General features: G+C 40.0%; 5 protein-coding genes across 10 annotated transcripts in view; 4 read left to right on the forward strand and 1 right to left on the reverse strand.

Moving 5' to 3' along the window:
- LOC111871137 (molybdate-anion transporter) overlaps positions 1 to 291 on the forward strand; it is a 6,399-nt gene extending 6,108 nt beyond the window's left edge. Inside the window, exon 4 of the mRNA XM_023864291.2 lies at positions 1 to 291. This exon is cut by the window's left edge and continues 650 nt beyond it. The gene's annotated coding sequence lies outside the window, so the exon portion shown is untranslated.
- Positions 292 to 10,278: 9,987 nt separating this feature from the next.
- LOC111868065 lies at positions 10,279 to 16,593 on the forward strand. The gene is made up of 3 exons (XM_023858469.2): positions 10,279 to 10,908; positions 12,817 to 12,937; positions 16,210 to 16,593. Exons 1-3 carry the CDS (start codon positions 10,694 to 10,696, stop codon positions 16,423 to 16,425), a joined length of 552 nt encoding a protein of 183 aa, XP_023714237.1. The 5' UTR covers positions 10,279 to 10,693; the 3' UTR covers positions 16,426 to 16,593.
- A 5,815-nt stretch (positions 16,594 to 22,408) lies between these two features.
- Positions 22,409 to 40,693, forward strand: LOC111871339 (serine protease inhibitor 28Dc). Its single transcript, XM_023864413.2, has 4 exons — positions 22,409 to 22,909; positions 33,445 to 34,155; positions 35,871 to 36,011; positions 38,912 to 40,693. The coding sequence occupies exons 1-4, from the start codon at positions 22,905 to 22,907 to the stop codon at positions 39,783 to 39,785; spliced, it is 1,731 nt and encodes a 576-aa protein (XP_023720181.1). The 5' UTR covers positions 22,409 to 22,904; the 3' UTR covers positions 39,786 to 40,693.
- A 6,283-nt stretch (positions 40,694 to 46,976) lies between these two features.
- The window catches only part of LOC111868937 (histidine ammonia-lyase), a 33,384-nt gene continuing 8,271 nt past the window's right edge, over positions 46,977 to 72,089 (forward strand). For all 3 annotated transcript variants that reach the window (XM_023860099.2, XM_023860178.2, XM_023860258.2), the window contains exons 1-12: positions 46,977 to 47,105; positions 49,812 to 50,003; positions 57,039 to 57,108; positions 58,507 to 58,534; positions 59,740 to 59,814; positions 60,146 to 60,218; positions 62,285 to 62,351; positions 63,461 to 63,624; positions 65,195 to 65,334; positions 66,477 to 66,768; positions 67,316 to 67,455; positions 70,234 to 70,378. In XM_023860099.2, the coding sequence (XP_023715867.1) occupies positions 47,051 to 47,105; positions 49,812 to 50,003; positions 57,039 to 57,108; positions 58,507 to 58,534; positions 59,740 to 59,814; positions 60,146 to 60,218; positions 62,285 to 62,351; positions 63,461 to 63,624; positions 65,195 to 65,334; positions 66,477 to 66,768; positions 67,316 to 67,455; positions 70,234 to 70,378 (1,441 nt within the window). In that variant the 5' untranslated portion in view covers positions 46,977 to 47,050. The remainder of the gene's footprint in view (positions 47,106 to 49,811; positions 50,004 to 57,038; positions 57,109 to 58,506; positions 58,535 to 59,739; positions 59,815 to 60,145; positions 60,219 to 62,284; positions 62,352 to 63,460; positions 63,625 to 65,194; positions 65,335 to 66,476; positions 66,769 to 67,315; positions 67,456 to 70,233; positions 70,379 to 72,089) is intronic.
- Positions 60,960 to 72,089, reverse strand: part of LOC111869112 (piggyBac transposable element-derived protein 4) — a 22,712-nt gene continuing 11,582 nt past the window's right edge. For 2 of the 4 annotated variants that reach the window (XM_023860631.2, XM_023860457.2), the window contains one exon: positions 60,960 to 61,295. The gene's annotated coding sequence lies outside the window, so the exon portion shown is untranslated. Of the gene's footprint in view, positions 61,296 to 62,634; positions 63,047 to 72,089 lie in introns of those variants that run through there. The other 2 variants (XM_023860703.2, XM_023860542.2) reach the window with 1 other exon arrangement.

A 72,089-nucleotide genomic window follows, 5' to 3' on the forward strand; every position in this document is an offset into this window, starting at 1 on the left:
CTTTTATAGTATGCAGAAATATGAAAATTTATAATTACTTCTGGGTCTGAACAACATTTAAGTCTGAACTTTATAAGCCCAACTTAAAGGTAGAGTTGTCCCTGATCTTAATTAATTGAACACCACCCATGAAGAGGTCTGGGGTTGAGGTATAGCTCCACCATTCTTGACCTCAGCACTAGATGGAGGTTAGTGGTCGGCATCATGCCCCAGCCCATTTACATATATTAATGTTAATTATGAATTACTGAATTTCCTTTGCCTAGTGTCCTTCTGTTACTCATGATATAGAATATCNGAAACCCATAATTAAGATCTGGCAGTATTACTGTGATACAATGGTCAATGCTCAGGAAGCATACACCCAGGAACAAAGTGTGAACAACAGGTTTAATTTTGTATGTAATATTTATTATACCTGAACCGTGGTTTTGTTTTATATGTTAAAAATGTTGTTGAATTATGTATTTTTTTAAAATAATTGTAACTAAACTGTTGTGAAACAAATTTGCTCAATTTGTGCATAATATACTGAAGTTATTAAAAAGTATACTGATTAAAAATCAGTGATTTATATGTTGACTTTTAACATTTTGAGAAAATTAAATTACCATGCTCTTTATGTTGTTTTTTTTTTTCAATTTACCTAATCCTTCCAGCCACACCGTGGCCCTGGGGTCGACTCAGCCTCTAACAGAAATGAGTACCAGGAATATTCTTGGAATATTGTTGGTTCCGAAGTTAAGTGGGGCATCTTATGCAGTAAGAGCTTTGTTACATGTCAGCAACATTGATACACTGAAATCAGTTTATTTTGCCTACTTTCACCCTATAATGAAGTATGGATTAATATTTTGGGGTAACTCATCTGACAGCAAAAAAGTATTTACACAAAAGAAAATTGTTAAAATCATGGTGGGCATAAAACCTCAAAATTCTTGTAGAGAGCTATTTAAGAGATTACAGATCTTACCTCTTCCATGTAAATATATATTTTCATTATTAAGCTTCATTATAAATAACCAAGAACATTTTCAGACCAATTTGGATGTACACAGTGTTAACACAAGAAACAAGCACCATCTCCATAGACTGGTTGCTAACCTGACATGTTTTCAGAAAAGCGCATATTATTTTGGCATTACAATTTTCAACAATCTATCTAGTCTCAAAAGTCTAATGAATAAAAAGGCGCAATTTAAATTAACACTGAAAGGATACTTAAATACGCACTTATTGTACTCTGTTGATGAATTCCTATTGTCTAAAAACGACTCGTCCTTTTAAAAGGTTATGTACATGGCATAAGTTGACAGTATTGACTTATATATGTATTTTTTTTGTGTCTCAGTTGTACTGTATTAATGGATTTTGTATTTGTATGACTTGTTCCACATCCTACAGTCATTCTGACTTACTTTGGATCTACAGAATGTAATGTATATATGTATATGTATGGTAAAGGGCGGCCAGCAAATAGGGCTGACAACCTTACCTCCATCTGTGAGCTGATTGTCTAGAAAATGTGGGAACCTGAACATCTCACAACTCTATGGGCCTCCACGGCCTGTTACAGGGATACATTTACTTACTCTTTATGTGACATTTGCCTCTGCTTTTTTTTGGATTTACAACTGCAAGATGTTCTAACTGGCTTCCAGATTTGTCTTAGGATTACATATAGTATATTAAGTTGTAAGAAGTAGAATATTTTGACCAAGTAAAGCTAATACAAAAGTCTACCTTACAAACCTATAGAAAATCCAAATATCCTGGAAGGACATAAAAAATGTAACCACATGGAGATATACGATTATAATTGACATACTTCAGCAGCTTGCAAGCTTTGTCAAATTTTAAATTTAGTCTGTTTTTTAAAAGAACGCTCCTGTACCATACTGTTACCTGGCTAGTTAGAAATATCTAATTTGGATATTTAATTCGTGATTCAGGTGAGATGCCATTCTAGGGGTCAATATTTGAGCTCATACAATCAAAACTACAAATTGGTGAAAAATATCTAACAGTGATGTCATTGGAATTTTAACTTTTCTTTTGTTTTTCCCAGATCGTTTTATTCTTATGAGGTAATCATTAATGTTATTTTTAGCGTCCTGTTGCACTGATTAAAGTCCATGATTTATTTCAACCGTCTTCCAGTGCATACACTCCTCTCTCTCACACTACATGTTTCGGCACAAAAGTGCCATCTTCAGGTGCTTATTCAATTTACGATAAACTAGTTCACTGCATGCCTTGCCGTCTTCGTATTAAAATAACTAAAATATATATTTATCATATATATTGATAAATATTAAATATTAAAAATATTAAAATTGTTCAGGNAGTATACTGCGAGAGAGAGGAGTGAGATAGATGAGTGTATGCACTGTACAGGTGCACATTCATGCTGATGCACCCCAGAACCCATTCACAATATTTGTACCTACTCAAGGACAGGAGAACTGCTACCTTAACTCACACTATAACCAGTAATTGTTCCTTTCTTTACATACAGGAACCACTTACTTACTTACTTACTTACTTACTTACTTACTTACTCTTGGAGCTGAGCCCTTCTGGAGGAGCTGCCAATTCTGCAGCTACTCAAGAATTTCCCAGCATTTTATGGAAGGTTCCTTACCGTGTTCACAAGAGCCCTCCACTGGTCCCTATCCTTAGCCAGATTAATCCAATCCACACCATCCCATCCTTACATACAGGAACCACAGATACATTAATTTCCCAGTAGAATACAGTCAGCATTTTCTAGGTCTGTATAACAGTGAAAGTTGAGCATCTCTGTTTTGTTCATGATTGCGTGATGCTGATAAATATGAAAACAGAGACCACATAGTTGGCCTGCAAAATAAAATATGATTCAAATTATGACAGAATCTTGGTATGTCTGATGTTCAAAATTTTGATTTATTCATTAAGTTATGATGGAGAAAAAATATATAGAAAGAACCACACTTCATCAGGTCAATTTTCAAAATCATGACCTTTTGCTAGGAATTCCAGTGCCTTGCTGTGCTACACTGGGAAATAGGTGAAATGATGGTTAACTGGATAAGCAGCACATAAAATATATCTTCAGTAGTTGCCAGTTTTTTCTTAACAAAAAAGTCCATATTGTAAATTAACTATTTTAGTTATTTACATCTCTAATAACTCGTATGGCTTTTAGGAGCGCTCTTCTACTATATCATAGTTTTAAAAATTGTCCCATGACAAGCATGTTTTAATGATAGCAAGGCCTTTGGGAGGTCATTTATTTTTACACCTGAAAGTATTTGAGGGCAGATGTAGCCAACCCGAGACAATAAATAAGAAATCCATGCATATGTTGTCCAACATTTAGGTATTCCATTAATCAGAGTTATTGAGAAGCCCATTAGTGACTCAGCAAGTCAAGAAGATCCATGTCCTTTATGGAACCAGGAGGTTCAGTCCCATTTTTAGCTTACTTTCCTACAATAGTCTCATGCGATCACCTTGCTGTCTCTGAGTCTGTGTATCTGTGTATTCCGCCTTAACTTTTCAATGTCTGAACCAATTTTTATGAAATTTGGTATGAATATCATGGCACCTGAGCCTAATCTTAATGGCATACTTCGTAAATACTTCCCATCAGTCTGTGTTTCTCCATATGTATGTTGCTGGGCAACAGCTAGATCAAAACATTACCGCGGCAACAAATACACGCGCAACAACAGAAGAATTGCTGGACGCACCATCCTCTATGCGTTCTTCCTGAACTCCTTGTGGAAATCAGAGCCGGATTTACAGTGTAGCAACCGGGTCGTCTACAAAACAGAAATAAAATTAACAGATTTTTACTGAGATGTTTGCTTCTCTGAATTCATGAAATAAGAAAATAAAGTTATAACCGATATTTGTTAGTACTGATAGGGGCCTCCACAACTGTAAATAACTGAAACTGATAACAGAGTCAGAGTTACTTTACGACTGGCGATTTACCCCCAATCAGGTCGTTTTGGCGACAAGCCCCTTGAGACTCACGACCAGTAATTTTATTTTTCAACTGAAAACTTGGCGGTTATAGTCCTTACGTAACATCCTCTTTGACAAGAGGATGTGTCTGTCGTTTACAATTGATATTGGTCCTCGCCAGGGCAGTCATTCTCAGGTCCGAGTCCCGCGGAAATCATGGCCACATTTTACTGTCTCAGATTCGAGACTCCCCCAACCTGGAAGGTCAGGTCCCAGTACTTATATCCCCAGGAACAGGGTGGCCCAGTTATACTCCCAGGTACTGGGTTCCCTTTTCGTCGCCTCCTACGACTCGCAAGGCTACGGTGGAAGTATTCGCCCCCGCCACCACATTGACTGATAATAGCAAATCCTTAAACCCCTGATATCTACTGTACACGATTCCGTGCGGGATCATCATCATAAGTAATCTGTCAAGACGACAGGTCCACAGTCTCTTCCAAAACAATTCCTCCACTAAATGCGATCTAGAGCTTTCTCCTTCAAATGACAGTATCCTCTTCTGTCCCCAAGGTCATCTAGCATCTTCTTACGTCTTCTTCCTCGTCTTCTTGTCACTTCTATCCGCCCATCTATCTTTCCTTCGATAACTACCTAACTTAATTTCAGAGAAACTGGTTGTTGACAACCTGTGTGTCATGAGGTGTGACTAAACCAATCAAGATACGCGTAATAAGCTGTGGCCAGGCTTTGTTCTAGGCACCACACGCATCCTCTCGTGAGTGTACCGGGTTGTAAAGTCATGTGACATTTATAATAATGAAACATATTGTTGTCCAGAGTTGAGATTTGGAATAAATAACAATAGAACCGCGATAGCGCAGTCGGTATAGCGACTGGCTACGGGCAGGGCCACCGAAGGATCGGAGTTCGAGTCCCGGTGGGTTCAACAATTTTGTCTTCTCCAAGTCGTCCAGACCGGCTCTGGGGTCCACCCAACCTCCTATACAATGGGTACCGGGGTCTCTTCCCCCGGGGGTAAAGCGGCAGGGGCGTGAAACTGACCACTCACCTCCAACTAGTGCCGAGGTAAAAAAAAAAGTGCATCTATACACCTACTCCCCCATACGCCTTCATGGCGTTGTGCTTACTTAGTTAAGCACGGGGACAACTTCACCTTTTGTAACAGTAATATTATCGAGTGCATAACATGCTTAATATAATAGTAATACACTCAGAGTGGAAGTAGTTTGACGAATTTACACTCCCTCCTCCTCGCTCTCTCTCCCTCTCTCTCACGCACGCAGTGTGACAATCCATAATTCTGCATGATTCCGACTATTTCTCTTCATTATCCCTAACAGTGACAAGAAGTCATGAATTTCCTCACACATTCAAGGATGTTTGGTCTAAAATGAATCGTTCTAGAACGAATCAGTACATCCCTCAAGGTCTGCAACTTTATGATCAAGTAAAGCACTGCAAGAAGAAGTGGCATAACCAACACCGGCGCATCAGATCAGTGCTCTCCGGCAATGTTACAGAAAGCATTCAAACGAAATGGAGGGCCTGAGAGGAAGAGCGATACCCCGATCTTGGTAGATATTTTCATCTTCTGATTCGAGTATTTAAGTGAAAATCCGTGGACGTTTCTAATCAAATAACTGACAATTCTTTACCAAATATGCGTTACTAACGAATTTACGCCTTATGAGTGTATTGTACCTCTTCCGTCTGTCACTGCGTGGTTCAGCGTCTGAAGACACTGATAAATTTAGACTAAAATCCATTAAGGCCAATGTTTTTAAATTAAAAAGGTCTTGCTGGATATACTCGTAGAATGGAAGTAAGGCAAGTGAAGCAATACTCAGAACGGCATTTTGCGTTAATTTCCTTTTCAGTATTATCACTGACTTTCAAATAAAATGTCACAACATAAAAAACTGTATACCATAAATAAGTAATATTGAAATGGACATGTAAACATAACTAATAATTTATATCCTAGAAGTTCCGGTTTCAATTCTCAGTCTGAATACCTGAATGAGAATTTTATCATCTTCCCTTAGTCCTGTCAGTTGCATGCAGTACCTTAAAACAGGTTAGACAACATAATTCTACATAATTTCCAATTCATTAAAGATAATCCGGTGCTTTGGCATTGTATATCTTGACAAAGCATCGTTACATAAACCAAGAATCAATCATCAACACACAGTACAGCGTGAAGCACCCATTTCCCATATACTGTAATTTTAGTTTGCTTCTGAGCAGTTATTTACAGTTGCCACGGTCTTGACGCCAGTTTATTTCAGTCCATTGCTAATTCACTGGGAACCACAGCCTTCTATTGTTCATTAACTTGTGTCTGGCTGTACAAGACTTGCCGCTTGCTTTTCGTTGCACTGAACGCTGCACGCTGCTTCTAGACCTCCTCAGGGGAGTCTTGTTCCAGTCCCTGGCCCCAATTGTAACTGCCCAATTCCCATGTGCTCCGAAGATGGAAGTTAAATCTGTTGTACCTTTGAATATTTTGTCTTGGAACGTGTTGTAAGTTAGAGACAGGCAACTTCACCAGGTGGTGTGAACAAATTCAGACATCTAAGAGTGGAACGCAATGAAAATGGGAAAATGGCGGCAACAGCAGCGAGTACGAGAAGCCATCTCTGGCCCCTAGCAGGGTAGGCAGCGATATGACGTTCATGCAGAATGTCCGGATGAAAGGTATCCAAAATAAAAAATGTATATTTCGGAAACTAATTGTCATACACGTATCCGGTTTATGTCATCTGAAAGGAAAACTCTGAAAGTTTTTTTTTTCCTCATGCCCTGCTTACGCGCATGCGCCGCCACATTTTTGCCACCATGTTAGGAATCGCCTGGACAGAGTGATGGTTGGGATATGAATTGGCACAAGTGGACCAATCGCTTGGCCTCCTAGGTCACCAGATTTAACCCCAGTGGATTTTTTTTTTGTGGGGTCATATGGAGAACATTGTCTACCTGGTTAGATCAATGAACTGCAACACCTGAAAGCCCGCATAAGGGACGCTGTGGCTACGGTAACACCAAACTTGCTTCAAGCCTGGATATTCGTCGTGCCACCAAGGGAGCCCACATTTAAATTTATTGAGAAAGTTATATACGCAGAAAAAACTTTGATAATTTCCTTTTGTAATGGTGTAACCCATTAATATGTATAATAAATTCTTTCTGAGATTCATTCATTCATCAGTAATCTGTCAAGACAACAGGTCCACAGTTTCTTCCAAAAGAGTTCCTCCACTTCATGCGATCTAGAGCTTTCTCCTTCAAATGAGAATATCCTCTTCTGTCCCCAAGGTCATCCAGCATCTTCTTCCTCATCTTCTTGTCACTTCTATCTGCCCCTCTCTCTTTCCTTCGATAGCTTCCTTTAGAAGGCAGTTTCTGCGTAAAACATGACCAATCCAATTAGCCTTCCGTTTTCTTATTTCGTGTAGGATATTCCTATGCTCACTGACTCTAAATAACACTTTTTCTTTTTTTTTTTCATCTCAGATATAATTAATTTATTTTGGATACCTTTGATCCGGACGCTCTGTATGTGAAGGTGCTGTACATATCGGCCCGTAAGCTAAGGCAGGGTTAAGGTGAGATTTGCTCACCCACGGCGTAGCAAGTGGTGCTGTCGGTGAGGTCATCACTTGGACCATTGCAGCACAGCGAAACTATAGAATTATTACGACTAAGTCTATGTGGCTGGACACAGTACAGTTCAGACGAAGTATCATGCGACAAAGGGGAGCCTCCACTGCAGAAAATAAAATGAACATTGGACAACACCAGGGCTGGAAATGGGAGTACGCGCAGGCGCGGATAGATTCCGTCTGTTAAATTCTAAAGCATTTTCCTATAATGAAGTTATTTCTAATGCCTTAAAGCAGGGTAAATTAGGACTGAATTCCATCAATTGCAACAACGTTTTCTTAATAATAAAACAGAGCCTTCACATGTTTCGGCCAATGATGGCCAACAGCGGATGGCGACCAACAGTTCAGATGAAATGCTTCAGACGCTTTACGTGCACATGTTCCCCTATTATGGTTAAAACACTAGTATTTAAAACGTAGGATTATTCTGAATTGTTGTCGGTGTTCCCGTTTATAAGCCACGGAAATCCCGACAGTAATTTAGAACCACTCTGTAAAGGCGCTGGTGTCCCTGTGTTTAACTAATTAAGCATTACAGAGATATTGGGTTTCCGGACTTTATCCATCGTCCTGGTTTTTTAAGATAACTAAGGAAAAACACGACGTTTCGGAAACTGGATCTGTTTCCGTCCTCAGGTGAGGTAAACTGTCCAGTGGACAGTGCTTGAGGCTAGCTCTTTCTAAGGGACCCAATAGAATAGGCGTTTTACCTCACCTGAGGACGGAAACAGATCCAGCTTCCGAAACGTCGTGTTTTTTCTTAGTTATCTTAAAACCAGGACGATGGATAAAGTCCGAAAACCCAATATATCTGTGTGTTATACACCATCGTCAGAATCCTATAGTAACTACTTAATTAAGCATTAGGCTATGAAGGCGTATGGGGCCGTGGATGTATAGAGCCACATTTTCTTGACCTCGGTACTAGCTTGAGGTGAGTGGTCAGCTCACGCTCCGGCCACTTTACCACCGGGGAAAGAACCCGGTACCCATTGGACAGAAGTTTGAGAGGATCGCAGAGCTATTTTGGACGACGTGGAGAAGGGAAAATTTTTTACCCTACCGGGATTCGAACTCCGACCCCTCGGTCGTCCAGTCCATAGCCAGACTTAAATAAGGTTGTCACAAAAATAAATTATATTAAATTATTAATAAGAATAGCTCCACAATTCTTGCTTTGAGCAAATGTTTTACAGTGTAGGTCATATAGAAATGATACAATTAGCTCCATTACGACTCTGCATGCATTATCCTTATGAGGAACGCTATCACTAGAGTTCGCAACTTGTGCTCCCTATCACTCCAGAAGTCATAAGAAGTAGATACACATCAAATACTTGCTTCATCAATTCGAATGCAGGTCTACCGCTAGTAAAGTCTGGTAGAGCAACAACAAACCTCAATGTAAGATTTGANCAAACCTCAAATTCAACAGAGAAATTATTACAAGGTAACATTTGTTTCTGTACAGGTGACTAGGTTAATAAGTTCTATGTTCCTAAAATTTATGTTTCCTGCTATCCACAAAAGGGCGCACAGAAAATCCCAAAAGTAATTATCATGGGCCTTTCATCACGGCTAGTGTAATAATTGCTTCATGTTTCCTGACAGAAAGTGACAGTGCACCTTCACGTACTTCTGTCAGTCCCAAATAGGAGCTGTATAACATTCTTACACGGAAGTCTTGTACTTTCACACAAAGGCATAAGGACACATGAAATCCTTTTATAAATTCAAATTCCTCCATTTCACGGCCATGATCATTGTTGTACAGTGACGTGACAAAATCAATTATGGATCCTAAAACAAAGAGTGTTATATGCAACTGTCCGTGTTGATTCTTGTCGGAAAAAAACAATAGAAAGTGTGTAATGCGCGTTTTAAATTTGTTTCTTTACTTTCATGTTAAACTAATAGCTACTGAGATATATTAATAGAATTTGAATCCTAACCAATACTGGACGACGTTAGAAATAAAGAACTACTTGGATTCAACATGTAGATACAATGCAAAGATTACTAAGACTAATATAAAAATTGGCCGCGCCATAGCTCAAGCTGTTAATCGCTGCCTTCCCACCGCGGCGGCCCGGGTTCGATCCCGGGTCTGGTCAAATGTAATTCGTGGTGGAAAAAGTAGCGTACGGGAGGGTTTTCTCCTAGTACTTCGGTTTCCCCTGCCAATCATCATTCCACCAAATTCTCCATCAACATAATCACGCGAGGCAGGCTACATTAGGCCAATCAGTGACCGCAGTGCCGAGTGGATCCAATTGGACTCCACCCCCCAATAAGTGAATTAAAAAAAAATTACGTTGTTGTCATGAGCTACTGAATAAAGCCTGTAAATTTAAGTCACGAAAATTTAAGTCACTGAAAATTAGCTCCAGCTATTGTCTAAAATGAGCTCGTATTAACAGTAAAGCAAGACAGTATAATGTTCCTTGAATACGCCCATGACCATCCTTGCAACTGTTGTAGGAAAGGACTTAATACATTCTTCTATAAACTTTCCTAAGGATAACGAAATAAAGGTATTGTTGTGCGTGTAATTCATGGAACTCCTCTGTGTTCAGTTCTCTGTATAAAAGGAAGGGAGGCAAGGGTTTGGACTTCGTGTCGCTGAAGACCGGTTCACAACACCACTCGCTGTGCACAAATTATTTGATTAATACTATTTTTAGATTTTTGGCAAAGAGGACCTACATTAATTATGTTGAAATTTGCAACGAGACATATACAGATTTCAAGAATCTATGAATATTACAATTTCATCTGTGAACCATAATAACCCAATAGGAAACTTCAAAAATCAGAAAACCTTAGACCGAAACCGCCAAATTCTTTTCAGTTTTTCTAATGCATTACAAATTCTGTTTAAAATTTAACCTGGATTCAATTAACTTTATTAGTTTCATTCAAAGCGATTATTTTTCGTAATCAAAGAAAAAGCCTTCAACGTTGATACTCGCAACAAAACATTTGAATGTGTGTAATTAAGGCACCAGGTTTTGGTGGAAGGGAACTACTTTTTCAACAATACAATGACATACAAAATGTTGAAATGTTTTCCAGTAACAATAGCCGCAGTATTGTGCCTCGTGTCTTGCAATCCACAGCCGTCTATATATTACTACGAGAGAGCACAACCGTTATATTCAGCTCCGTATGAAAGGATCATCCGCTATTATCCAGCTGATAATATTAAAGCAATTTATCGGAACGCAAACAACTTCAGAAGCCGGCCTTACGATACAAGGTAAGCAGTTACATTTACGGTACAACTCCAGAGTTTATCTTATTCATTCATTCATCTGTAATCTGTCAGACGACAGGTCCACAGTCTCTTCCAAAACAGTTCCTCCACTTAATGCGATCTAGAGCTTTCTCCCTCAAATGAGAATATCCTCTTCTGTCCCCAAGGTCAACCAGCATCTTCTTACGTCTTCTGGTCGCATACATGGTATCTCTATTCTTGGAAATTCTATGCGATATGCAGAAATGAAAACTTGCCAGAATGCCCTCTTCTGCAGTGATTGACTGAAACAGAAGGGCATTAGAGCTTGTTTGCTGCACAAATATAATTGCCAACTAATGAGACTATGAAAGTGTTACCTCTACGCTTCATTCTATTGTCATTACTACTACTACTACTACTACTCCGTCTTCGAACCATGCAGGGGCAAGATTTTTCTCTTCTCAACAATACTAAGACCGGCACTGGACCGCGCCATAGCTCAAGCGGTTCGTCGCTGGCTTCCAACCGCGGCGGCCCGGGTTCGATCCCGGGTCTGATCAAGTCGGATTTGTGGTGGACAAAGTGGCGCTGGGGCAGGTTTTCTCAGAGTACTTCGGTTTCCCCTGCCAATCTTCATTCCACCAAATTCTACATCATCATAATAACCCGGGGTAGGCTACGATAGGCCAATCAGTGACCGCCGTGCCGAGTGGACCCAGTTGGACTCCACCCCCCCCCCACACTATGCGAATTAAAAAAGAAGGTATGCCTTTGATGTTCCTTCATATCTGTTTGACCTTTTTTTAATTGCGGCTGTTTCTATGTCATATTAGGTGTTTTGTTTTTCGTTGTACGTATCAGGCGTTGCCTTGCGTTCCCTGTATTTATTATTAATTTGTTGCGTTATAGATGAAAGAAAAAGACTATAAAATTTACGTAAATGCTACAGGATGCTGAAATATAATATTATATTATTTGTAAGGTAAGAAAATAATGGATGCTGTCCAAAAACATAAAAATTAGGATATACAAAACTATAGTTTTGCCTGTGCCGGTCACGGTAGCCGAGCGGTCTAAGGCATGCACTGTCTTCGCTCGCTCGGAAACCGGGATCGTGGGTTCGAATCCCACTCAGGGCATGGATGTTTGTGTGCGTTTTTCTGTGTTTGTCTACAGGTAGAGGCCTTGCGACGAGCTGATAACTCGCCGAAGGAGTCCTACCGAATGTGTAAGATCTAGTAAACCGAAGTGAAACGGAGAGTTTCATGGAGGTAGGCCTAGGCCCAAATTGGGGCTGTAGCGCCACAGAAAAATATAGTTTTGCCTGTGGTTCTGTATGGGTGTGAAACTTGGTCTCTGACATTAAGAGAGGAACATAGACTGAGGGTGTTTGAGAACAGGGTGTTGGGGAGAATATTTGGACCATAGAGAGATGAAGTGACAGGAGGTTGGAGGAAACTGCATAATGAAGAGCTTCATAACTTGTACTCTTCTCCAAGTATAATTAGAATGCTCAAGTCAAGGAGGATGAGGTGCGCATGGCATGTAGAACGAAAGGGGGAGACGAGAAATGCGTATAGGATATTGGTGGGAAAGCCAGAAGGAGAGAGACCACTGGGAAGACCAAGGCGTAGGCGGGTGGACAATATTATAATGGATCTTAGAGAGATAGGATGAGGTGGTATGGATTACATGATCTGGCTCAGGATAGGGGCCGCTGGAGGGCTCTTGTGAACACAAGAATGAACCTTCGGGTTCCATAAAATGCTGGGAAATTCTTGAGTAGCTGCAGAATTGGCGGCTCCTCCAGAAGGGCTCAGCTCCATGAGTAAGTAAGTAAGAAAATAAGGGCGAGTGTTACCCCTTGAAAGAACAGTTTAAGTCCTAATCTAAATTCAGGCAATATTTAAACAGTCGTGTGTATTTCAGACGAATGCACGTGGGGGACCATGTCGGGGCAGAGAGCCGAGGCACAGGAAGCTACCGGATGCTGTCCCCAGCCGACGCAGAACTTCAATGTCGCTTTCCCGATAGTGAAAATATCGTATCGGTATGTCTGTTTGTAACGTTTCCTGTTTAATGACGTTGCCAGTAATTCAGAGTCTTAAGCGCCGCCTTATTTGTACGGGACTTGAGGTTGGCTTCCAAAGGACTACATAGCTTTATACACCAGAAGATATAGAACCGCTTAATTTGTAGTTACTTATCGACTCATAACTTAGTATGTATAACGCTGAACAAAACAAAACAAAAAACAAACTGCGCGGCCTGTAGTCCGCAAGCGAACTATACCGACCGAGCGATCGCCGCTTGTCGGCGAAGTTAGTGTCAACTTTAGCGGGTAGAGGGTGTCGCGTGGTGAGCGCAACGGATCCCCACGGCCGTTAATTTGGGCTTTATAGATCGGAGCCGCTATTTTTCCACTCATGTAGCTCTTCAATTATCCTCACGAGGCTGAGTGGACCCCGTTCTAGAACCACTACTTCTCAGAGAATTGAACCCGGGACCTCTGGATCTGTAGCCAGGAACTCTGACCACTAGACCACTGAAAAACGATTTTCATACTGTGGAAATAACATGAGCCGATCATGGTGGCAGCGCGGTGTAAGGCATGAACTGTCTTCGCCCATTCAAACACTGGGATCGTGAGTTCGAATCACACTCGAGGCATGGATGTCTGTGTGCGTTTGTTCTGTGTTTGTGTTGTTCTGCGTATGTAGTGGCTTTGCGAAGGGCTGATCCTCCATCTAAGGAGTTCTACCGACTGTGTATAGGATTAAGAAACTGAAAAGCGGCCAAGGCACAACAAAATGCTGTAGAGCCATGGATAGAGATAACATGTCCTTCAGTTAACTGTGCGCATTGCGATCTTTCTACATGCGGGCGACAGTGAAATGTGAATTACTAGATGTTATGCTCTCCACGTCGACCAGACTGGCTCTGGGATCCACCCAGTCTCATATCCAATGGATTACGGGAGCACTTCACCTGGAAGTAAAGCGGCCGGGGCGTGAAGCTGGCCTCCCACCTTCAACTACTGCCGAGGTCAAGAAAACGTGGATCTATACATTCACTTTCTCATACGTCTTCGTGGCGTAGTGCTTAATTACTTTAGCAGAGGCAACTTTACCTTCTACATGTTATGCAAATGGTAACAATTCTGAATTCATGAAACAGACGAGAAGGAAAATGAATCAGGGCGGACAACTTCTGCAGTAGAACTTTAAATGCATGTAGTATAAAAGGAAATCCACATCATTCATAAAAATGACATGAAAGCCTTCATTTGACCATGTAATTACATTCGGTCCTTTGCTGTTTCTTGAGACTTTCTCACGTCTTACGAAACATGTGACTTCCCCCCCTTGGCACTACAGCCCCAGTGGGCCTAGGCCTACCTCCATGAACTTCTCCGTTCACTTCGGTTTCTCTAGATCTTACACATTCGGTAGGACTCCTTTGGCGGGTGATCAGCTCGTCGCAAGGCCTCTACCTGTACACAAACACAGAAAAACGCACACAAACATCCATACCTTCAGTGGGATTCGAACCCACGATCCCGGCTTCCGAGCGAGCGAAGACAGTACATGCCTTAGACCTCTCGGCTACCGTGACAGGCTTACATTATAAAAGACCTTATTAATTAATTAAACTTAAATAAATTTAGTTTATTTGTGTTTTCTTTCTGATGAGGTCATTGAGTTTTATTTTCAGATGACCTAATCCTTCCAGGCGCACTGTGGCCCTGGGGTCGACTCAGCCTCTAACAGAAATGAGTACCAGGAATATTCTTGGGAGTAAAGGGCGGCCGGCGGGTAAGGCTGACAAACTTACTGCCATCTGTGAGCCGATTGTCTAGAAAATGTGGGAGCCTCGACGTCTCACATCCCTATGGGCCTCCACGGCCTGTTAGAGGGATAACTTTACATCTTTACCTTCAATATACTAAATGGTTCAATCCAGTGTTTTTTTTTTCATTCACTATGAGATGATACAAACAGACAAACAATTGATGTGATGCGGGCTCATTCTATGATTCGACCTTGGGGCTACATATGGGCGACCACGGGAATACCGGCTGTACTTAACAACAAAAACATGACGATATGATTTGAGGTTCTCACAGCGGTGGTTATGAAGAGTGCTCTCTTCTGGGATATAACGTCGTGTAGTCCGTTGAAAGTCAACCGACGTTTCGGCTGAAAATATCTCCTTCATCTTCAGCTTCGAATAAACCGAGCAAGATACCAGTGTGAAGGCAGGTGGCAACTACTAGCCCGACTTTCAAAGTGATTCATTTTGTTTCATATATAAGTTAACTGATACAACTTCCAATTTAATATCCCAAAGTTCTATTCATGTAACCAGTATATTTACAATACAAGCCTTCTAGCTGCAATGTTCTCGTAGTAACATGTCAACCAAATGGTATGCTTACAATGCAATATGTTAAAAATGTAGCACCAAATGGAAAGGAAAACTGTCTTCTTAAAAATAAGACTATATTCTGATAATGTAAAGGTAAAGTCGTCCCTTTGTTCAACTAATTAAGCGCTGAGCCATGAAGGTGTATTGGGGAATGGATGTGTAGATCCACATTTTATTGACCTCAGCATTTGTTGGAGATGAGTGGTCAGCTTCACGGCCCGGCCGCTTTACCCCGGAGAAGGAGACCCAGGTACCCACTGGATAGCAGATTTGGTGGACCCAAAAGCAGGTCTGGACGACTTGGAGAACAGAAAATTCTTCACTTTACCGGAACTCGAACTCGGACCCCTCGGTCTTCCAGACCGTATTCAGTCGTTATACCAACTACGCTAACCTGGTTCCTTCTACGTTCTGACAAGGCAGTAAAATTAGACAACTTACTCTACACTATACGTACAGTGTCGGGATGGTGCAACAGGAAGTCAACTTTATGGAAATGGTATACTTTCATATCGGTTCCTGTGCTAGCCCATTTTCCATTTCCTTTCGGGGGTGTACAGTACCCGGAATATGATTTTTTTTATTGCTAGTGGGGTGGGACTAAGTCCCTTGTACTGCGGCCACTTCTGGCCTATTGTACCAGCCCCAGATGATAGGTGAGGGTGATTGTGGAGCAATTGGTGGAATGAAGATTGGCAGGGGAAACCGAAGTACTCGGAGACAACCTGCCCCAGCGCCACTTTGTCCACCACAAATCCCACTTGACCAGAGCCGGTATCGGGAAGCCAGCGACTAACCGCTTGAACTATGGCGCGGCCACTTCCGGAATATGATAACGGAAGTGACGACGTGTCTGAGAAGCACGTACTGCAGTGTCTGGTCTTATGTTTGCAGAACGTCGTTTGGCTTCGAGGCGACCCGAGAAGGCTGTACCGGGTGAGCGACGCCCGCAACGGCGTCCTGTACTACCCTAAAGGATCAGTTCTGTATCTGAAACAAGTCACGCCTTATGACGCCGGTTTGTACCGCTGCATGGCAACGGCGAGGAATCCCGACAATGGCAAAACACACACTGTATTCCAAGACGTCGATTTCTACCCACGTGTCTAGTGTTCGCTTCCAATAAACAATAACTACGGGTGTTGAATGTGCTTTTTGTGCATTATCATGTCTCGATGTGTTAAGCAGCTGTTATGAGGACTCATCCGGTCTAGAAAACAGAGATTAACGGCCGTGGGGATTCGTTGCTCTGACCACGCGACATCCTCTATCCGCTAAAGTTGGCACTAACTTCGCCGAAAAACGGAGGTTGCTCGGTCGGTATAGTTCGCTTACGGACTACAGGTCACGGACTTTATGAGGACTCATATTCCTCTGGTTTCTTCTTAATTAGTAACTCAATTTAATACCAAGATAGAATAACTTCCCTTCACATAATCTTACTTTTTCTCTTAATGTCATGATTTAGGACTAACCTTCAAAGATCGCTTTTACCTTTAGACTTTGTACTTATGTTTTCTTCTGGAATTTATAGTGGTTCAGTTTCTTCCTATGAGACCGCCACTGGTAATCTCGAATGTCTTTCTCAAGACTGGTTCCTTCTATTCATTATTTTTCATATTCCTTATTAAAGTTATGAATATATGCTAATCTTCTTAAGAATCTTGTTTATTTTCTCGCCTGTGCGGTATTATCGTGTTGTGTCAGCATATAATTGTCTCTGCCATACATATCATTTCGTTTTCACTATATAATATTACACATTTCTATAATTTAAATCATTACTCCGTCGCCTGTAATCCGCAAGCGAACTATACCGACCGAGCGACCGCCGCTTGTTGGCGAAGTTAGTGCCAACTTTTGCGGATAGAGGGTGTCGCTAAACTTAGTCACAATTTATTCGAAATTTCTCTGTTACTCCTATATCTTTGACACTTCAAATATTCAGAAACGGCTTTCATGCACAATGGAGATATTCTCTCGCTCTCTCCTCTTGCTAGCACTTTGGAGCACGGGGCTGATTTCTCAGTTTCATGATTATTTATACAGACGGCAGAACTCCTTGGACGGGTGATCACCTCGTCGCAAGGTCTCTACCTAAATCCAGGACAACACAAACACAGAATAAACACGTAAATACATCAAACATACATGTATTGTGTGGGATTTGAACCCACGATCCCGGTTCTGAGAGAGCGAAGACAGTACATGCCTTAAGGGGCCCATACACGTACGAGTCTGGCTCGGCAAGGTTGGCTCGAATTAATTTCAATCCAAAATTGCATGAGCTGACTCCAAACTTTGCGACCCACATACGGACGATTTGGGCTCATTGGAACCCGAGCCGAGTCGGACTCGCGAGCCAGACTCGTACGTGTATGGTCCCCTTTAGACCGCGCGGCTACAGTGATCGGCACTGCAGTCATCAGAGTTACAATAAATTACTTATGGACACTTCTTCCATTAATGACGTGGCACTCTTTATTCGATTTTAAGAATGTCCTCTTAATAGGATTTTACATGTAATAAAACAACAGAAAAGTGAAATAAAATGTAATTCAAATTTACCGAAGAGCACCATCGAAATTATCTAGCTCTGTTGTGATCCGTGAGCAGCAAGTCCTCATGTCACTCCTTTTTATCGTTCTACGTGTTAGACCTGCCTTCATGAAGCTTGTAAACATGTAAACTCTGCCTTAAGGGGCCCATACACGTAAGAGTCTGGCTCGCGAGTCTGGCTCGACGAGGAGCCGGGCCCGGATTAATTTCACCACACAGGTATGAGCGTGGCGACCCACACACGGACGAGTTGGGCTCATTGGAACCCGAGCCGAGTCGGACTCGCCAGCCAGACTAGTACGTGTATGGGCCCATTTATATATGTTTGAGGCAGCAATATCATCGCCATCAAGTGGTGGAGTATCTATTTGAGGCATCACCAGGAAGTTAGTACAGTCTGTTTTCAGACATTATAAAACAGAACTCCTCTGCTGGAGATGTCGTTGAACGCTTATGACCTTTCTTCTGTAAGGCTGCCTACTTAAAATATGATCCCCGCGTCATGTAACTGCATCTCGCCTCTGTGCAATACTCCTTGACCGCCTCTGTGTTCTAGGGGTCAGAGTTCCTGCCTACAGATCCAGAGGTCCCGGGTTAGATTCCCGGTGCTACCAGATTTTCTGAGAAGTAGTGGGTCTGGAACGGGGTCCACTCAGCCTCGTGAGGATAATTGAGTAGCTATTTAAACGAAATAACGGTTCCGGTCTAGAAAACAGAGATTAACGGCCGTGGGGATCCGTTGCGCTGACCACGTGACACCCTCTAACCGCAAATTTGACACTAACTTCGCCGACAAGCGGCGGTCGCTCGGTCGGAATAGTTCTCTTGCGGACTACAGGCCACGGAGTTCTTTTTTTTTTTGTATAATACTCCTTGAAGCACCCGAATATGCGTAGTGCCACGTCACTTATCTTGCACTACATCTGCCTTTCAATTTCTTTATTTCCCAAACTACGTTTCATTGACATTGTATGACGAAACGAAACTACAAGTATTTGAATTCGCCATGAAATCACAGAAAACTGAATGCATTCACTATTTTCCAGCTGCGATGCAAGCATTTGGTTGTGACCATAGAAAACTCAATATTCTTTTGCAGCTACAATGGTAGAGCTTAACACTGAAATACGGAATAAATAATTTGTCCTCTATCCTTTCTTGGGAAGCGGTGCCTTCATTTTTCTGTCCTTTAGTCAAAGACACGAATATCTGAATAGAGTAACAAAAATGTGAAACTCTCCAGGGGAAAACCAAATGATTTTATGGCACCAGAGAATGCCAAAATATTTCAAATGTTACACGCAGGAATGATTTTATAATGCAGAACTACTTTGTGAAGAAGCGAGAAACAATTTTTGCAGTATGTATCAAAATTACAAGAACAAATAAAAATACAGTATAACTCTTTTGTCTGAACATTTTCATATCTTACGTTATAATATGCTACACTGTGTTCTTTGCTGATGAAAACAAAGTTAATGACATTAATGTTTCATAAAAATTCTATTAGATACAGCATTTCTAAATACAGTGTAAGCGCCCTAACAGGAACGGACATTTAAAGGCGCACCTGCAGCGGGAATTTAAATAAACTCCGGCCAGCTCAAGATATCTTCATTTCATTAGCCAGGCGTTTAAGGATCAGAAAAACCAGAACGGTCAAATCAAGCTGTTATTCTGTACGTACCGTGTTTACGCATGTATAGGCCGCAGCACAATTTTCAGACAGAAATTATAGAAAAAATAATTTTCTTGGAATATTATTTCAGGAGTAGAACACCTTGTATTACTAATTATGAATATAATTTTTTTTAAAATGAAGTGTGATTTCGAATATTTCTAATATAAGCCGCACCCCAGTTTTCCTCTTGAATTTTTGGCAAAAAATGTGCGGCCTATACATGCGTAAATACGGTATTTAGGACTACACCTGGACTCAACATTAAACTGGTAACACCATATAGCGAAGAAGAGAGAACAAATCGAAATTAAGTTCAAGGAAATAAATTGGCTATTAGGTCGGAAATCTCACCTAACAATAGATAATAAACTACTGATCTACAAAACAATAATTAAACCCATATGGACATACGGCATTGAGCTCTGGGGATGCGCCAGCAAATCCAACATAACAATCATCCAGCGAAGTCAATCCAAAATACTTAGAGCCATAGTTCACGCACCTTGGTACGTGTCAAACCAAACTCTTCACACCGACCTCAAGATCCCATATATAAGAACCGTAATCACAGACAGAATACAAAAACATTATCAGAAACTGGAATCTCACCCCAACAACGCAATAGAAGCTCTCCTTCAACCTACACAATACAGAAGACTAAGACGAAACTTGGCCAAACGATCTCCAGGAAAACTGAGGTGTAATCGATGGATTACAGCTCTTCAAGCCAACTTAGTACAATAGAATAATTATTGTACATGACAGCAAATTAGCTCATAGAATGCAAATTCAGATTGCTAATAAATGATAAATAAAAAAAAAATTCTGTACTTTATATGTGAGCTACCAATAGGGACGTTGGAAAACAGTGTCGGGAAATGGGATGTTGCAATGTCTCTCCCAGGCGAAGTGGACGCCCTACTTCTTTATTGCCACCAGAGTGAAAACACTTCCGCCGTTTTTGACCACCAGATTCTCTGGTTTGCTGTTTGGAGTGGGGCAAGCGTCAATTGCATGTCCCTTATTCACCTAGTGGCCTCGCGTTGCCGCTCTCTGCCGTAGTATAAACAAGAAAGGACGGGAAATCCGGCCTTGTTACGTAGAGCTTCAAGTATGAACCGCGTCAGGCGTAACTCACCTCGGTATTAACTCAGCCTCCAATGGCTCCTGGGAGCTATAGGCGGGCCTTGCGACTGACGGTCAGTCAGTCAGTCTTGGTGTCAAGCCCCATGTGGGGCTCATTACCAGATATTTATTACTGTTTCACAGTTACGGTCTTGTTTTGGTGGGGCGCTTTCTTTGACGAGTGGACGGGTCTGTCTTTTGTCAGAGTCATTGTCTGTAGTAGTAAGTCATTTGCCATAATGTAAAAGATATTTACATTTTAAATGTTAAACGTGTTAAAAAGTATATGTACTATATATACAGGGCTTATTTGAAAGGTAAGGTAAAACTATCCCTGTAACAGGCCATGGAGGCCCATAGGTTTGTGAGACGTTGAGGTTCCCACATTTTCAAGACAATCGGCTCACAGATGGCGGTAAGTTAGCTAGCCTTAAGCGCCGGCCGCCATTTGCCCACCAGGTAGATTCCTGGTACTCATTTCTGTCAGAGGCTGAGTCGACCCCAGGGCCATAGTGCGGCTGGAAGGATTAGGTCAATTGAAAAAAAGTTCACCTCATCGGGACTAGAACCAGCGGCCTTCCTCCGTGTAGCATAGTGCCTCAAGCAACTACGCTAATTCGTGTCCTCACAGGACCTTATATACAAGTTAAAATGGCGACGGGGTTTAAGAACTACATTAATACTTTGCCTCCACTTATGTTTTCAGAAGGCAACGAATTCGGTTTGTGAGGTGTACAAGAACCAAAATCGCAGTATAAGAACAGCTGAAAATATTTGTAAACGCGTGAACTTTCCAGTGAAAGAATCAAAACTTTATTGTTATTAAATTAAAAGTAGAATAAATGCCTTTTAATATTCAGAAATAGTTGTTTTACTGTTGAAGACATGGGCTTACTCTTCCGTCAAATATACGGAAAGTGCTGGAATATCTGTTTCCTCTTACAGGAATTCCACTACGTGAGTCAGATCAATCCAGTTCACACCCTTACAGCCTGTTTCTTCAAGGCCTATATAAATATTATCCTTCCATATACGTACACCTATGTCTTCCAAGTGGCCTCTTCCATTCCACTGAAATTTCGTAATTATTTCTCAGATCTCATGCGAGCTACATCCGCCACCCATCTCACCCTCCTTATAATTCACACACCAAACGTCTATGCCTTGTGTGGTATTCGAACCCACGAACCCTGCTTCCGAGCGAGCGAAGACAGTGCATGCCTTAGACTGCTCGGCTACCGTGACCGGCAGTGTATAAGAATATTATATAAGAATTCAGTTCGTACCTCACAGGAAACAGATCCGAACCCACGATCCCGGCTTCCGAGCGAGCGAAGACAGTGCATGCCTTAGACCGCTCGGCTACCGTGACCGGCAGTGTATAAGAATAATATATAAGAATTCAGTTCGTACCTCACAGGAAACAGATCCGAACCCACGATCCCGGCTTCCGAGCGAGCGAAGACAGTACATGCCTTAGACCGCTCGGCTGCCGTGACCGGCAGTGTATAAGAATAATATATAAGAATTCAGTTCGTACCTCACAGGAAACAGATCCGAACCCACGATCCCGGCTTCCGAGCGAGCGAAGACAGTGCAAGCCTTAGACCGCTCGGCTGCCGTGACCGGCAATATTTATAATTGGTAAACGGTTATTACGAACAGGGGGAGGAGTCTACGGAGCAAACTGGAGGTGCCGCGCGGCTGAGGGAAAGGAGTCAGTGGGGAGCAAACCGGACGTGCCGCACGTTACAAGTTACGCCTGGTGCGTTGTCAACTTTTAGTGGAAGTGTGTGCCAGGGAGAGGCAGTGGGAGGAATAGCCCAACCCCATGAGGTCAGCACGCACTTCTAACAGGTAGACACTTCTATGCAGCACAAGGAAAAGGAAGAAAAGGAAATCAGCTCTTAAGTCACGAATAAATCACCGTAGAATTGTTAAAAAGACGAATATAAACCTGTTTTAGTTCCATTGTACGGGCAGTCTCAGTGTCGCGTTTCGCAGTTCCTGTCCGGCTGTCAACGAATGCCAGCATAATCCTAAGAAGTGTAAGTGGGAAGCCACATTTCCGTTTTCATGACCACTACAAAGGTTGAGGAAGTAGTTCATTATATCGTGAGTCCGAAGTGTGATAAGTCCCTGTGAATTTCAAGAGCGGAACAGTTTCCTACTGTCGTTTCCTTTCATAAATCGTTCGTAGGAGAAAATCTGTGTCTGTTGTATAATGAGGTAAGTAATTTTGCCTTTTAATTTCTAATAAATATCGATTAGTATTTGCTTTTTTCAGGATCCGTCAAGCATGATGTGTTGTTATGTGACGACTGAATAAATGCTACTGTTAATATTCGCGCTAAAACGTAATTGTGTTCAAATGTGTAGAATTTTTGTTAAATTCTTCATCGAGAAATATTTGAAGCAGAAAGACGAGACAGGAATGCATTACGAGTTTTGGTGCAAAAGTCTTGTAAAGGCGACAGACAGAGATAAATCATAATTATTCGAAGAGTACTATCTTTTGGTATGTGACACCGTGTATTCTGAGGTAGACTAATAATAATTATTCGAAGAGTACAATCTTTTGGTATGTGACGCCGTGTATTCTGAGGTAAACTAATAATAATTATTCGAAGAGTACAATCTTTTGGTATGTGACGCCGTGTATTCTGAGGTAAACTAATAATAATTATTCGAAGAGTACAATCTTTTGGTATGTGACGCCGTGTATTCTGAGGTAAACTAATAATAATTATTCGAAGAGTACAATCTTTTGGTATGTGACGCCGTGTATTCTGAGGTAAACTAATAATAATTATTCGAAGAGTACAATCTTTTGGTATGTGACGCCGTGTATTCTGAGGTAAACTAATAATAATTATTCGAAGAGTACAATCTTTTGGTATGTGACGCCGTGTATTCTGAGGTAAACTAATAATAATTATTCGAAGAGTACAATCTTTTGGTATGTGACGCCGTGTATTCTGAGGTAAACTAATAATAATTATTCGAAGAGTACAATCTTTTGGTATGTGACGCCGTGTATTCTGAGGTAAACTAATAATAATTATTCGAAGAGTACAATCTTTTGGTATGTGACGCCGTGTATTCTGAGGTAAACTAATACCGGACTATACGGCGTCATATCTTTGTAGTTACTGCCGTGAGAAACTCAAATACATCCTTTTGACTTACTGGTGGGGCGAGAAGGATATCAATTTCATAAGTCAGAAGATAGGATAATGGCTGACGACTCGCAAGACATGTATGAAATTGTCCTTGAATATCTGAAGATGTTGCCCTTGCTCTTGACTGGAGAGGTTGCGCAAAATCCCCAAGAAATATCACTGATTCAAATAGAGGAGCTATGGACAACGAATCGTCATGGCTGCCAGTCATATTGTTTATCTCTATGGATTAGGCCCTCCACTGTGTTACATATCAGAGTTACTTTCTGAAATTCAGAATTTCTCAGACGCTTGGTAGGGTTCTTGGGACGGTGCATCGGCATTTGAAACTCGTGTCCTAAATAAGAGAACAAGAAGTAGAACAGAGAACAGCAGAACCCATAAACTTTCCTACTGTACAAATTTCTAGATTTCTAGATTTTGTAGATCTCAACTACACGACAATTCAATAGCACTTTATTTACATTAAAACCCATAGTTTCGGACATGCAAACACAACTCACGACATGAAAAAGAAACCATATTACAAGTGGGGTCTGACAAAATGATACTGAGACATGTATATGAAAAACCCTTCAGTCAGATTTCCTGAAAGGAGTGAATGGGAAGACGGGTTTCGGCCCGATAGAAAAGGGGGACTGATCTGGTATACAGATGGTTCCAACATAAATAAGGGCACTGGAGCTGGTGTGTACTGCTATGGCACGAGGCGGAAACTTAGTTTCAGCCTTGGGCAGTACACGACAGTATTCCAGGCAGAAGTATATGCCATTAAAGCATGTATTGTGGAGAATTTAGATAGGAACTATAGAAATAGGAACATCTACATTCTATCTGACAGCCAAGCTGCATTTAAACCGCTTGACAAACACCAGATCAACTCAAAATTGGTCTGGGATTGCCATCAAACCCTCATGGAACTGGCCAAACATATCAGGGTACAACTGATATGGGTGCCAGGGCATGAGGGTATTGCTGGAAACGAAACAGCAGACCAATTGGCTACGATTGGAGCTGAACATCCGTTCATAGGACCTGAACCAGACTGTGGCATCTCTATAGGAGTTGCCAGACAGGCAATCAGGGACTGGACAAACATAAAACATAGGAAATACTGGAGATCCTTAACTGGACTCAGGCAAGCAAAGGGACTCATACGAGGACCTTCCACTAAAAGAGCGAAGGAACTGTTGAAGTTAAAAAGGAACCAGCTACGATGGGTGGTAGGACAAGTTACAGGACACTGCCACGTTAAAAGACACCTCTTCAAACTGGGACTAAGCGATAGTCCCACTTGTGAGAGGTGTCAAGAAGAAAATGAAACAGCCACACATATCCTGTGGGAATGTGAGGTCTAAACTTATTTAAGATTACGTCACTTGGGTCAGTACTTTATGGAACTAAGTGACCATTTCGACGCCCCCACATACAAAATCCTGAGCTTCATTCGAAGCACAGGATTGCTGAGGGGATAATCAAAAGGGAAGCACAATAGATCACTGTGGTCGCGGTGCAAGGGCCGAGAAAGCCCACCCCTTATACAGTTATTCATACATTAAAACCCTTGTGAAGAGAATTTCAAAATGCACTCCATTTACCAGTAAGCAATGGGTCGCGCCATAGCTCAAGCGGTTAGTCGCTGGCTTCCCACCGCGGCGGCCAGGGTTCAATCCCGGGTCTGGTTAAGTAGGATTTGTGGTGGACAGAGTGGCGCTAATGCAGGATTTCTGCAAGTACTTCGGTTTCCCTTGCCAATTTTCATTCCACCAATTTCTCCACAACCACCCTCACCTATCATCTGGGGCTGGTACAATAGGCCAGAAGTGGCCGCAGTACAAGGGACTTAGTCCACCCCACTAGCATTAAAGAAAATTAAGCTAATCCTTCCAGCCACACTATGGCCTTGGGGTCGACTCAGCCTCTAACAGAAATGAGTACCAGGAATTTTCCTCGGGAGTAAAGCGCGGCCGGCGGGTAAGGCTGACAACCTTACCGCCATCTTTGAGCCGATTGTCTAGATAATGTGGGAGCCTCGACGTCTCACAACCCTATGGGCCTTCACGGACTGTTACAGGGATATCTTTACTTTACTTTACTCATTTCTGTTAGAGGTTGAGTCAGTCAACTCTAGGGACATAGTGCGGCCGGAAGGATTAGGTCAATTGAAACAAATCCAACAACCGGCTTGTAGCATAATGCCTCAACCAACTACGCTGCCGCGTGTTCCCACTCCATTTAGCAGTACAAATCAAAATTCGACAAATGAACTATTTAAGAGCAGATTCAAATGTAGAAATGTGTTATTTGTGTTATCGTCTGCTGTCTCCACAGCTCCCTTGGGCCCTGGCCTCTGATTTTCAGTTTCATAATCATTTTACAGACGGTGGGACTCCTTAGACGAGTGATGAGCTCGTCCCAAGGCCTCTACCTAAACACAGAACAACATAACCAGAATAAAAACATACACATACCAAACATCAATGCCTTGTGTGGGATTCGAACCCACGATCCGGCTTCAGAATGAGCGAAGACAGTAAATGCCTTAGACCCCTCGGCTACCGTGACCGGACTCTGAATATATACAGATTAAAATATTCAAAACTAACTTTACCAGTAGTTTTGCATGGGTGTGAATCTTGGTCTCTAACATTAAGGGAGGAACATGGACTGAGGTTGTTGAGGAGAATATTTGGACCGAAGAGGAATGAAATAGTAGGAGGTTGGATAAAACTGTGTAACGAGCAGTTCCGTAGCTTCTACTTTTCGCCAAATGTAATTGAAATGATATGCTCAAAAACAATCAGATGTGCAGAGCATGTAGCACGAATGGGGGAGAAGAGGAATGCATGTAGAAAATAGGTAGGATGATAGTATTAAAATATATCTTACTGAAATATGATGGGTTGGTATGGATTGAATTTATCTGGCTCAGGACAGGGACCAGTGCCGGACACCGTAATAAACCTTCGGGTTCCATAAAATGTTAGAAAATTCTTGAGTAGCTGAGCGACTGGCGGCTTCTCAAGAAGGGCTCAGCTCCATGGATTTAGTCCGACACTGAATTGGAAGAACTGGCAACAACATCCCGAATACAAAGGAAGATTGCTAACAATTCGACCGCAATGATCGGTAAAACCACATCTGGAACGGAAAAGGGATTAACCGGAAACCTCACTTATTCGGAAAATATTTCCGGTCCTATAAATATGCAGTGAGAACTAATGTGACATTACTTCTAACAAACCTCAGCTGTCTATCGACGAAAATTAAATAAAACACAGCAGGATTTAATGGAAAACAGCCTTCTTTAATGCTCATTATCTTGTGTTCCCTTTCTTCCTAACGTCGACAAAGTACCGTATGTGTAGAACTCCTACTACTTACTTACTTTGTAAGATTTGAGGCTTTCACGGCGGTGACTATGAAGAAAGCAGTCTTCTGGGATTTGGCGCCGTGTATATGTGGTGTTAACCGACGTTTCGGAGGAACGTATCGCCCCCATCTTCAGGGTTGAAGAAGTATAAGTAAATCTGCAAGCGACAACACCGTGAGACAGTCTGCTTGACCGTGTCTCACGGTGTTGTCGCTTGCAGATTTACTTATACTTCTTCAACCCTGAAGATGGGGGCGATACGTTCCTCCGAAACGTCGTTTAACACCACATATACACGGTGCCAAATCCCAGAAGACTGCTTTCTTCTACTTACTTACTTACTCATGGAGCTGAGCCCTTCTGGAGGAGCCGCCAATTCTGCAGCTATTCAAGAATTTCCCAGAATTTTATGGAACCCGAAGGTTTATTACCGTGTTCACAAGAGCCCTTCACTGGTCCCTACCCTGAGTCAGAGCAATCCAATCAATACCATCCTATCTCTTCAAGATCCGTTTTAATATTGTCCACCCACCTACGCCTTGGTCTTCCCAGTGGTCTCTTTCCTTTTGGCTTTCCCACCAATATCCTATACACATTCTACGTCTCCCCCATTCGTGCTACATGCCCTGCCCACCTCATCCTCCTTGACTTGATCATTCAAATTATACTTGGAGAAGAGTACAAGTTATGAAGCTCCTCATTACGCAGTTTTCTTAAACCTCCTGTCACTTTATCCCTCTTCGGTCCAAATATTCTCAACACCCTGTTCTCAAACACCCTCAGTCTATGTTCCTCCCTTAATGTCAGAGACCAAGTTTCACACCGATACAGAACCACAGGCAATAGAACACTTACTACAGGTAATAGAAATAGTGAATATCAACTGTAGAAATGAAGGATGAATAATTGTCAGGAAAATGCATGTACCTTAGATTAGATACGCGTTGAGTCAGCCTAGAAGCGACGCTCATGTAAAGATAATTGCAAAACAGCCAAGCATTACTCACTGAGCATTACCCCCGGAGGTTGTCACCACATGAACTTGTTTCGCTGACCTTACCGTCACGTGGGAGATAGTTGTCAGTTTTTACCAGCCTTCAACCAATTATTAAAGCTTAACATGTCATATACTTACTTAATTATGGAGCTGAGCCCTTCTTGAGGAGAAGCCAAATCTGCAGCTACTCAGGAACTTCCCAGCATTTTATGGAACCCGAAGGCTCATTACCGTGTTCACAAGAGCCCTCAACTGGTTCCTATCCTGAACCAGATCTATCCAATCTATACCATCCAATACTATCTCTCTAACATCCATTCTAATATTGTCCACCCACCTACGCCTTGGTCTTCCCTGTGGTCTCTTTCCTTCTGGCTTTCCCACCAATATCCTATACACATTCCTCGTCTCCCCCTTTAGTGCTACATGCAGTGCCCACCTCATCCTCCTTGACTTAGTCATTCTAATTATACTTGGAGAAAAGTACAAGCTATGAAGCTCCTCATTATGCAGTTTTCTCCAACCTCTTGTCACTTCATCTCTCTTTGGTCCAAATATTCTCCTCAACACCCTGTTCTCAAACACCCTCAGTCTATGTTCCTCCCTTAATGTCAGAGACCAAGTTTCACACCCATACAGAACCACAGGCAAAATTATAGTTTTGTATATTCTAATTTTTATGTTTTTGGACAGCAGACGAGAAGACAAAAGGTTCTGGACAGAATGGTAGCAAGCATTACCCGAGTTCAACCTCCTCTTAATTTCCTCCTGAATCAGGTTTCGAACTGTTATCGTTGTTCCCAAATATCTGAACTGTGCCACATTTTCAAAACATCTGTTTCCTATCTTTATGTCATGATTTTGCCCTTTAGTTTTCTCTGTGTTTACTTCTAGACCAACCTCTTTATAGACCGGAGCCGCTATTTGCTTAAAATAGCTCCTCAATTATCATCACGAGGCTGAGTTGACTCCGTTTCAGACCCACTACTTCTTAGAAAAGATTTGGTAGCGCCGGGAATCGAACTCGGACCTCTGGATCTGTAGCCAGGAACACTAACTACTAGACCACAGTGGCGACATATATATAAGAAAGAAAATGTACAGTTATTTAATGTCGTTAATACTTTTAATGACAAAATGCGGTTTACCTTCTAGAAACGTAATTCTTTTCTGCCTAGTATGTCTGTTATGTGCCGGTCACGGTATCCGAGCGGTCTAAGGCATGCACTGTCTTCACTCGCTGGAAACCGGGATCGTGGGTTCGAATCCCACTCAGTGCATGGATGTTTGGTTTGTGTGTGTGCGTTTTTCTGTGTTTGTGTACAGGTAGAGGCCTTGCGACGAGCTGATCCCCCGCCCAAAGAGTCCTACCGAATGTGTAGGATCTAGAAGAACCGAAGTGAACGGAGAAGTTCATGGCCCACTGGGGTTCTAGTGGCAAGGAAAGAAAAAAACGTCTTATGTGAGACAGCCAGTTAAATTAAACCTCTGTTCTCATAGCCAGAAATGGAAACTTTATAGATTTAACTAATGGAAATCGTGAGTTACCTTGGAAACACACACATAAAAATAATTTATAATATAATTGTTCTCAAAATTTTGGCATGGAAGGGATTAATTAGCCTTGTTTAGTAGTAACTTACCCAGTCAATACTAAGTGCACTGACCTAGCCCCTTTCAAAAGAATCAGGTATAGCAAACATTCGCCCGGAATTCAGTTTCCGCTTACGGTAGGACTAATTACATCTGGTAATCGCATGAACATAACAAAGAGCTGGTTTTATTCCGGTAGCGGTAAAACACGATAAACCTTCTAAAATAATTAGCTATATCATTTTCCTGGAAACGGAAATTACTTGTTACGTGGGTGTTTTACCATTTCTCACTCACCTGTCTACTTCTCGTAAAGGTGTTAGTATTTCCTTTCTTCTGTTGCGCCATTATTTAATCGATACATCGTCACACGCTTTATCGAAGTCGTTAATGGTGAACATGAAAGATCGATTAGCAAGTTTCATGAGAACGATACTAATTTATTAAACTGGGACATTTTTCCTACTCATTTACTCCTCTCCTGTTGTCAGTGACGCACATATCGACTCTACATTAAGCACCATTATCCAGGAAACATGGACCGTGCATAATAAAACAGCCTAACAGAGAAACTTTCATTTCCAAATATTTCATAATCTGAAGGTACAGTGGGTTATTCACGAAGAGTCATATCACTGAAATTGAATGGAACGCTATCAAGTTCCCCTGCATTATATTCGATATATCGAGTTTAGAACTCGTGGTATCGATAGTAAAATGCAATTAGATACTTATGCGGATCATAATAGCGTCGCGCTGTAATGCCTATACAGTCTCAGACCACCAGAAAACTGGGATCGCGTACTCGAATCCCCTTCGAAGCATCCAGAGCATGTCTGAGAATTATCTTTCGTGTTTTCTTATACAAATAGATTCTACAGTGGACCGAATTCCCGTTCAAGGAGTCCAACAAATCAATATCTTATTCACAATCGTGAAATAAATCTTAGTCGAGATAATCGAAAGGGTCTAATCCGTGGCAGCTTAAAAAGATTAGGTTCTTTACAAGTTTATGTGTAGTTCACATTCATTCGATCTTATTACTATCAGAATCTAGTATCCGAACTGGGTCCACACCAGATATTTCACTTAATGATTCAGTTACTAGGCCAACTGGATTTTATTCAGAAGGCAACCACCTAATAACTAATTCCATGGAGTAGATTCTCAAGGGTTCTGACGCTTGTGTATAACACTTAGAATTTTTGGGTGTTTGGACTTTTTCACCGTCCAGTGATTATCTTTTTCCAAGGAACCCAACTGGGTAGGTGTTTCCCCCCCCCCTTTCACCAGAGGATAGAAACAGATCCAGTTTCCAAAACGTTTTTTTCTATATTCTAAAATACCGGACGATGGAAAAAAGCCCCAAAACCCAGTAATTCTATTTCCATGGAGCTGAGCCCTTCTTCAGAAGCTCCAGTTGTGCAGGTACTCAAGAATTTCCCAACATATTTCGGAACTCGAAGTTTCATTACCGTGTTCACAAGAGCCCTCCACTGGTCCCTATCCCGAGCCAGACGAATCCAATCCATGTCGTCCCATTCGATCTCTCTAAGATCCATATTAATATTATCCATTCACTTAAGTCATTTGCCTCTTTCCTTCTGGCTTTCCCACCAGTATCCTATATGCATTCCTTTTCTCCCAATTCGTGCTACATGCCCTGCCCATCGTTCTAATTTCTAACCACCTAATACAAAACGAAATTTAATCGATAGGTGATTAATTCATCCTATATATTACAGCCTCTAGGATCTCTTTAGAGGAGTCCAAATTATTAAAAGGAATAAAAGTTTTACAATACTTTTCCTATATTTTTTAAAAAATATAAACCCAGTTACACAGAGTTGGGATAGTTCAGTTGGTATAACAATGAGCCATGCGCTGGACGGTCGGCGTTCGGTTCCCGACAGGGGCAAAATTTTTCTTTTCTCCGTAGTTTCCAGACCGGCTCTGGGGTCCATACAACCCCCTATCCATTGGGTACTGCGGGTTTTTCCCCAGCTGTAAATGAGCAGTGGCGTAAAGCTGACGACTGACCTCCATACAGTGTCAAGGTCAATAATGGTGCAGCCATGACTCAACTCCCCCATACGTCTTCACGGCATGGTGCTTAGTTGACTAAGAACAGGGACAACTTTACCTTTAAACAGGTTATATAGCCATATGTAAAGCATTATAATACTGGAACAATGCAATATTTGCATGTTTATATATATATATATATATTACAGTAGCCAATTTTTCTTGTTTCTATCTTCTCTTTGTTAGCGTTCTGATTCGTCTGTTGAACTGAATCCTGATGCTTTGTCCCATAACACGTGGTCTGTGTCTTATTGCGCTATAACAAAACAGACTGCAAATTTAATGCAGAATTTTACTGTGGCAGGCCCTGGGGTCCACCCAACCTCCTATCCCATGGGTACTGTGGGTAAAGCGGCCGGGCAGTAAAGCTGACCACTCACCTCCAACTACAGCCGAGGACAAGAAATGTGGATCCATACCCCCACTTCCCAATACACCTTCATAGCGTAATACCGAATTAGTTAAGCACAGGGACAACTTTACCTTACCTTTCAGGTATTCTAGTTGGAAATGAGCACTGTTTGTGCACCTAACAATTCTGTCTTTCCAAATTCATTTATTGCCCTTATCCGAGCACCTTTTAGAATTACCTACATCACAATTTCATTGAATCTTGAGACAAATAGCCCACACGAAATACTGAATGATAGTGGCACCGCTGTATATGTAGATTGGTACTTAACCTCTTAAAGGTCACAAAGCCAACAGTTGCATCAAGTTTTCGGAATGAGGCGCGTCATTTTACTGTTGAATAAGGCTTCTCCTGCCCGGGGATTGAGTTCCCAGAAAAGTCCCGAGAATAATACAAATTAAGGCTAATGAAATGACAGAGAAGATTGTAAGTCAAATACGGGTAATGTTAGAAGTTATTCATTTCCCTTACTTTCAACTCAACGTATTTAAATGTTAATTTGATCAAAATTATCATAATGTAACGTGTAGACCTGTTACCAGGTAGCGACAAAGAAACAGTTTCCCACGGCAGTGAGTTCACGCATAACAACAGAGGAACTGTTCGAAACGGTGTTTTCTACGCGATCCGTGCTGAGATATTAAAACCGAGACAAGATTAGAAGTTAGTCAGCATTAAATTTTGTTATAATCAACAACTGGTCTTTGGTATTGAAGTGATAGTGTATTATTTACTCACTATTTAGTCGGTGCCTCATCTTACAAAGTATTGTTCGTACCTTAATGTAGTTGCGTTGTGACGGTTTTAATAAAGAAATTGTATATTATAACACAACAGGATGCATGAAATGAAAATTAAAAATAAATGAATATATGTATATTACTGATAAGTGTGGGTATTTTTTTTTACTTATGCACCAAATTAAAGAAAAATATATAAGTCAAAACTATTCAATGAAGTTCGTTAAGAAAAGGATGTAAACTGTTTTGGCGTTTGATCTATTTGAAACAATTACACATACTCCAATAGAAGACCTAAATGGTTGCTCAATAATGTGCACGTCTTGAAAATGATACACTGTTTACCTGCAAAACTTAATTAAATATTTTCATTTCTTTTCAGATATATTACGATGTTAGGCTATGTGTTGCTTCTATGCACATCTGTGATATTTGACATGGCTGTTACTTCAACAACAATTCACCACCCAAGCTCAATACCTGGAAATATTTCAGTGCCCCAGCAAGTGCCACCAGCTTCAAATTCAACAGATTCAACCATGTATAGACACGGATATGGGAGCTATAATGAGTCTCCTCCCGATTTAAGCAGCATCAAATTTAAATATGATGACAACAATAAAAACACAGTACAGGAAAACCTTATAGAGAACGTCATAGCCCGAGGAGTTCTACAGTTTGCTTTACAGTTGGATTTTGCGTTATCTTCAGAGGACTACAGGAATGTTGATGATATGAGCAATGTAGTTTTTTCTCCTCTTAGTATTGCTTCAGCTTTGACAGTACTAATGCTTGGAGCAGCTGGAAGAACGTACACAGAAATTGCAAATGTATTAGGTTTGGCTGCTGGCATTGATTTAGTTTCACGTGGTGATGAATTACATTATCATTTTGGAAGGTTTATAAAAAAGGTTGAGAATTACCCTGATGCTCGAAAATCAACATATGTGACAATGGCAGGAGGAGTTTTTGTTCAAGATGGTTTCCTGATAAAGGAAAGGTTTGCAAACCTGAGCAAGGATGCTTATTTGAATGAAGTTCTGACTCTGGACTTCAGTGGTCATAGCACTGAGGCAAGAAATGTCATAAACAAGTAAGTACCAAGTAAATTGGTACAGCTGTAACAATATAGACTTATATTTAGGAAGTACACAGCTCTGAACCTCTGGCATAGCTGTAACAGTATAGACTTGTATTTAGGAAGTGCCCAGTTTTTAACCTCTGGCATAGCTGTAACAATATAGACTGATCTTCTCCAAGTACATCCTCTATTTTCCTTTCAATTCTTCTTTTAAGTATCTTTACTATTATCTTTGCTGTATGTGCAATAAGGCTTATTGTGCGACGGTCGCTGCATTTTGTAGCTTTTGTCTTTTTCTTTAAGGCAATCATTGTCACTTCTGTAAAGTCCTTGGGCCACTCTCCACTTTCATATATGGTGTTCATTAGTTTTGTCAGTGTTTTCAAACCACCTTCTCCCAGTAACTTGAGCACATCTCCAGGTACATCATCATCTCCTGTAGCCTTTCCCTTCCTCATTTCCTTGATAGCTTTTTCCACCTCACTTTGTAAAATATATGGTCCTTTCCCGTCTGTATCTACTTCTTATTCTGGTTCAACTTCTAAGGTTTCTGGCTGATTAGGTCAATCATATACCTCTGTAATATACTTTTACCAAATTTTCAGCACTTGCCTCTGATCTACTATTCTATTCCCCTGGGAGTCTTCGATACCAACATTTTGAATCCCATGATTCTCTTTCCATCCTAGTTCTTTTGTCTTCATGTACATCAAATCATAACATCTTGTTCTTTGAAACTCCATAATCTCATTACATATCTTCTCAAGATATTTTGGCCCTGTCCATGGCTCTTTTCAATTCATTTTTGGAAAGAGACTATCCAGGAAAAGTGAGCCTTCTTCATTGTTNCCACATCGCAGTACAGCAGCCGTTCAAACCACTCTGGTCACGCCTGCTGCTATACGAACTTGAACCATCTCGAGCATCATTTGCTCTGTGCTTCAAGTCACTACTGATGATGCTGCTTCCAGCATCGGTTTTTGGTGTCTCTCTTCGTCTGATGCCTACCCTTTGACCTGTCCAGCAAGGGAGGCCCTGCCAGTATCTACGCTACCGCTGGTATAGCTCTCAGGGTCCTTGGCATACTCAAACCCCCTCACCAGAATAAGGTGGAGACACCAACGAGGGGGTATTGAACCTATGGCAGAGCTATAACAGTATAGACTTGCATTTAGGAAGTATCTAGTTTTGAACCTCTGGCATAGCTGTAACAGTATAGACTTGTATTTAGGAAGTACTCAGTTTTGAACCTCTGGCATAGCTGTAAACTATGTTAGATTTCTTCTCTTTATATTTGTGCTTTTGCAGTATTTCTCTTATCACTAGAAACATTTTCACAATTTTCCACATTCATAATTTTGAAACTGACCACATTAAAATAATGAAATGCCATCAATTTCAGCACTAGGATTTTAGATAATCTAATTCTGACCCACATTATTCACAACGTTGCCTGCATAATTACATTTGAAGTAGGTCACTATCTATATCATGTCCACAGTTGAGCTGCACAAAGTAAGCTGGAACATATAAAAACCCCTGCACTGTTTAAGTAGGTAGGGAGGACATGTGCCTGGATTCGCACCCATTCAGCATTTCACACTTTTTACTTTCCTAAACCTTTCCTTAGATGACAGCTCACATTTGGGGAAAATAGGTACAACACTTATTCAGGTATAAGTGAACCTACAAACACATTATTTTAATTGTATTTGTATTAATTTCAGGTGGGTAGAAAACAGAACTTATGGACACATACCTAATATTCTGGAGTCTCCACCACCTCCAAGCACAAAGGTTATAATTGCTAGTGCCCTCTATTTCAATGGTGCATGGGAGAGTCCTTTCCTTAAAGAACAGACTGCATGGTAAGTAACTGTGGGTTGTGTACAACATCTCAAAAAGACATGTATATTTAAAGTTAATTCAAAATAAAATCACATATAAGGCTCATATGTTAAGGCAGGTGGGAAAAAGAGATGGATTTCCATTTTTCCACCTCCTTTCATATTTTCCGTTACATTAAAATGTGTGTATATACAGGAATGGCATGTAAGACAGAATTATACAAGCTGAACAGTGGAGAAAGCCAGAAAAACTTTCTGAAGATGGGCCTAGATAGTTTAAATATGTTGTGAAATCCCTCAATGAAAAGTTAACATCTGTTGAAGGGAGACTGGCATGCGATTCTTCACAGCACTGAATGTCTTCAATCTAACTGTAGCTCCCTGAAATTTTACTAAGGAGCAAGATATGGGTTTGAATTACATTTACATTATCATTACATACTTACTCTATTTTACATCTTAAAACAAAATGGTTAGACCCAAGAGGGGTGAAGTAGATAGGGAATGAAGAATATCATGAAACAAAGAACTCAATTATTTATACAGGTCATCTGGCATTATTAGCATAATAAAATCAATGTTAAGATGGGATAAATGCATAGCTGGGCTGAAGACACCAAAAGTGCATAGAATTTTGGTGGAAAACCCTCTTGGAATTCGGTCACTACTAAAATAGGTGAGATTGGAACAAAATATTATATTATTGGTAATGCAAACAGGTTATAAGTGATGAGAATCATATGAAGCTGGCTCAAGATCATGTAAAGTGATGTAGTTTAGTATTAGTAGTATTGAATTTTGGATTCTACTGTGAAAGTTTTTTTAATGCTAGTGGGGTGGGACTAAGTCCCTTGTACTGCGGCCACTTCTGGCCTATTGTACCCGCCCCAGATGATAGGTGAGGGTGATTGTGGAGCAGTTGGTGGAATGAAGATTGGCAGGGGAAACCGAAGTACTCGGAGAAAACCTGCCCCAGTGCCACTTTGTCCACCACAAATCCCACTTGACCAGACCCGGGATTGAACCCGGGCTGCGGCGGTGGGAAGCCAGTGACTAACCGCTTGAGCTATGGCACCCCCCTCAAGTGAAAGTAAGTTAGTTACAGTTGTAAAACAAATTTTATGTAAGCTGTTCCCTCTGGAAGGTATGGAAATGGAGCCCCATTTATAAAAAATATGTATATAAAGTGTGGATCATTAAGAATACGTTTTTCTCACTGGAATTTACTCTCCACAAAAATAAAAATATTTCTATGTGTATCAAGAAGGAAGGTCTACCAGTGACTGAAATTTCAAATAAAAAGACAACAGGTTGAAAAATTATTTAACAAAATTATATGATATAGAAGCACAGAGAAGAAGCAGACTCCAATAAGGAAGGAAGTGACTGGTGATGAATCTCTGTTATATGAGGAGATTGTCTGACAGTTTGTTGCAAATTGTTCAAGCAGCCCAGCAGAAAGAACACATGTTACTGTCATCAACTTCCCACTGCAGGTTCAGACTTTTAGTATATTTAACATTCCAGTAGCATGTACACATCACAATTTGTTTCCACTACCACTCCAATAAATTCTGTTGACCATAATTCCAAACCCCTATTACTTTATTAAACATTTGGTCAGCCATGTTAATACTTGCGTTGAAATGCTGTGTGAGATTTACACATTGAAATCAGCATTCATGTGTGATACACATGAGAAATGTAAGGGAAAGATTGTGACATTATTTTCAGCATGTTACAATTCTAAATATAGAAAATTATTCATGCAGTTTTAAATAAATTTAGAGAGAGTGGGAAGAAAACTGAATCAAAATTTTGAGTATTTGCTGAAGAGAAATAGGACGAAATTGCTGCCAAGCCCGATAATGCTCATCAAAAATCTCTTAGACATCTTGGTCCTATGATCTGGTTAGATTCTGTTTGTGATGAGTTGGCCTATGGGCTTGCTGATTACACTGTTGGTCTGAGCAGAGGTGGAAAGGATTTATATTATGAGCTTGTGTTTGTTCCACTGGAGCAGATGTGTGATTTGTGTCAAGGTGTCAAATAACCTCCCTATATAAGTAGCAGCTGTACTAGTGAGAGCACTAGAGGTATTCTAATGCTTTGACCCTTGCAGTTGCCATGTTCCATTAGTCACTTGAGAAACATGTGGACGTAAGTAATGTCTCTTAATCAGAACATTTTATTTTTATATTGAGAACTTCTGCATAAATACAGTCATGTAACTGACCATATAATCCTATTTAAGAACACATTATACACCCTTAGTGCCAGCCCAAGCCACTAATATCAGTGTCTGAAAGCAAGAATATGTATTATGTTAGTGAGGGTTTAATAAATTGCAGGGTTTCATTCACTTGTAAGAAATGTTTATGACTAGTTGAGACTTTGATTTCAGCTCAACTGCAAATGTTGCACCGATTACAGTGGCCATGCAATCTAAGGCATGAACTGTTGTTACATACTCAAACACTGGGATCATGGGTTTGAATCTTACTTGAAGCATGGATGTTTGTATGCCCTTTATTCTATGTTTGTGCTGTCCTGTATGCAGGTAGAGGCCTTGTAATGGGCTGCTCCTCTGTACAAGGAGTTCTACTGACTGTGTAAAAGATCAAGGGACTGAAAAAGCAGCCAAGGTCCAACATAGGGCTGTACAGCTGTAAATAGACAGACAGAGAGACAGGTAGATGGATGGCAAAGGTTGTTCATGACATTGAAACAACACAAATAAAAAAAACCTTAACGTAACTTTTGGTAACACTATTTCCTCCATGCCTGAAACTCACACACAGCCTAATTCATGGCAATGAAAGTGGTGTAGGCATTATGGTATGTAAGGACTTGTGTTGTGGCACCCTGTACTTCAGTAACAAAAATCTTACTAATTTTAATGTTACATTGTAATTTTTCAGGCGACCATTTTATGTCTCTGGCAGTCAAGTGAAAGGTTCCAGTGAAGTCGTACAAGTCCTGATGATGGTAAATGGTGGAGATTTCCCATATTATTCTGATCCAGTTCTTGGTTGCCAAATTGTTGGGCTTCCATATAAAGATCATAGCGCAACAATGTATCTTGTACTTCCAAATGAACCTGGGTATCATGCTCTCAAACGTTTACAATACAAATTCACAGTGAATCGCTTGAAAGGACTTGCAGATTCTGCAACAGAGAGAACTGTAATCATTGCTGTACCACGTATGCAGCTTGAATCAACAATATATCTGAAGAAGGCCTTGAAAATACTTGGTATTAATACACTATTTGAGCCATTCGAAGCAGATCTAAGTCAGATATCAGATGACAGGAATGTTGCTTCTTTTATAAACACTGACTGCTTGGGAGAAACACATGTAACTCAAGAACAGAATAGAGGAGTTGATAATAATACATCAACTACAAATCAATGTCCAGAGCACACAGCTTTAAATATAAACACCAGTACTGATGAAGTGTCCAAAAAATCAATGTACCAAACAGACTCAGTGAAACAAATAGCACCTAAACACATTAAAATCCCCTCTATTAATGGCGATTCTAAGATAAGTAAGAATCCTGGGCTCTATGTAGACAGTGTTATTCATAAGGTCACAATTGATGTCACAGAAAGTGGTACAGAAGCTGCAGCTGCCACAGTTGTGTCAGTCACTAGAGATGGTTCTCACAAGGTTGTCAGATTTGAGAGGCCATTTTTGTTTTTTATTCGTCATGAAGCAACAGGTGCTATCTTATTTTGGGGCACTGTGGTGAAACCTACACCCAGTCGAATAATGCCTTCTGGTAAATGATCTGAAAAACTATTTAAGAAACCAAAATATGAAACTCTTTTTCAATGAACTGCTGAGCACCAGGGAAGGATGGTATTGAAACATAAACTGTGAGAGAGAATGTTCATTAAAATAAACTTAGGAAAATAATGACATTAAATACAAATACCTTTTTTACAGTTTGTTTCTGAACAAATATTAAGAAGTATTATCACCTTTCAGCTGTTGAAATTTGTGACATTGATACACTATTAAGTTTAGAGGCCAACATGGCTTTAGTCATTAGACCAGCAGGGTGCCCATAAAATTACAATGTGGCTGTTACTATACAGCTGAAATAAACAGATGACCCAGTTAAAATAATTGTCAAATCAAACGCCATTAACTCCATCGAAACACCTATGCCTGAACATGCTGGTGGATTCTTATAATTCAAATTAACTTTTGTGTGCATTATAGCACGATATTGCATTGTTCAAGAATACATAATGATACCATCTCAGAATCTGTATAATTGAATCCTTTTGTTGTGTGGTTTGTAAGGGAGACCTGTGGTGCTGAATTACCCACTGAGGAATAAGTTATTACTGCCCCTATTGTGTTTAATCTTTGGTTATTTCTGATGCGATAAGGAAGCATAATGCGTGCTGTATCTGTCTTTGTATGGTTTGTATGTGATATCTTGCAGATGTTGCCAGTCATGGTAGCCGAGCGGTCTGAGGCATATACTGCCTTTGCTTGTTCAGAAGCCGGGATCATGGGTTCGAATCCCACACAAAGCATGGATGTTTGGTGTGTGTATACATTTATTCTTTGTTTGTGTTTTCCTGTGTTAAGGTAGAGGCCTGATGAACTGATCACCTGTCCAAGGACTCCTAAACTAAAAATCTAAACTCTGTGGCCTTTAGTCTGCAAGCAAACTATACCGACTGAACAAAGTTAATACCAACTTTTATGGATATAGGGTGTCGCGTGGTCAGGACAACAGATCGACATGGCCGTTAATCTCGGTTTTCTAGAGTCCTACACTCTATAAAAATGATTATGAAACTGAGAACTCAGCCCTGTGCTCCAAAGTGTGAGCAAGGGGAGAGGAAAAAAATCTTACAGATGTTGAAAGTATATGATTCCATTTATGGGAATTCTGGTTAACTACATGAGAAAACCTTCAAGTTGTCACAAGTCAAATTTTTCATAATAGGGAATTTTATTCTTGCATTGGTTTGGTAACAGCTGAAAAACAGTACCTGAAACACAATGTGTCATATTTGCACAGTTTTCATGATAACAGGAGATACATAACATTTTCTTGCAAAGAGCCAGTGGATCAAATATATATTTGTATGTATATTTTAATGTTAATGTACAGTGCGTACAATCAAGTGCGCGCCGCGGCTGCAATTTGCCGTGAGTCATACCACCGCAGAACGGATGCAGTCACGNGCAACTTGGATTTCCAGCTTTATTTTATAGGAATGCATACGTATGAAAAGCAACAACTCTCTTAAAACACTGTTACTGAAAAATGAAATATTATACACTTGATTCTGGACTTACAAATGGGTCTTGTTCCAAAGTCATTCCTTTTGTAAGTCAAGTCATTAATAAGTTGAAATCCCATAAGAAATAATGTAATAAGCAGTAGCTGAGTATATGTAAGCTTATGAATAAAGCCTATTTAACTTTTAATATTGTATTGTGATAGTGTTCATATGTATGGATGTTCATAAGATGAGCACTCTCAATATTAGAAATGTGTATGTGTGTATGTATGTATGTATGTATTGTGAGCTTTCAGATATTTACCATGAGATGTATCAGATGGTGCAAGTGAAGTATTAAAAGTGTGTGGAAAATCACATAATGGCAAATATTAAAAATTTAAGTGAGAATTTATGGGATTGATGTGACCTCTAGGGTATTATACTGTATGAGTACTAAATGAGTTAGAAAATATACAAAGTAAAGGTTCAATTTTTGATCTCCTTACAGGGCAGTGCATATCCACCATTTCAACATATAATAATTTTGCATTCTGTCCACAAAGTGTCTATATGGATTCCAAGTAGTTTTCAAAATAAGCAGCAATTAATAAAAATTTGGTTTTCTAGATTATGATGCCATGCAGTTTAGTAGTTGGTTGTTATTAACTTTTCTAAGGAACCTGCTGCCTCCATCTTTATTTATACCATGAAAATGGAAGTAGAAAATTTATTCTAAACATTGGATATGACCTATGAAATTATGCAGTCATTGAAAAGACCACAATCATCATTTTCTCTGCTGTGAAAACCACAAATCTCAACGTACAGTCACTGCTTCCTTCATCATCATCATTGTCATCATCAGCAGCATCAGCACCGCCACCACCTTTTATAGTATTATAAGTATTAAGGTCTGTTACAGATAATTTTTGAGGTCTTCCAAAATTTTGTTCACCCTTGGCTTGATGTGTAATTTTTTTTTATAATCCCATCAATGTGTTATTTTCAATTTCACCTGTATTTTAAATATTATGCTATTTATGAAATCTGGATTATTTTCTTTGTAATCATAAATTCTAGTGTCTATGAACGTCTTTCCAGGTGTGACTCTTCTCCAATGTCATCTTCACTTAAAATCGTTAAATGAATGCTGGGAGTTAAACTAGTAGGATGTTACATCACCTGTATCTTTCAGCTCAATAATAAGATTCTTTTTATGCAGAATTCAGAATTTAACAATTTTCCTGTTTGCAACTTTCACCAACATACTGATCTGTAACTGCCCCCAAAGTATGTTCTCACATTTATCCTAATTGTGGTCCTCATTTGAGATCATCTATGATCAAGGTAAGTAAGTTTAGTCTGTTTTTCAACACAGCTCCTTTAAAATGTAAAAAATTTACATTTTCTATAGTTATTATGAAAGCATGTTTGCAGCCAAATTTAAATAAATATTGTTGGAAATTCATGTCTATGAATCTTGAATTGTCAAATATGTTGTAGAAAGTTGACTGGACATGTTTTAATGCCTTTACATCATAATTTAAGGCACTGTCAAATAAATCATTTTAAAAACTTTAGGAAATTAAAAAAAAAACAATCAGAACAGTTGGTCAAATAGTTTGAACATTTTCGTTTTATATTCATTCTCCTGTAGTCCGCAAGTGAATCATACCGACAGAGCGACCGCCGCTTGTCGGCGAAGTTAGTGCCAACGTTTGCGGATAGAGGGTGTCGCGTGACCACGGCCACGGCCGTTAATTTCAGTTTTCTAGACCGGACAAAATTTTGTACATTTGTGTTTTTTCTCTTGATAAGTTACGACGCTTTCAGTCTCACTGACTATACGTATATAGAGCAGAATGGTGGGATGTTAAACGAATGACAGTTTGAAAATAAATTTGAAGGAAGTGGTCGTGGCCTAAGTGATTAATACCCCACAAATGGCTTGGAGGGACTAAGGAAAACCATGAAAATAACTCAGTGAAGTTAGTCGGTGTCCCAACCAATATTCGAACTTACTGGACAGTCATTTGGTTTGTTGTTACTGCTGCGTAAAGCTACCCCGTAAAGCCCATAGGGTTGTGAGACGTTAAGGGTCCCACACTATCTAGACAATCGGCTCAGAGATGGCGGTAAGGTTGTCAGCCTTACGCGCCGGCCGCGCTCTACTCCCCAGGAAAATTATTTATTTAATTCCTGGTACTCATTTCTGTTAGAGGCTGAGTGAACCCCAGGGCCATATTGCGACTGAAAGGTTAGGTCAATTGAAAAAAAATCCAATGACCTCATCGGTATTTGAACCCGCGACCTCCCGACTTGTAGCATAGTGCCGTAACCACTACACTACCACGTGCCCCAATAATAATAATAATAATGGTTGTAGGGATAATTTTTAAAGGCATAGATGGGATAATAATATTAAAGTAGATCTAAAGAAATGGAACGGGAACACGTAGAATGGACTCGCCTGGCTCAGGGTAGCGATCAAGGGTTAACTTTTGTGAACATTAATGAATCTTCAGGTTCTACAGAAGGTGAGGAATTTCTAGACATATTTACCCGCTTTCAGTATAAATATCTTAAGACTCTTCCTGAAACCGTTATTATGTAAAACAAATTGATCAGATTAGTGACCACAATGGCTGCTGTTATCAGGTATCAACCTCAACAATGAAACATGGACGCACCGACAGCAGCGTCTATTAGCGGCGTAGAAAGGCATGTCATTGTCTGTGCTGCAGAGAATTTCCTGATTAGGAGCGTTTCGTTAATACCGAATGTTAAATGAATGAGTGGCTACATAAACTACATAAAATACGCTTTCAGGCATTATGAGACTGGCGCGAAATACTCGTAAGCAACATGGCGTTGCATGAACAGGAACATACAGGTTATTGTAGACTAAATACATTAGTGTTCACTCCTTTAAATATAATCGTGTGATGCGACTTCATTAAAGAGTTTGCACGAATTTAATAAGGAAATTGAAGGCTATATCAATAGAATCGCTGAAATTTCTCACACTGATGTCATGGGCAATAATAAATAAGGAAATTTCTGTTGCGCACAATGTAAGCATGTTTACAGTTCACGTCCACGTTCTTGTTCCGTCAGGTCATAGTCTACACAAACAACTAGATAAATACTGCAAAACATTAATTCTATTTTGCTGTTTTGCAATAAAAAGCTGTAAAAACATGCCTCATGACTTCGCCATTTTTCCCTGTCCGCATGTAACAAATCAAGACGGCTAAAAGGATTTTCGTGACATCTGTTATTGGCTATTCATTAAATATCACATTACAGTTTCGTCTAAAGTCGGAAGAGGAAAGAGTAGCAGACATTTTGCGTAAAGACCTACATGCATGTCGGCGTGCATCTCTATCATAATTCCAAAAAATGAACGATTTTACAAAGAGAAAAATATGTGGAAGAAAAGTTGTATAAAACACAGATTATACAGAGTTGTTCATAAATCCGTGAAACATTTTGAAAATTTACAGTAAATAAACTATGCAAAGGATACCAGATTTTATTACGTTGAAATAGAGATAAACTCACGAATTTTCTTTTACATAGTTCACAGATGCTCAATGTGTCCACCTTTGCTGATACGGCAGACATCTATGCGATAATCCATTTCGTCCCACACCCGTGTCAGCATATCACGGCTGACCAGAGCCCCAGCAACTGTGATCCCTGAGATTAGCAGGCAATGGATGCTTTCAAAAATACTTGGGGAGAATCATTCTCTATCGGCGTAAGAATTGTCATGATTCGAAACATAGTTTATTTGTTTTGTGAACTTTTAAAATGTTTCACGGACTTACGAATAACCCTGTATGTCCCATTTTCAACATGTTTACATTTCTCAAGGTAATTAAAGGAGATTTTATTCTATTATTTAATTTTACGTTACTGAGAAGATTGCATCCGAAGTCTGTAGTCAAGACGGAACAGCTGAGCAAACGTGGAAGAATTGTCATGCTGTGTACAGGTGTACACAACATTTCAAACATCGCTTAGAGTCAGTGATAAGACCAGAGATTAACACATTTCTCCAAACAGGTTAATTTAAATACATCAAATTAAACTGAACCTAAATTAATTGTAGAAAGAGAGTATCGAAAGCGGGAAATACAGAAATCAAATTGCAACATGCTCTTCGTAAAAATTTTTAAGAAAAGAAACATGATTCTCACTTAGAAATATAGGAAACCCCCATAGAATGCTTGGCTGGGATAACTTTGCTTGTTGAAGGCACTGTTTTAGAACAAGAAATCACAACATGAAAGTTTTTTATGCTGAGTTTTCATTTTATCCTCCTTCACTCAATAGGATCACTAAAAATTTTCATTAGTTTCCTTTACATTCAACAGAATGAAATGTCTATATCATTGTAATTAGTTACAATGTCACAGTAAAAGAACTTGTATGTTTTACAAAACCTCTGTACCGCTGATTTTTTCTTACTAACGTCAATTCCGGCGTCTAGGTCAAATGACATCAATACTCATACCGTGACCAAGAGACTATAACACTGTTTAGTATCAAGAAAGACTAAAAGAATGTTCGTAAATGAATAGTTTGTGCAAAATTAATGATAGTGAACACTGAATGTTTTTAATCTAAATAATAAAATTCTTAAATCCAGATCACGTATTACGAATGGAAAGTAGACGAATTCCAAAGAACGTTTTGACATACAACCCAAGAAAATGAAGGAAGACAGGGCGCCCTGAGTTTCCCACAGTTATTACGAAATAGCCCCTTAGCTCCCTGTGAAATGTGTATGCCTGGTTACATGAAATCTGAAAAATGCAAATTCTTACTGTCAAAAACAGCAGAAATCTAAAATTTAGTCCAGTTTTTGCACATTGTGTACAAATATGGATCGCCTCTGTGGTCGAGTGGTCAGCGTTCCTGGCTACAGATCCAGAGGTCCCGGGTTCAATTCCCGACGCTAACAGATTTTTTTCGGAGAAGTAGTAGGTCTGGAACGGGGCCAACTCAGCCTCGTGTTGATAATTGAAGAGCTATTTCAAAGAAAACAGCGGCTCCGGTCCAGAAAACCGAGATTAACGGCCGTGGGGATTCGTTGCGCTCACCACGCGACACCCTCTATCCGAAAAAGTAATCCGAAAACTTCGTCGACAAGCGGCGGTCGCTCGGTTGGTATGGTTCGCTTACGGACTACATGCCACGGAGTTTGTTTGTTGTACAAATACGAGCAAAATACTAGCTCGACTACGGGACTTGATATTCTCATAGCGGCGCTTATGAAGAATTCTCTCTTCTGTGGTATAACACCATGTACTCCAGTGGAAGTCGACCGACGTTTCGGAGAAAACATTGTCTTCATCTTTATAAATGAAGCGTAAAGCAAATAATAAACTATTACAGTTACCTTTCGACCCTGAATATAGAGACAATAGGTTAAAGTGAAACGTCAGTTGACTTTCCTATACGGCATCATGTCCCAGCAGGCAGAACTATTCACTAAATCAACTGACTGTGTTTTGTTTCACGCATATTCTTAGAACACTTGAATATGTAAGTAAACATTTTTACATTTCACCTGACGCCGGAGAACTGCATCACATGTCACCTTTGTAAGTTGCTGATTAACACCAATGCCGCCTACAGTGACATGAAATTCCAAATAAACTACAATAAACAGTCTCCGACTACGTAAGAGATGAAGCTCGTTCTACTGGTTGGGGGTAACATGTGTGCAGTTAGCAGAATACAAGGACAGAGGTGACACATTTGTCTGAGAAACTTCTGTCAGTTGCCACGATGAAAATTTCGGTACGGGTTCGTGGGGAGTGGCTGCAAGTGCCATGCAGGAATGGTAAGCTTGTGATATCAAAATATATTTCAAGTCCCAAATCGATAACATGAAGACAGTTGAAATATGTACGCTAATATATCACACACATATTCGAAACGAGGTAATTGTTAGTAGTTACTATAGGATTCTGACGATGGTGTATAACACACTGATATATTGGGTTTTTGGACTTCATCCATCGTCCTGGTTTTTAAGATAACTAATAAAAACCAGGACGATGGATGAAGTCCAAAAACCCAATATATCAGTGAGGTAATTGTTGTGATATTTTATACCTCACTAACTTGCGTATGTACTTATTTAAGGTGAAAGCTAATTGTTGCAAACTGAAACACATTGTCATGAAATTATATAGATTATATTTCTTTGTATTTCTTTAAATATTCATTATGCCAATAGACTTATTTATAAATTGTATTTATTTGTGTTCTGTATTTGTTGTTCAGTTACTGGCTTTTCAATTGCTCTTTTCATGCCTACAGCATCGAACTACATATTGGAAAAGAGAGGTCAGGGTTTAATTTAAAACACTATCCCGGAATTTGCCTGGAGGGACTGAGAATAATCACGAAAAATTTTAGTCAGAATAACCAGTCTCTTAGGCGATATCGAACCAAGACTCTTCAAAATATAAAGCAGCAGTGCTAAGGACTTGACTGCGAACATCTAAAAATATTTCATATCAAATGTATATGCCTCAAGATGGTCTCTATAGTAATGCCAATAATAGTCTTTAAGATAATTCTTGTATGATTAAATCCATAAAGTCTTATTTAAGCTTTATGTAAGGTAATATTGTATTCTCAGGTGTCTGGGATTCGGTGACTAATAATGACGAGTTCTGGATTGGGTGACTGGATTTATTAACGCCTTCTTTTACAATCACTCTTAATCACAATCAATTATAGCGTTATTGCTAATCTACCCACTTCCCAAATCACTAGGACACAAATCCATGTATAGTCTTCTGTACTCCGATGTACTCCTCTAACTAACCAGCTTCGGAATTCAACTCTCTACATTTTCTCGGCACGGACCCCACGGAAAACACCTTTCTTCCATTTGTCTTAGAATGCGTGTTTATTGACCCGTTACTTAGCAATGGATGTGGGCCGCGCCATAGCTCAAGCGGTTAGTCGCTGGCTTCCCACCGTGACGGCCCGGGTTCGATCCCGGGTCTGGTCAAGTGGGATTTGTGGTGGACAAAGTGGCGCTGGGGTAGGTTTTCTCCGAGTACTTCGGTTTCCCTTGCCAATCTTCATTCCACCAAATTCTCCATTATCATAATCACCAGGGGCAGGCTACAATAGGCCAATCAGTGGCCGCCGTGCCGGGTGGATCCAGCTGGACTCCATCCCCCACTAAGCGAATTAATTGAAATAATTAGCAATGGATGTCCTGTTGTTGAAAGCATAATTTCGGGAATGTGTTTACCGAGCAGCTGCCTAGCACTAATAAACCAATCTGAATTGAAATTAAATTCTGTGGCTGATACATTTTAAAAAGTTCAGACATTCCACATACAGATTAAAAACGCAATAAAGCTTCAAAATTACAGTCTTACAGAATATGACACCGTGTAGGTTGGTAGATAGGTAACGACATTTCGGAGAAATCTCATATTGAGGAAGGAAGAAGGTAGCATGTTCCTCTAAAATATTAACATTTTGTACCTGTATCATACTCCACGGGGTCACTTTCCAAAAGGCCGTAACTTTAGTAGCCACAGTTACAAGTGCGTCAAATCTCATGTTTAAGAATACAGGTACGTATTGTGACCGGAGGTGTTACAGTAAGCAAACAGCGGTCCTGTGTGGCCGACAAACGAGCAACTGTTATCCTCAGGATCCTGTGATCCTATCAATATATCATATGGAATAAACGCTAGAGAATTATTACTTATAAAAATACAAAGGCGGTGCTGAAAAGTACTAAAGTCGGCCACTTGAAGCTTAGAAATATTAAGATGGCCATCTCCGCCACCAAAATAAAACACAGCGTCTTAATACAGATGTCGCGGTACGTAATATATGCTTAAGATATATTGTATTTTGGAAAAACAGAAGTGAAAGAAAGAATATATTCAAGTAATGATTGCTATTATTCAGTTCAGAATTAAAATGTAATATGTATGTATATAATTCTGTTGTCTTACATGGATATGAAATTTTTGTCTCACCCTTAGTGAAGGACATCCAACCGAGAACAAAGTGTTTAGGAGAATAGTTGGACTCAAAAGGAACCGCCTCTGTGGTCTAGTGATCAGAGTTCCTGGCTACAAATCCAGAGGTCCGGGTTCGGTTCCCGGCGCTACCAGAATTTCTAAGAAATGATGGGTCTGGAACGGGGTCCACTCAGCCTCGTAAGGATAATTGAGGAAATATTTCAAGGAAATAGAGGCTACGGTCTAGAAAACCGAGATTAACGGCCGTGGGGATGTGACACCCTCTATCCGCAAAAGTTTGCACTAACTTCGCTGACAAGCTACGGTCGCTCGGTCGGTATAGTTCGCTTGCGTACTAAAGCCACGGATTTTGTTTTATTATTATTATTATATTCCTATGTATGCCGAAAGTTGTTAAAATTAAGTCCATTTTCTCTGCATTTTACTTCTGCCACCTGAAATTGAATTGTGAAGACGATATTCGTTGAAACAAATTATATTTAATGTAAACTTTCATTTTTGTTTGTGACAATGTGCCGCAGGAGAAATGACTGTGCGGTGGCTGGGAGACGAGTCAGTCCGCAGATACAACAAGCTGCAGAAACAAGACGATATCAAGGAAAACAGGGAAATGGAGAAGGCGCAGGAAGTAAGGAAGACCCGTGGTGGGGTTATCCTAGACCCTGACGACAATATCAGAGACGTCCTTGACGATAATGACTTTGTAACCGTTGGTAAGCTGAACTATTAAGACAATGTATAGTAAGTGGAAAGTCAGAAATACGATACATCGTCAACTTTCTAAATAAATGCGCAAATTGTGTAATGTATGTAAAGAACTGAGAATTCCTTTTGATGTCGCAATCTTTCTGAAGAGCCTCGTTGTTTTGGCCAGAAACCTTGTGTTGGTATCGCTGAAGATTAATTTCAGCTCATTGGATGAGATGTAGCCTGATAGAAAGGGGGCAGATATTTCAGAATCATAGCCTCCAAAGTAAAATAGAGAATATATAAATAAATTATTAATATTTTTAGCTACTTTTCCCTTCGGTCATTTAACGACGGTTTCAACATCGGAACTGTGAAGCAGACAATAAGCTGAAGAAAATTTTAAGGTAGCCTTCGTGACATAATCGAGGTAGCATCCGGGTACATGTTCGAAGGAACTGAGGAAAACAATGAAAATCATCTATTAGGATAAGTATAAGTCTAGAATGTTTCTTTAATTCGTTTAGTGGGAGGTGGAGTCCAACTGGATCCACTCAGCACGGCGGCCACTGATTTGCCTTTTGTACCTGCCCCGGGTGATTATGATGATGGAGAAACTGGTGGAATGAAGATTGGCAGGGGAAACCGAAGTACTCTGAGAAAACCCGCCCAAGCGCCACTTTGTCCACCACAAATCCCACTTGACCAGACCCGGCATCGAACCCGGGCCTCCGCGGTGGGAAGCCAGCGACTAACCGCTTGAGCTATGGTGCTGCCATTTCTGTTGTATTAAGTCCCTAATTCAGGAATTGTACAGCCTAACGCTCATATAAAATTCTCAATTATTTGGATGTTTCATGAGAGTAAACTCTGTAATTTATTTCCCAAACCTTAACTTACACCCAAGGTTTAAAGTAACAGGTCTGCATGTAGACCCTATTTAAACATGAATCTAATAAATTTGTTAAGCAGTAGCATTAATAAACAGCAGTTTGCAATGCATGCCGAAAACAGAAAATAAGGTATTAGATAATCCGGAAATCGTTTCGTCTTCCCAGTTTCACATCCGACTCACAACTGAATAGGCTACCCGTATGACAAGAATTCAAAAGATTGTTTATAACAATCAGCTACTCTTCCGTCCTTCAGCACCCAAGACTTCACGTGACGGTCTGAAGTGACGGGATTTTCATTTAACCATTCACACTATCGCTCTGCGCATATTTCGTTCGTCATAACATCGTCAGGTAAAATTTGACAGTTAATTATTGGATCCATGCTTAATAGGACGCAGCAATACAGAATTTAAATAACTACGTGGGGGCAAGCGGTAGCATAGTTGGTTGAGACACTATGCTACAAGAGGGAAGATCGCGGGTTCGAATCCCGATGAGGTCATTGAATTTTTCAGTTGACCTAACCTTTCCAGCCGCAGTATGGTCCTGGGGTCTACTTAACCTCTAATAGAAATGAGTAACAGGAATCATTCTGGGGGTAAAGGGCGGCCGGCACGTAAGGCTGACAACCTCACCAACATCTGTCAGCCGACTGTCTAGAAAATTTGGGATTCTCGACCCCTCACAACCTTATTGGCCTCCACGGCCGGTTACAGGGGCAGCTTTACCTTTTTTCCTTACATTAAAGCTCTGATATGGACATCGCAAGGATTGCTGATAGTGCTTGTGAGTGACGTCACATCAGCAAAACTGTGAGCATATTATTTATTACTTTGTTTATATAGAGAGTAGCATTCGCTACGCTTCTGAGTACTTTCTGGGTCACTTTACCGCCTCTGTGGTCTAGCGGTCAGAGTTCCTGGCTACAGATCCAGAGGTCTCGGGTTCGATTCCCTGCGCTATAAAAGGAAATAGCGGCTCCGGTCTAGAGAAACCGAGATTAACGGCCGTGGGGATCCGTTGCGCTGACCACGCGACACTCTCTATCCGCAAAAGTTGGCACTAACTTCGACGACAAGCGGTGGTCGCTCGGTCGGTATAGTTCGCTTGCGGACTACAGGCCAAGGAGTTTGTTTTTTACACATACAGCAGCATTCGATACTCTTCTTCTGTATCTTCATTAAAAAAATTGCTTGGTTACTTTACCACACTGACAGTATGTACACAATGTAGCATGGAATGCTAGAATGGACGATGAATTAGAAATGATTTAGAAGAAAATGACCGTGACGTAAACGACGTATTATCCCAAATTTTTCCCCAAAACGACTGAGGAAAACTAAAAATTTTAGTCAGAATAGCTGATGTCCCGGCCGAGAATTGAGCCGAGAACCTCGAGCATACGAGTCTAGAGCACTACCGCTACATCAATCTGTTCGTACGCAAAGGTACTGGTTATGAACTGGTGTGGATTAATGGATTAGGAAGATCAGTTTTTCCCAGCACTTCTCTTCACGAATAGAGAAGGTATCTTCCAAGAAACTGAGGCCGTGCCATAGCTCAAGCGGTTAGCCGCTGGCTCCCCACCGCGGCGGCCCGGGTTCGATCCCGGGTCTGATCAAATGGGATTTGTGGTGGACAAAGTGGCGCTGTGGGTGGGTTTTCTCCGAGTACTTCGGTTCCCCCTGCTAATCTTCATTCCACCAAATTCTCCATCATCATAATCACCCGGGGCAGGCTACAATAGGCCAATCAGTGGCCGCCGTGCCGAGTGGACCCAGTTGGACTCCACCCCCCACTAAGCGAATTTTAAGAAAATGTGACCTCAGGAATAGAAGCACAGATCTGAGAAACCTGTATGTAAACGAGAGGTAATACCTGACACAACATACTTGATAGTTCAAAATTTCTGTGCTTCCTACCCGCCTTCTTCCTTTTATTCAATTGTGACAATGTGTGAGGTATGAGATTGTATCTTGTCCTTTGTCCGTCCTTAAAATCCTTTATGAATGATACATATAAAGAACTTCCTTGGAATTATGTTCTGGGGTGTAGGAGTAACCTGCAGCTAGCAGACATCTTGAATGGATACAGCCACAATTTTTTCCATGGGAGGCAGTCAGAAAATATCCTTATAAACTTATATTATATCGTTTATGACTACTTTTACTGATTGCCCTACAGTATTCAAGATAATATTACGTAAATAACTCTTGAATTTTATATATATAATCCACAATTTTGATTTTTCCATAAATCAAAATGGCTGACTTGCCCCTTCGCTCTCTCGCCGTCAACGGCTTTTTTTAAATATTCGAAAGTGTTTTGTATCCTTGAAGTGAAGGAATGTGTTGGTTTCTGGTTCTATGAAAACAGCTTCTAGCATCATTCGTTATAAAAAAAAATATACGCCGCAGGTAAATTATTTTGAAGACATATTTAAACGAGTGCCATGGTGACATCAACGAGAGAAGAAAACTGGAAACGCCTTTGATGTAAAAACCACTCGAGTTCAAGGATAATTTCCTGTTTTCCTGTATTGTACCAAGCACTGAGATGTTACGTATGCTAGTCCTACTTCCTGTCCTCAAGGTATCCGATTCGATGGTTAGGTCATGGGCCATTTTTCAGCGAAAAGCTGCTTGGCGTGGGATGGGGAGGATGCCCATATATGGAGAACTGAAAAGAATGAGGAAGAGACCTCTTTGGTCCTGTTTCCTTGTAGGACCGTTCTTCAAGACTGGCGTGGGCGGAGGGAAGTACCGAGGAACCTTAGTGGGACAGTTGACCCTGGGGCATATACACATTTCTCAAAAACAAAAAAAGAGGAATGTCTGGTCTATAGCTTAGAAACTTCTATTGGCTCAGATATCCGTACTGCGATTATCTTCAGTTCACTGAACGGATACTAAGAGAATATCTTGAAGAAAATCGTTACTTCTGATTTCTCTCTTAACTCGTCTCTCCATAGCTCAAGCGGTTAGTCGCTGGCTTCCCACCGCGGCGGCCCGGATTCGATCCCGGGTCTGGTCAAGTGGGATTTGTGGTTTACAAAGTGCCGCTGGGGCAGGTTTCCTCCGAGTACTTCGGTTTCCCCTGTCAATCTTCATTCCACCAATTGCTCCACAATCACCCTCACCTATCATCTGGGGCTGGTAAAATAGGCCAGAAGTGGCCGCAGTACAAGGGAATTAGTCCCACCCCACTAGCAATAAAAAAAAGTATATAGTATCTGTGGCGCAGTGATAATTCACTAATATTTAACAATTCCTGCAATTTAGACCAATACAGGGCCCGATTTACAGTTGTGGGGGTAATTATAATGTGGAGACAGCTATCAGTCGCAGGAAATTCAGTCTATAATTCTTTTTTACAATAAGTATATATACTAAATAAAGCGGCCTCTGTAGTCTAGGGGTAACGTTCCCACCTCATGACTCAAGGTACGCGGGTTCAAACCCGGTGGAGGTCGTAGAATTTTTAAGGGCGGAAAAATTCAGGGAACAAGTCCTCCGGAAGGGACTTTAAGCCGTGGGTCCCGTGTCGTAGCTTTACGGCACGTAAAAGAACCTCATGTTTCCAAAGGAGGCCACTGAGCTAAATTAAAAACATTTCCCGCCCAACAGTAGTGTCTAACACCTCTGGTAGATGGGGGAGGCATTGTGATACCGCTGAGCCGGTAGAGGCCGACCTCGCTGGCTGAGTAGGGACTGATGGTAAGCACCAATACCGGTAGGGTACAGAGGCTGGTAGAAGATTATAGGGGGACCCACAATAGATCAAACTGGTCGCGGTGCATGGGGAAACCCACTCCCTCCAATAATAATAATAATAATAATATACTAAATAACGTTTCGTGAATTCGGAGAAGTAAATATCTCAGTTAAATCCCTTAATTCTATTTAAGTTTTGTGGCAGCTCCAAAGCGATCGCCCCAGCCACTTGTTATATCCGGCCCTGGATCAATAATACTATACGAAGGACAATGCGGTATGTCTGTGCTACAAAACAAAACAACCTAAAACAAACTCCGTGGTTTTAGTTCGTAAGTGAACTATACCGACCGAGCGGCCGCCGCTTGTCGGCGAAGTGTCAACTTTAGCGGATAGAGGGTGTCACGTGGTCAGCCCAACGGATCCCCACGGCCGTTAATTTCGTTTTTCTAGACCGGAGCCTCTATTTCCTTGAAATACTCAATTATCCTAACGAGGCTGAGTGGACCCCGTTCCAGACCCATTACTTCTCAGAAAATCCGGAAGCGCCGGGAATCGAACCCGGGAGCTCTGGATATATAGCCAGGAACTCTGACCACTGAGGTCACTTGTGTCCTACATTCATTACACACTACTCCGTGACCTGTAGTCCGTAAGCGTACTATACCGACCGAGCGACCGCTGCTTGTCGGCGAAGTTAGTGCCAACTTTTGCGGATAGAGGGTATCGCGTGGTCAGAACAACGGATCCCCAGGGCCGTTCATGGTAATGATAATTATGGCAGACTGGTACGGTACAGATTTTATCGTACATATTTTTCACAACCTGGAAGGGTCAATTTACTTTCAAAAGAAAGCAGAACTTGCTGAAGCAGCGCGTGTCAAGGGCAATTGCTCCGTCTGTGTGGACAGCGTAAGGCGCTCAAATGTATTTGGCGGAACTGTGCATCTCTTTCAGAACCTTGCGGCTTCGTAAGGGAAACTCGTGACGTTTTGTGCATTTGTAGTTACGAAAGTGAGCTTGCCTGGAGATCTTCATTTCAGTGACCATTTCTAATCGATTTCTTTCACCCGTCCCTAAGGCATTCTTTCCACTCTTCCCACAGATGCATTTGTTCCTCACAGGGATACGGAAATTATTATTGTTAGTAGATTCTTAAGAGTACTGACGATTGTGGATAACACTATGACTGGGTTTTGGGACTTTTCCCATTGTCAGGAATTATAGGAAATAGAAAACACAACGTTTCAGAAATTTGATCTGTGTGTCCCAGAATCTGGTGTGTTGAGCACATTGTTGTCACACTAGTTCAAGCAGCTTGATTCTGCATCTCAGTATTTTCATTAACGCGGAGTTATGCATCCAATTGCATAGTTATCCATTCTGGAAGATCTTGTCAAGATCCGAATTCACGTGACCTATAATAATGCTGGCCAACTAAATAATAATAATAATAATAAATACAAACTACTCCGTCCAGTGTGACATGTAAGTTTTTACTACGTTAAAACTTATCTCCCTTACATGTTTCGGTCCTTACGGGCCATCTTCAGAGGGAACATCATTACAAACTGGAAACTACCATCACAATAGGTGTTTTGATTTAAAATACATACACTTATATCCTATAATGCACAGTACGCATAAAGTCGAACGTTTCAAAATCACAGCAGCTTCCTGGTGTTGTAAAGTTTTTAAAAGTTTCTAGATGTTGTTTAAAAAACCTTTATTGTCAATAGTTAAACTTTTTTTAAACCACGTATGTTCGTGTCTGTACTCCTATCGTCCTTCTTGTATGGGGAAGATTTTGTGCCTCCTGTCTATCATGATGAGGAGGTTCTTGATGTTGTCCAGGGTTTGTTCGTGGCTTGCTGCGTTGTTTTCACTAAATAATAAGTCGATGAAATGGTTTATGAATGATACGAAGGATGCGGCCTTTCCTTTGGAGAAACTAGGGGCACTTTTTCATAACAGATTGTCGACCTTTTAATAATTGTCCTGTGTGTTACCGGGCAAAGGTCTGACCCTCTGACTTCCTCCAGTTGGCAACAAAGCCACAACAGAACAACCTGGTTGCATTATTTTGTACGATGGTAATATATATCAAGGCGAGGTTATAAGTACTAAAACGCAGAGCAATAAGCACAGAAAAAGCTTGGCTTCTGTTTGTTAATATTATCCAAAAACTTTGAGAGCGGCACAAATGTGTGTCCCGCCTTATCTTCATGTGGGGTACAGAATGCAGCTGTCACATTTGGCATTGTCCCGTCAAAATCTGACCGTATGTGATCCCTAGGTGACCGAAAGCTGTGTCCAATAATATTCAGAATCGCACAGCTGTACTATAATACCTACTATTATATGCATTTATAACTTGCTTCTCACAGTGTACAGTCATTTCCTACTGAATGTTTTAAGAGAAGTTTATTCACATAATAATTTATGTTTTCAGTGGTTGCATCTGAACGCTCAACAACAGGAACAATAATACCAGAAAATCTTAAACACATTCTGGAACCAGTGTATCCTTACATGTTACATATTTTCTGCATGAGAATTCAAAGAGAAATAACATCATAGTCCAAACATGGACTTTTCTATGAGTTATGAAATAATTTATAATTTTTATTTATCTATCTATTGATTTCAAATCAATGTGAATGGACATGCTTCACGAACAGGTAATGTTAGTAGTTACATGATTTATTGCTAATATAGATCTGTATATTCTAAGTTAACAGCAGCAAAATCAAATTTTCACTTTGATGGAGGAACGTTCTAATTTGAAGAAGAACACAACAGAAAATCTATTAAAATGATTGTCCATACACATCTTTCAGGACCCGTGTTAAATTGTTATACATTTTAATAATAAATCCTGGATATGAGAAGTCTACATGTGTTGGTTGGTAATTCATGCTTGTGCACACTATAATTCACAATTTATTTTACCTTTACCTCATCAGATCCAAAATTTTCCACAGCTTTCAATTGCACATAACTTCCTGACACTAGTAGCCCAGCACTTTTACACAACAATAAGTAGAAAAAATAATTTTTACCATGAGCCACCATAGCTAATGAACTTACTTTAATAAGGAAACAACTTTGACATAAAAATAAACATTCTACTTATTAGAAACTAATACTTTATCATCAACTGAGAATATAAAGAGAAAACTTCATTTACAGAAAATATATTTTTCATTCTCTAAAACGCCTCATTTTATAAAGAAATAAAAAAAAAAATGTCAGTATGTATTTTTATATCAACATTGAAATGAACTTATTTCTTTGATTTGCATCAACACAATATTACTAATGATTAATAATCCCACAAATACTAATAAACATTTAAAATTAAGTGAAACAAGTAATGCACAAAGGCTTATTAAATACTACAAACAACATATGCCCTTTTCTGTTACATTAAATATTCCTCCTCTGCAGAACTTCAGTGTGTTATTCTTAACATTTTTAGTATCAATTTAGTGCTACTGTGAGAGATTATCTTTTGACATTTTACATTGCCTGGATAAAACTTTCCCTCTGTCTTCAAGCACAATTAAAGTGTATCCACTTGGGGGGGGGGGNCATTATCACTATGTCAGTTTTAACAGACAAGTCACAATAAGCCTCCAAAACGTCATAGAGTGTAGCTCTCATTCGATGTTTCTGTGGTGAAAAGTGGATTGAACACTAACAAGAATATCTGATATTGTTTTGCGATCACTGAAACTGAGCATAAAATGAGAGAAAAACAGAAACACAAAGTGCAAATGCCATTGTATACCTCCTTATCAGGACAACTGAATACATTAAAAGAAAATACTCCCTTGACAATTTCAAAGTACTATACAAATAAACGCAATTAAATGAATACTAGTTATGAAATAAGAATTTCCTTAATGAACATGCAGCCCTGCAAAATACGAACCACCAGATGAGGTAAGTCTGAAATTTTGAAAAAAGGAAAGTGTTTTGTTCCATTTTAAACAACAAGTGTCAGATATGAAAGTATATCATCATGTTTCATTTCAAGTGAATCATAAATCACCATGCTTCTTTTGTACTGATGTGTTTACCTTAGTTTACAAATGTATATTTTTATCTAAAAACTGTGCAGAGACCATTCCACTTTTTTTACTTCTATTCAAAGCTCTGAGGTATATTTTGATTTAAATTTCTAGATTGGACTTTTAAAGTTTCCAAACATAAAATAAAATATTTTAACTGAGCAAATCAGTTCCACAGCAATACGTATGTAACTAGAATTTGGCTTATGGTCACATATCTGCCTGTTATTAGTTCAGAACTGCCTACACTTCTCAGCAGAATACTATAATAAGGATAGAATAAAATCTAACTAGGATGCAACATAAAAGTTAAGTCTTATTCTATCTATGTTAGCAGAGTTTTGAAATAATAAACTAAACTTTATTGAAATCATTCTTAAATATCTAAGAATATCTGTTAAGGAATTTGCAATTCAGAAAATGAGGTATATTTCATATTTAATTCATTCAAATTATTCAACATTCATATGCAATTTGTTGGCTTCCTAATCCTTTGCATCTGTTTTTTAGAACAAGTGATAATTTATAATTGAAAATCTCTTTGCTGATCAATGATGTTATCCATGTAGGATGACATAATTCTGGCACATGATTTCTTTACACAAGTCAAACACTTGCAGTAATTGCTGTTGAAGTTTCAACATCAAGAAAAGCAGCATATTAAATTTCCCAACCTAAGAAGTGGCAGCAATTCAAATCCCTTTCCCTGAAAGGTTGTTTTAAGTATCTTCACTTGTGTAAATAAAATTTGTTAGAAGAAAGTAAGGAAGAAAACACAATAAAGGGAAAACATAAATGAAAAATTATGCCCCATCTATACCTGTAACTTACATTACATTAAATTCAATCTATGTTCATATCCACTGTAAGTTTATTACTTTTATATTTCAGCACATTTTAAGGCACAAAAGCCAAGGCCCTGTGCCTTTCCTACTAATATATTCTACATGCGCACGCACGCACACATGACCCTCATATATATACATACTTGTATATATAGGTTCATTCATAACTAGAAAACTGCTTTCTATTGTACATGCATTTATTAAATGACATCATATTATATTTCATTTACAGCATATTTTCTTGGATGGTGAAAGTTTGTCAACAAATGATCTTAGACAGCTTGGTAAAGGCCGCTACAAAATTAAGGTAACACAAGAAACAAGCTACTAAACTTTCAACCATAACTATGGCACCCAAACGAACTTCAGTCATTCTTACTTTTGTGTGAGTAAATCAATAAACAGAACATTAAACACTTCCTGAAATAAAAATCTTCTCTGAAAAATACTGAAATGACCACTTGCTTTGTCTGTTGCTCATGCTCCATTTCACATCATGCTAACAAAATTAATGATGTCAGACTCTTTAATTTAGTATGCAAAAAAATTATTGTGCCATAGTTTAGCCTCTGCTCCATACACATATAAACAGACAATTTATGAATTGCTCATTTTTATGTACCTGTTATACATTTCAGCTGACACATGAAGCTGAAATTAAAGTGAAGAATGCTAGAGAACTTGTTGAGAAAATTCTTCAGGAGAAAAAAGGTAAGATACAATTAATTTGAAAATTACAGTGGAACCTCGAACTTCGAACACAATCCATTCCTGGAGATGGTTTGGCTTTCAACTTGTTCAACTTTTGAGTTAAATTTCCCCATTTTAAATAACATAAATTGAATTAATTTATTCCACACCCCCAAAATTTACCCAATATAAAACATTTTAAGTGCATATTTCAAAAGATCATGTTGGTAAATAATGATAAAATAAGTTTATTTTATTTCAATAATTGAATGTTTTTATTTATAATAGTACATACATAAAAATACTGTATAATAATCAATCAATGATAATAGTATGAGGGTTATTACTGTTCACTGGAAGGGGAATTACCCTTCTTTCATCTGGAATCCACTATTTAGGAGTTGTGGTTCATTAACATTATCATCACTTGATATTTCTTTGGAGACAAACCTGTCCAATGTCATTTGGGTTTGTCTATTTTTTAAAACGTTTCTGAAATGCTGCATTACTAAAGTAAAGTAAAGCTATCCCTGTACCAGGCCGTGAAGGCCCATAGATTTGCTAGATGTTGAGGGTCCCACACTATCTAGACAATCGGCTCAAAGATGGCGGTATGGTTGTCAGCCTTATGCGCCAGCCGCGCTTTACTCCCCAGGAAAATTATTTAATTAATTCATGGTATTCATTTCTGTTAGAGGCTGAGTGAACCCCAGCGCCATAGTGTGACTGGAAGGATTAGGTCAACTGAAAAAAATCCAGTGACCTCATCGGGACTTGAACCCATGAACTTCTGGCTTGTAGCAATGCAATGTTGCATTATATTTTCATTAAACAAGTTGATACTCCTGTTCACAACTGCAACATTGGGATGCCACTTCTCTACAAGGCTCTGTGTTTAGAGCAACAGTTCCTTAATGTCTGCAGTGGGGATGCTTCCCTTACTGTCTACCTTCTCCTTCTCTGAAGACAGTTCTTCAGCCACTTCTTGCTGCTGCTCCACATGAAGATCCTGCAGTTCCTCAATGATCAGCTCAGCTATGTGGCCTTCCCCCAACTCAACATCTTCACTGTCCCACCTCCGGGTCCATGGACATTTCCCTGGTGCCATCACAAATGGGTATTATTAAAGATAAAATAAAAATAACCCAAAGAAATAAATAAAACACTTAAAAACCGAGTGAATTTGCGAGATGCTCACTGAAGCAGTAATGGGAGAACTGACTGAGCAACTGCGTGTGCGATCAAGCAGAGAGAGAAGGCGACCACGTGATTCTTTGCTCGATTTTTGAGTTTTTGTTAGAGTTTCAAAATTGGGGTTTCCTCGAATTTTTTGTTCGAGTTTCAAGGTGTTTGATTATCAAACCGTTCAAAGTTCGAAGGTCCAGTATATTTCAATTGCATAAATGGTGGTAATGACAACAACCTTAATTTAACTTGTTTTTAATAGGCGCAAAAGATCATGATTTTTAAAATAAATGGTAAAAATGGTCAGCTGTACATATTTGAAACTCATGTGAGTTGTGGAGAACATAACTTTGTATGTGTACAAAAATACTTATTCAATTCAGGTGATTCAATGAGCAGAGAAATGTTTGCCAGTGTGAATATTAAAGATTGTCATTTTGACATCATATTACCCACCATAAAATTGTAGGATTACATGATAACTGTGTCTGTTAAGACCACAGAATGGCCACAATGTTCTCCAGATTACATACCGTTACAACACCATGTTTGAAACAAACTTGAACAGGTGTAGTGTTCAAAAATCAGAGAGAAACTTACCGGTCCTTCAACAATGTACTCCAAATGTGTGGTCTCTCTTACTGCAAGATAATAAATGGCATTGCATGCTAACATGCATGTGCAAGCATATGCTTTTCTTTACATTATATAACTTTCAAAATATGTCAGAAAAGAATATTAACTTACATAAATTTTCATTAAAGCCTTACATGAGAAGTAAGACCTAAAACTTTGTGATGATGTTACATTAATATAAATATTATGTTTCTGGGCACTATCCTTCTTCCTGTCGTTATTTTAAACATACTTGTACATATATGGGAAATGTTTTTCTTTCACAGTGGTTTATGGAATTACAACAGGATTTGGAAAATTTGCCAGAACTGTGATTGACTGCGACAAACTAGAGTACGTATCCTACAACTGAGAGTATCCTTTACATAATATTAACCTTAGCACTACTCAACAATGGATTCTTGAAGGAGATGTGACTGTTGCTTAAATTTTCACCTTCATATGTCAGCCATGTTTTAGCAAACCTCATACTATATGGAATTTCAGCTATTTAGAGGTATTTCAAAGTCTTCAAATTAGCATTGATATCAAGCATCTATATGCAATATCTTCTGAACTATATTAACTGTTCTAATGTCAATATTAAGTAGAATAAGGGTAAAATAATTACACACAGTCATCATTGATGACATTAAGCCCCTTTATTTCCCACATTATTCATGTTTTAATTGATAACTGCAAAGTATAAGGGTCTCTCTTTCACCAAAATAAATGTTGTGGAGCAATTAGTGTGAGCAATTAGTTTTTATGGTCAGTTCCTGCTCACCAATAACTCCAGAGCAATGCCATTCCTCACTCACTGCATTCATCACTTCTCTTGACTTCTCTGTGCTGCACTGAACACTTAACCACCACATTTAGAGCCATTATCACTCATATGGAAGTTTCTAGCATCTTCATGGGTGACTTCGGTTTTCATCATTAATAGTCTTCTGAGCAATCCAGTCAGTACAAGAGACAGGCGCAGACCAGGCAACATGACATATCTGTGCTACGCCCGTCATAATATTATTGCTAGTTTTATTTCCCTGAAAACATTAGTTTAAAATGCATAATGTGCATTGTAATTTGTTTCATTCTGGGCACAACAAATTCACTATTTAAAAACACTGTTGAATATTTAGTTAATATCACCCTTGCCAAGAAAAGTAAGCTAAAATGACAAAAATATTTAGACATGAGTCCTGTCTTCTTAAGAGGCAGACATGTTTCCATTCAGGACAAGAGAATACAAATTTCCTGTGGGTCCTGGAACTCAATAAATGTCTTTTTTTGATTTAGGATGAATATGTAAGACCTGTAGCTTTGACTCAACATGCATATTATACAGGGAATCAGAGTGACTCTTATACCCAGTTATGACTGTCTTACTGTATGAGGAAATATGCTCCACACATCTCAATTCTTATGGAGCATTACAGTGTGATTTGTGTTCTGAGCAGGGAACTACAGTATAACCTCATCAGATCACATGCAGCAGGAGTTGGAACACCGCTAAATCCTGAGAAAACACGCATGTTGCTCGCACTCCGAATAAATGTCCTGGCTAAAGGACACAGTGGCATCTCGCTCACCAATCTCTATGCTCTAATAAAGGCATTCAATGGTACGTGTAAATATTCCTTTTGATAGTTTTGATTAAAACATCATATTCAAAATGCCAATTACTAGTTATATTTTGGGATGGTTTCAAAATAATCTGTGCTTCCATTATGTTACATATCTCTTGTAATACAATATCTGGGAAATTACTGATTCTTCCTTTTTTTCATTGGCGCTACAGCCCTCATTTGGGCGTAGGCCTACCTCCATGAAACTCTCTGTTTCACTTCGGTTTACGAGGTCTTAGACATATAGTAGGACTCCTTGGGCGGGTGATCAGCTCGTTGTACACAATCATAGAAAAACGTACACATACATCCATGCCCTGAGTGGGATTCGAACCTATCATCCCGGCTTCCGAGCGAGCGAAGACAGTGCATGCCTTAGACCGCTCGGCTACCGTAACTGGTGACTCTTCCTTTACTGAATAACATCATGCCTTAAACCGCTCGGCTACTGTAACCGGCGACTCTTCTTTCACTGAATAACATATATGATTTTCACTAGCTCACTAACATAAATAAGTATATATACATATGTATTATGTAAAATGCCTTTTTTTCTTTCTCAGTTTGATTTTACAGAACTTTCAATTGCACAATAACAACCCATGGGCATATAAATATTTCTTCAAAGTTAAATGTACATGTAAATACAAAATTTATCAGACTCCTGGAAATAACACTGTAACTACTTCAACTGATGAGTGGTCTATATACCCATTACAGAATATGTTTTAAATACTGCTGCCCTCTACAAAGATTACAGTCTTCTCAGATGTGACACCATATAGTCTGGTAAACAGATACCAATGTCTTGGAGAAACCCAATTCCTTCATCTTCAGGTCAAAATACTAAATTATCCATAAAAATGTAGGATTTGAGGTTTTCATGGCAGTGATTATGAGGAGTTATGTCTTCTGGGATAAAATTCTGTGTAGCTCAGTGAAAGTCAACTGATGTTTTGCTGGTGCATGTCACCTCCATCTCCACAGACGTAACGTATACAAAGTAAGACACCAGCATGAAACAGGCAGCAAGTAATTTTCACTGGTATATATAGTGTTATATACCAGAAGATAGAAGTCTTCATGTCCACATAAATATGGCATACAACTCATCTAATGGTACATATTAAATTTTCCTGTAAATAGAGCCAGATAAATTAGAAAATAAGACTATGATCCCCACCCATTTACAAAATTAATATAAAATATATAACATGAAATGAGGGTCAGTAATATGGCTTCAGAGATTTGTTCCAAACATTTGAGAAGCAGCATACATTCTGTAGCTCTGGTTCCCCTTATCTCTCATATTATTGCCAGTTCTTTTCAGAAGTGTTTTTCCTTGTTATCTGTATTATATTCTACCATGACATAAGAATTTAGAAAAAAATTGTAATCTCTTAATTGTGTAACCATTCTCACGTTTTCAATTGAAGTGACTCATCCAATAATACTAAATAACTGTGTTTTTCACTTTCTAATATACATAGCATATATGAGAATATACTGTGATGGTGACAGAAAAATCATCTCACTGATCTACACAGAAAATAATTTTTATTTCAGCATCATGTTTATCATGGGTGCCTGAGCAGGGCTCTGTTGGTGCCTGTGGGGATCTGGCACCACTAGCTCACCTTGCTCTTGGTCTTCTTGGAGAAGGGAAAATGTGGAGCCCAGAAACAGGCTGGGGTAATGCCAAAGATGTAAGAAAAGAGAACTGACTATTATATATGCCACACAGAAGCCAATGTTGGCAAATATTTATAAGAGTTCCCTGATTATTATTTTGCAATCTGAGGTTATGAAATGATCTACACATGTGCTTTGACCCATTCAATCAACATCACAAGTTAAATTTAAACTCAAATCACTGGGTTTTTGGACTTTGTGGGTCACCCAATATTCTAAAAACTCAAGAATATAACGTTTCTGAAACTGTATCTGTTTCCTTTCTCAGGTCAGGGAGTTGACACTTGTTCAATTGGGTCCCTTAGAAAGAGCTAATCTAAATCACTGGATAACTCACATCAATATAACTACAGCTATGCAATTACCTGAGAGCAGGCCTTGTTGAAGGGACATAAAAGGAAAATATGCAATAAAAATTGTGATAAAGTATGCATAGCCCTGAAATTGTGATAAAAAGGGAGGAGAAAATTGTATGAAACAAACCTAACCAACTAATCAAGTAAATGAAAACCATTGCTTAGTAGCCTCATGAATTCCTTTGACATGCTTTACTTGCTTACTTGAAATATGAATTAAATTGATCAGTGCCAATCAGCAGATACAGTATGTCATGAAGAAGTTGTCACTGTGTTCATATTATCACCATCAACGCCTCTCTGGTGCAATTCGTTCACTCAACCCCCAATCTTTTACTTAAAAGAGAGCAGATTGTAAACACGCAGTCAAAAAAAAAAAAAAAAACCCCAATCTGAGTGTCTCACTTCTCACAACATAGCCAATGGCTACATCTCCACCAGAGTCTGTTATAAAGAATTTTTCTGCAGATTTAACCCATCATATTGCTTAATCAGTAGTGATTCTCCCTGGCAAATTTGACATGAACAATTAAAAGCACTCTTCCTCCGATCATACATTATTGACTGGATGTAAAACCTTCATTATGCCACACTATTACAGTAATGTATTTACAAAAACATTTCCTCATTATGTATGTCTCTTTTCAACTATGGACAAACTTCCTTTGACCATTACGCTTTCTAAATTTAAAGCACAGAATTTTGCAGCATAGCACTGTCTATGAAAATATCTAACAATTTTTCTTCAGTTAATATTTTGACCAATAAATGCTGCATCTGACTGACATAAATTTCACTAGGTACTGGCAGCCCATGGTTTGTCTCCCATGAGACTTAATGCCAAGGAAGGAATAGCACTCACTAATGGAACCCAGCTGATTACATCACTAGGAGCTGAGGCCGTTGAGCGAGCATACTACATCGCACGTCAAGCTGATGTTGTGGCTGCACTCACACTTGAAGTTCTCAAAGGGACATCCAGAGCATTTGATTCAGATGTCCAAATGATTCGTCCCCATAAGGGGCAGATTGCAGTAGCTAAAAGATTAAGAGCTTTGCTCCATTCAGAAACACACCCATCGCAAATTGCAGGTGAAGTATGGGAAAGTTCTCATTAGATACACTATACAATGAGTAAATATTTATCTCATTCCTCAAAATGATGAAGTTATTTTTGCTATGATAATTATTTAATGAGATATTATAAAGTAATTTAGATCCTAGAATGAACGGCAACATGAAAGTCACTGCATTATTTTATGTATAAACAAAATTACAAATCATGGTATCATAACACAAAAGCAATCACTGTGATCATCATACATATTTGATGCCCTACAAGATAAATTAAAAAAGAAGGAACTGTGTCTCTAAACAACATAAAGTAACTGCTTTACTCCGTAACAAGGTAAGTGTCATGTCAAGAGTCCTAGAAATTCTATTATGGTATGACTTAAGAGAAAATAATGTACAGATATAATTTACAATGCAATGAAAATTGATATAACATATTTTGCCTTGTGAACTATCTTGTTTTCCAGACAAGACACAATCAAGTTTAGCTTCAGCAATTGAATACTTTTATTATAACTTATGAAACTGCATAATAATTTATATTTATCATTCCTTTTTAAACTAGAAAGTCATCGTTTCTGTAACAGAGTGCAAGATGCTTACACACTGCGATGTTGTCCTCAAGTACACGGCATTGTTCATGACACTATTGATTTTGTCCAAGGTGTCATCACTGTGGAGATGAATAGTGGCACAGATAATCCGGTATCCTTTGTGCATGACAGATATGTTACCACTTATCAGTTGCCTCAGAGTTAAACATAAAAATAGAAAAATATTTTATTTATATAAGAAACACAATCAGTTCTTCTTGTGATATCATGTAGTGTACATTTACACAATACCAAAAATTGTTTGACCTGACTCCATAAACCAGCATGGGGAAGATATTCAATAAAGTTTGCACAGAAGGTACAATAACCATAGAAAATTGTGGGTATTCTCTGCGAGAAAGACCAGAAACTACTCCAACCTCAGTATTTCAACTGCTTTGTCTCCTAGGTTTCTCACATGAGCTACATGCAGTTTATTCGGGGTAGCATAGTTGGTTGAGGCACTATGCTACAAGCCGGAAGGTCATGGGTTCAAGTCTCGATGAGGCCATTGGATTTTTTTTTCAATTGACCTAATTCTTCCAGCCGCACTATGACCCTGGGTTTGACTCAGCCTCTAACACACATGAGTACCAGGAATATTCTTCAAATGCTCTTGGGGGTAAAGGGCGGCTGGCGCATAGGGCTGACAACCTTGCCACCATCTATGAGCTGATTGTCTAGAAAATGTGGGAACCTCAACATCTCACAGCCCTATGGGCCTCCACGACCTGTTACAGGGATAGCTTTACCTTTACTTTTTTTACTTTTATTGAATATCAACATAATTGGTACAGCTTCTAGTCACCTAGACCTCAAGTAGGTCCACTGTGCCCAACAAGTGCTCCTCAGACCCTTTAAGAGCCTCAGCCTCAGCTACAACCAAAACCTCCAGATCGAGGCCCTCTTAATTTTCATCCTTTCTAACAATTCAGAGCCAAAGGTCACAGATCTATGCCCAACCAAGTCTGGCTCTGACATAATTATATATATCCTCCTGGACTATTGGCTGTTTACTTTTGACAATCAGGGACAACTTAGTCATCCAGTGCCACAGGAAGATTCGATTCTCTTGGATTATTGATGGCTGGACATCTACAGCCACCTGGGATCATTCACTGACAGGAGCAGCTGAACCCAAGAACCAATTCCAAATGAGACTCCTTTGCTAGCCTGTCAAAATCTTCTTGATAGTCAGGTTATTCATCCCTATCAAGAGACCTCTTACAATCTTGCCCTCAGTGTGCCCCCATCACAGCCCTTAACTGTCTATCAACAACAGCAGAAGACCCACCACCTGAGGAATTCAAAGCAGGGAGATAAGACCCCCAAACTACTGGCAGTAGGAGCCCTCTAGCTGTCCTCCACCTTATGGGGCAGCAGAGCCCCCACCTGGTCCCAGCTAAACCCATAATCGTGCACCAGCTGAGGCCCAGAACCTGAGACAGGAGCTGGAGGCTGCCAATTTCATGTTCTACAGTGTCTGCTATTTCTTCCTCTAGAGTGTCAGGTTATTTGTCCAAATCAAGAGACCTTATGCAATCTTGTCCACAGTGGACCCTCACCAGAGCCCCTGAGAGATTTGATTGCTTCTCCACAACATCAGAAAAGCAGAAGACCCAGCATCTGAGCCCTTCAAAGTAGACAGACAAACGCTCCTACCCAGAGCACTGGAGGAGGGGGCCCTCCAGCCACCCTGTCTTGCAATATGAACAGCAGAGCCCCCACTCAGATCCAACTAGACCCATAATTGAGCACCAGCTGAGGCCTATTCCCCCTAATTTGTTAGCCTGTTCAGTTCTTCTTGATGGTAACATCACTCACTCTGATCAAGAACCCTCTTTTAGTCCTGCCCCTGGTAAGTACTCACCAGAGCCCCTGGGAAATTCTGACTACATCTTCACAGCAGCAGAACAGCAGAATCCAAGAACAGAAACCCCAAACCTGGAATAACAATGGGATCCTTCACCCACCTCTGCTACATTTCCTACAGATAGGAGAGCCCCCCAATATTGGTCACAGCCAGATCATAACTGAAACCAGTTTAGCCCTCCCCCCCTCAAAGCAGGACTCCCCAATCGCTGCTCCATCTCCTGTTAGGCTTTCCAGTTATTTTTCCTGATTATATTCACATCACGAGATCTCCTTCAGACTTCCTCTCAATGTAACCCTTACCAGGGCCCTCACAGATACTGACAACAGGAACATTATAGCCCACTTCTGTCATTTGCTGGCAGGATTCAACTTGACCCAGCTGAGCCCTCATGTCCTTAAGAGCAACTTCCCTCATCTTTGCTGCTTTTTCTACTAGCCAGTGCAATTGTACTTCTCAATGGTGAGGTAGCTGACCTCCACCAAGAGAAAGTCTTACCCTAACTGGACCCCTCATTACAGCCCCTGAGTAGTTTGGCTGCTGTAGGGAAATCTCTCACCCCACCCAAAAGAAAAACAGCCCTGAATGTAGGAGGAAGGCTAGCTTACAATGGGATTTTGTTTTATATCCCAAAAGCATCATTCACAGCACTGCTTCATCAGTGCTATGCAGGCCTTACTACAGTAGCTTACATCTTATTTTAGGGCACCACCTTTAGTCAGCCAGGTCAACCCCCAGACAGACTGCTGCTTCAAGGGACCGTAACAACGAGGCAGACAGGGTGACTTGGTTCCCTACAGTTTATGTTACTACACACATAATTTCAAATTTACAATAAGTGTGTATGTGTTTCTACAGCAATGTTATGAAGCAATATATGCAGAATATTCCCTTTGTGAATTAAAGGGAAGTGATTACATTCTAGTACTAAATTATAGCTCAATCGTTTAGACTCTTACTGCACTGATCCTCAGTTACATGGAAGTTTCAATATTATGTTTTCTTAACAAAAGTCAGATTGTATTTGCTGAGCGTGGGGAAATCATATCAGCTGGGAACTTCCATGGAGAATATCCAGCAAAAGTGCTTGATTACCTTGCTGTGGCTGTTCATGAGTTAGCTTCAATGAGTGAAAGAAGAATTGAAAGGCTAGTGAATCCTGGTAAGTGAGTTATTCATTTGTGACATACATATCATCTATCTGCATGTTTCATGTTCATTTTTATTTCAGATGATTGGTTAATATTTATGCTATTTTTCTCCTTGGCACTACAGCCCCAGTGGGCCTAGGACTACCTCCATGAACTTCTCCGTTCACTTTGGTTTTTCTAGATCTTACACATGAGGTAGGACTCCTTGGGCAGGTGATCAGCTCGTCGCAAGGCCTCTACCTGTACACAAACACAGAAAAACGCACACACACAAACTAAACATCCATGCCAAGTGAGATTCGAACCCACGATCCCGGTTTCCAAGTGAGCAAAGGCAGTACATGCCTCAGACCGCTCGGCTACCGTGACCGGCAGTGTATAAGAATAATATATAAGAATTCAGTTCGTACCTCACAGGAAACAGATCCGAACCCACGATCCCGGCTTCCAAGGGAGCGAAGGCAGTACATGCCTCAGACCGCTCGGCTACCGTGACCGGCAGTGTATAAGAATAATATATAAGAATTCAGTTCGTACCTCACAGGAAACAGATCCGAACCCACGATCCCGGCTTCCAAGGGAGCGAAGGCAGTACATGCCTCAGACCGCTCGGCTACCGTGACCGGCAGTGTATAAGAATAATATATAAGAATTCAGTTCGTACCTCACAGGAAACAGATCCGAACCCACGATCCCGGCTTCCAAGGGAGCGAAGGCAGTACATGCCTCAGACCGCTCGGCTACCGTGACCGGCAGTGTATAAGAATAATATATAAGAATTCAGTTCGTACCTCACAGGAAACAGATCCAGTACCCAAGATCCCGGTTTCCAAGTGAGCAAAGACAGTAAATGCCTTAGACCGCTCGGCTACTGTGACCGGCAATATTTATGCTATAGTCAGTAAAAATGAAGGGTGACAATATCCTGTCATGGACAGACACATTTTGTTATAACATCACATTCACCAACTGACGAATCTTGCCAAACTTGTAATACTGATTGCATAATTTTGTATTTATGTGTGGTATTAATGCAGTAATGTGCATCATGCACATTACTGCACTGTGCACTGTGCAGTGACTGCCGGTCACAGTAGCCGAGCGGTCTAAGGCATTCACTGTCTTTGCTCGCTCGGAAGCCAGGATCATGGGTTCGGATCTGTTTCCTGTGAGGTACGAACTGAATTCTTATATATTATTCTTATACACTGCCGGTCACGGTAGCCGAGCGGTGTAAGGCATGTACTGTCTTCGCTCGCTCGGAAGGCGGGATTGTGGGTTCGAATCCCACTCAGGGCATGGATGTTTGTGTGCGTTTTTCTGTGTTTGTCTACAGGTAGAGGCCTTGCGATGAGCTGATCACTCGCCCAAGGAGTCCTACCGAATGTGTAAGATCTAGTAAACCGAAGTGAAACGGAGTTTCATGGAAGTAGGCCTAGGCCCAAATTGGGGCTGTAGTGCCACAGGAAAAAAAATGTCTTATCCAGTTGTTTTCATTTAATTAAACACAGTAAAATTAAATTGTAACATTAACAATCAATGCCAGAAGTGCATATAAACTGTCATCTGAACTGAAATGTCTTTTTGCTCTACAAGTTATCATTTACTGTACTCACAGCAAACAGCAATTTGCTAAAAGTCACACATAAATTCAACTTCTATATAAATATATAGCAAATGTGTGCTGATTTTCCTATAAATGTTCAGAATTTGATCTTATTT

The sequence above is a fragment of the Cryptotermes secundus genome, unplaced genomic scaffold, assembly GCF_002891405.2.
Source record: "Cryptotermes secundus unplaced genomic scaffold, Csec_1.0 scaffold112, whole genome shotgun sequence".
Classification (NCBI taxonomy): domain Eukaryota; kingdom Metazoa; phylum Arthropoda; class Insecta; order Blattodea; family Kalotermitidae; genus Cryptotermes; species Cryptotermes secundus.

Bases quoted from the DNA above. Each gene is read 5' to 3' on its own strand.
- LOC111871339 (XM_023864413.2), top strand. The intron at 34,156-35,870 runs GTAAGTACCAAG...TATTAATTTCAG, and splicing joins GCAAGAAATGTCATAAACAA to GTGGGTAGAAAACAGAACTT. The intron at 36,012-38,911 runs GTAAGTAACTGT...GTAATTTTTCAG, and splicing joins CTTAAAGAACAGACTGCATG to GCGACCATTTTATGTCTCTG.
- LOC111868065 (XM_023858469.2), top strand. From the start codon at position 10,694: ATGACATACAAAATGTTGAAATGTTTTCCAGTAACAATAGCCGCAGTA. The intron at 10,909-12,816 runs GTAAGCAGTTAC...TGTGTATTTCAG, and splicing joins AGCCGGCCTTACGATACAAG to ACGAATGCACGTGGGGGACC. The intron at 12,938-16,209 runs GTATGTCTGTTT...TTATGTTTGCAG, and splicing joins ATAGTGAAAATATCGTATCG to AACGTCGTTTGGCTTCGAGG.